Below are 72,089 nucleotides of genomic sequence, written 5' to 3'. Positions count from 1 at the left end.
TATAACAGAAACTTAAATGTCACCCCGACAAACATTCTATTCTACATAATATAGCCAGGATAAAAAACATCATTAACTTACATTTTGGTTGAAAAAGAAAATCCACTGTAATTCAAATTCCATTTATGCACACATATTATACATACCCATTTTATATATTGTACATATACATTTGACGGTCTGAAATTGAACCACCCACGATGTTTAATTTTCAAAAGATCTTTACAGAGCCACGCAAACAAATCAAATTCATTTTAACGCCTTACATTCCATCGTGTCTATCAGGGTTCAATAATTTACTTACCTTAACTTACCTTTTCTCAAAGCTTTCACATGATCACACAATGACGAAAGTTGCGACATGTTTGTGCACACATGGGATAGGAACGCCAACCATGCTAACAATGTTGACCTACAGGTGTGACCAAAGTTTAAAGTTGAGGTGGACTTATTCTTTCGGGCTTTACAAATAAAATTAACTCGATACGAATTTTTCAGGTTATTTGTTGTAATTATTTGGTTTTCATAAAATCTTGATCCGTCTAAAGTATATGAAAAAATGGATGAGAAAATATCGAATCCCGTTAACAAATACAAGCTATTTTCCATATATTTACCAGAGCCCTTAATTTTTTTGTCCTACATGTATTTAACTAAAAAAGAAAAAAAAAAGAAAAGAAATTTGCATAGTATTGAGGTAATTTGCCGTCAGTAACAATTAAATCTTAATAAATAATATCTGTATTAAACTGGAAAAAGAAAATGACCTCCTTATTCTCTAATAAAGAATATATTTTCTATTTTAAATCGTTAATTTAATATTTATCCGTCACCTTTGAAACAGCACCCCCTCCTCCCTTCCCCAAAGACAAACAAACAAAACAAAACATGTTTTATGCAAAACTTAAGTCGAAAATGTTTTATAAAAGGTTCCGTCTAATTACTTCGGCTAGTTAATTATTGAACTTACATGTAGTTCAGAAATTGACTATGCATTAAGTATATTTATTCCGCCTGATCTTTGTCATTCTATGACTAACACAATCATATTTTCTGCGGAGTCCTACAGAACGTTGATCTATTCCAGACTTGGTTAATGTAAGAATCAAATTTGGGTGTTAACTTTCGCACACCACTGTAAAACGTAAATATAGTAAAGACATGAATGGAGCTTAACTCATTCATATTTCTTATCGTCATGACGAGCTCTACGCCCACACATCGTACGTTTTAAGATATCGTGAAAGAGGGGTGAATGTTCACGATCATAGGAGGATGACCAGTTTAAAAAAAAGATACCTTCTTTTCTCGATTAAGATGATTATTTTCTCCTTCTTATTACCAAGTATTGATTGTCGATCTATATATCTATACAAGTCTGAAGATTTGTTTTTGCCTTTTTCCGTGCCCTACTGTGTTAAAAGAATTAACTATAACATAACGCTGTTACAAGACGTGAACTTTACAGGAACGGTTCACGGAGGTCATGGAAGAAACATGTTTTTGATATCACAGAAACCACAACTATGTACAAATACTGCATTAACAACATAAGAATCTTAACGAGCTTTGATCATATTTGATACGTATACAGAAAAAACGTGTGCCGTACATAAAAATGTGTGCCCGAGTAATGACGCTTGGTACAGCTTGCATGATAACGTATAATAAATTAATAGTGTGTACTATAAAGTAATTTACACGAAGTACACATGGACCAATCAAAAGGCACATGGCAGCAACTTCCTTTTTCTGGTACACTGTCTACTTAAAGTCGTTTCCTAATGACTTCCGGAGCGCAAATATGGAGACAGAAGGAAGGTTTCAATGCTTGACCAATCCTTCCACTTTCAATTACAGGTCATTTTATCTGTCGTGAAGACCTTTTGCTACTACGTTATATTACTTTACATTCTATATATAGAAAATATACACCAATTTAGAATCGCGCTAAATGTACCTTACAGATATCCTTGGCCTAAGATTTGAAAGCGAATACATTTATCAAATTAAACAATATAAAATACGTTCTCAAAACGAAATACTGATTAGTGTATCGCACTTAGTTTTTTCTCAGCAATAAAACAAGGTGACGGCTATATCCGTTGTGCCCTTTTCAAACCTGTTAGCACGACACGTGCAACAATATAATTCACTGATGGCGTCCATTACAAAGCTACCAACAGGCCCCCTTCGGTGTCTAAAACCATCGAATCTAGCCCCATTCAGCAAAATTCTCCCTTGATTGTGCCTGAAAAAGTTTAATTTTCTGTTGTCACTTTAATTATCCTTTTACACAATGCCCTCACGAGATGAGCACATAAATACACGGTGACCCCGACTGGGGTCATGTGCCCCGACTAGCAGGAGCACCGAACAGGCAGTCAGTTATCGCTTTGAATGTCAGACTACCTCTTTTTGACAAAGACCATTCTTGATATCAGCCCACCCCTGAATCAAAAGATATAAAAATCACAGTCTATCTGACATTTTGCTTCACACCAATTAAGCGATGTCTGCAGATGCACGTGTTTGTCTCGATGGTAGATCAACCCTCCAACCATGGTACATATTTATATTAATTGTTACCAAAAAACTATTTCTTAGGAATCATCCTTTTGTTTAATTTTATTATCGCGGTAGTTTACTAAATAGTCTTGGCGTACGTAGTTAAATGGTATACCTTTTCAGATCATTAATAAAATATTTACTTGTCTGATTAACACGAATTCAATTTAGATCGAGGGATATCATAGTTACTATCGTTCAATAGTTTGATTGGGGTAGCTAAAATCACGGGCACCTGACAAACTTTCAACCCACTCTGTGGTTTTAGATTACCTGAACAAAGAATTAGTATTCCAACACACAGGTAGGAGTGTATTGGTCAAATATGACAAGCCGAAAGACAGGGCAAAACATCTGTCGCAAAGAATGACAAGAATTTGCGCGGGATTCTTCGTACTTGTGAGAACAAAATCTACTTTCTGAAAATGAGAATTTGCTTTGTATATGATAGAGACTTGGAAATTAGATGCTCTATCTTAACTATAAATGAAATGTAAAATTATAATCTGTCCGTTATCACAGCTGTTACTTAGAAAAAAAATGTTCCATTATCCCCCTCACACCTTACCTACTTCTAGGACAATCGCTTCAAAATCGGTCCAATACGTTTTTTTTAAATGAAATAGTCAAAGAAACCCATCGACCTACTTGTCTGGCAATAAAATGGGGCGATGACCCTCCCAATCAAATCCAGTCTCCCATGGTGAGAGGAGGTTACGAGGGGAATTCCCGATTCGGTTCACTGATATATGAATGCGTAGCTTTGTTCTCGTTTCTGTCTGAGGAGTTTCCGATTTTTTGCGGTCAGTGACTTTTTTTACTCTACATGTCCGTGAAGGATGGTGACATGGGCTTCTCACTAAAAATATCACAAATATCTTTTATTTTAAAGATACGCGTTTCAGTATGCGTGCATAATTCATAGTCCAAACAAAAGACCTAAATCTAGGTTTTCGATTTTTTCCCCAACCATTAATTTTAGCTATTTTTTGTTTGGTTTCAATGACCGGTTTGCATGTCGTTGACCTAAGAAATGACCACCGTCAATCAAATGATTTGTCTGCACTGAAACATCAAGCTTTCATACACAAGACGTGCTTGATCATAAAGCTATAATTAATCCTCTGCTTCGTTTGGTGGTCCATAAACTACCTACATCAAGCTATACGGATCGATCGACATGTGTCCCGATTGACTTAAAATGTTGTGTATAGATATAAATATATTCAAAACAAAGAAGCTATAAAAAGATTACTTACCAGCTTACCTAATCGTTTAATAAAAACTGCGTAGTTTTTTTTCTTACGAAAGGTTATTTTTGGCAAGATTTCCCTTCTTTTACATCATCCTTATATTTAGGAAAGAGATTTTTTTTTCAATAAATCTTAAAATACCCATTAACTTGAATATCATATCAATAACAAAAACATAATATCTGGATTACCATTAACAAATTAAAGAAATATTTGTTTTAGCTAGCGCTCCTCATTTATTTTATATTAACACGATTAAAAATCTACGTCATTTTTATTACATGGTTCAATGAATCATCGTCAATGAGTACACACTTTACCTTTAAATAAAGAATATTGAACGTGTATTAATGTGAGTATATCTCTAAAAATGATTAATTTTACACGATTGCTATTTTTCAAAATGATAACCAGAGTTACAAATGTATTAAAAATAATTTTTAAAATAATTTTAATCCCTACAGTGGAGAAAAAATAATAATAATACTTTAATCAAACGGTTTTGATATTCTTTCTTATTTTTTAATTTGATAATAGTTTTACATTCAAGGAATTCCATAGGTATTGTCTGATAAGACGCCTTATTAATATAATCGACCCTTACCTTTCTAACTGGAGTCCCGTCTGCTTCACTCCTCACGTGGCCTTTTCGTCGTCTGCTGGTTTCATCGATCCCGGATATGCTCCAGTGATGACTAGGCATGCGTCGCACTCAGTCACCTTTCATTCAAAAAAAATCTTCCAATGAAGTCTTTAGTTCCTGTGCACTTTAAAGAGCAAAACAACTCATTTCAATGAAAGAAATTATTTTTTTCAGATTAGTTTTAATGATAAATTAAAATCAGCTCTCAGGATCGCGAGAACGATTATACTATTTGTTATGAAATGTCTCTATCAGTATGTATATAAGTACGAAGTGTCTCGATCAGTATATATAAAGTACGCACACCCACCAATGTAATAAAAAACAAAACGTTACCCCGCGCTCAAATTCTTTTTCAATCGCATATATAGTTTACATAGAAAGTATTAGGTAATAAGTGATTGTACAATAACATTGGAACGTGAGGAGGATGACTTTGTGACTCGTATCAAACTGACAAAGACCTCTTGATGTAATGCGTTATTTATTTAATCATTTTACGTTCTTTCAAAAACGAGGACGTGCCACTTCTTTCACGTGGAAAAAAAGAGACAACAGCGTACGGCATTTGGTCATTAAATCAAAGTATGTCATTTTTAATTTGCGTATTTTCAAACTGATCTACTGATTGTAATGCGTATGTTTTATTTAAACCGTATTTCTGAGCAACGGAAAATCTTTACTGAATTTTTTCGTTTTTATTTCTTTGATGTTAGCTTCTGTCTTCTATTATAATTCAATAGTTGAATCTTCCTTTAGCCTTTGCATAGTTTCCTTGTTATGAACTGTGAATTTCCTTGTTTGTGAAGTATGATAAAACAATTATTCATTTCTGTAATTAAAAAAGAAAATTTTATGAGGATAAGAATTTATTTCCCTTTTACTTAATAATTACCTTGAAAAATATAAAATTCCTCTTCTCTCGCAGAAAAAAATTCTTTCATCCTAAAGTCCAACTGTGTAAGATATAATTTGTACGTCCCCAAATTCATAAAATCAAGCACAATGCAAGTATGCGTTAATTTTTACTTTCTTCTTCCTAATGAACACGCAAATATAACAGAATTTGAAAAACGGATGCAACTCATGCCTCTTCCGTTCAAAGTAGAAGCTTGCGTCACACATGACGTATTTTACTTGATAAGAGCTAGTCTTTCCAGGACCAAGCTCATGTTCGCTTTAGTTAAGGATGTCCCTCATATATCCGTTCCAGGTTGTCAAAATGTTCAACCCCAACAAACATTGGAGGTCACATTGAGTTAGAAAAAACTCACACGTAAAATTTCATTCATCTTTTTTGTTCTCCCTAAGAACAATTAATACCGGAAGCACGAGCACATGAGAAGATCTCCGAAAATCTGGGTGCCTTGTACGTTTATTTTGTCAACTGGATAAACCATTGACAATTAAATTGGTTGCTATTGTACTTCAAGTATTGTTTTAGTTAGTAGAGAGCGTAGAAGTGTCACAATGCATAAATTAGATAAATAAATACGAGATATATAGTGTTTACACAGTAAATATATTCTTTTAACAACACATACAGTGTAATCTACAGTGAACAAACTAAATAAAATACCTAACTTATTTTTACACTTTGATCTTTTTTATCCTTGAAAAATATCCTCAGATACAATTTTCGAGTTTGGCGTTTGCCAGAAAACCCCAAGAAGATGCGAATGCTATACAGATAAAATAATGGTAAATTACAGAATGCTAAAAGCGCAGTTAATAATTAATGCAAATGTCGATCTGACACCTACAAGGGATTTGCCATTTTTACCCCCATCCCGTGCACCACTGCACTCTCCCTTTCAACAAGAATCAATTCAGCAAATTAAACCAATGGTTCAAATACCTTCCATGAGTCTGGATTGCTACAGCGTTAGCTAGCTAAATAGTATCTACCTGTATAAAAGGAAAGCTTGTATTCCGAGACACACTCATATAGAAAAATAGGTTTCTTTTATGTTTCATTAGTGAATTGATTTATGCCAAACATTTTGTAAAATCTCAAAATGAAATTGAAAATAAATTGATGTGTATTAGTCTCTTTCAATTACATGTTTATTGAAATATAAATTACTAATAAATAATAATTATGAAATTTACAACAAAAATATTGTGTCCATGGAAATTTTAAATAAATAATGCTCATTTTGAACGAAGTAAAATACAGATGTTATTTTTACTGTTTACTATACATAGTGTCATTTATGTCTTTAGCTGGTAACAATGTCATTTTTTTAAAACTAAAAATGAAAACAGGGGAAGGTTCCAATATAACATAGTAATTCATTTTATTGAATAAGGGACAACAGAGTGGATAACGAAGTTAAGAAAAAATAGACAAAATCTACCAAGTTGTTTGTTTCGCCTTTTTCATAAAATAAGATAATGTATAATAATATACATGTAAATAGTATTGTAATGATTCGCACGATAATAATTTAGACATTAAAATAAACTTTTAGAAGGAGAATAGAAAACATTTCTCTTTCATTTCACAGCCTTGTACAAATGTCAATGTTATATTCTATAAAATTAGTAGTAAAAAGTTTTTTTTTATCGATTCTGTCTATTTTTAAACACAGCATGCTGCAATTATTTTGTCAATATTCTCAATCCTGTACACGATTCGTGGGTGTCTTTAGGTATTCTCACTAAATTGATTGTAAACCTCAATGTTACGACAACTAAACAATGAGCATTTTTGCGTCACTTTGTCATTTTGATAACTAATTTATAAAATTCATTCTGCTCACCATTTATTTCCGGGCTTGTCCTCCGGATCCGTAGCGGATGTTATAACCCGAATACTGTCAACAAGTCTCCACAAGTTTAATGCCATTCCTTGGATATCTTTTTTCTTTGTATGGTGTACATCTGCTACAGTTTGACCATTCTGAAATTTAGATGATCATATGTTGCATCATACATTATATCAATTTCTAATATCTTGACAGGGAAGCGTTATTCAAACTGCTGAATATATTGTTTTCAACACCAACAAAATATATCAAGTCGTAATCTAAATAAACCTCCACACGAGGGGCTAGAAAGTCACAAAATTTGATCGACCATATGTAAGGTTGATTATATGCCCGAAATAATCTACTATTTCATGAGGTGTAATATTTCAATAAAATTTACATTGCATGAGTTACTGACAAATTTAATCATCAACTTAACGAATGACTAGAAAGAGAAGATTGGATTACTGTAGACGTACTTTCTTCAGCGGGGTCATAATTCCACGGAATCTCAATTTCTGTTTAATCCGCGGGTAGAAAAGTACGCGGATTTCTTAGACTGTCATTATATGCCTTACATTTTCATTAAGTACGCTTGGAGAAATTTCCGCGGAAAATTTGTGACCGCGTACATAGCGTAAATTAATACCACGCGGAAAAAAGTACTTATACAGTATTCTTTTCATGAAAATTCAAGAAAACTCACTTCCATAATTGGCCGTCATCTCAGATTTCACACAGAATAAAACATTATGTTTAAAATATAAAAAAAATATAAACTTTAGCTTGTTTTGATCTTATTTTCGATACATACGATATGGTCATTTAATAAGCTCTTGTGAACCTATGCGTTTAGATTTCAGCCTGCTGATGATGCAGACGGTTTCCGGTCATTGGTTGAAAAGAGAGTGACGCGCCTGGAAACCAAGTCGTTGACTTGTGACCGATAAAAGGTGGACGCCCTTTTACATGTATACATAAAAGTAGCAGAAACAGATCTCTGTAACATTTTCTCTTTTTTTCTGAATATTTTGTTAACGATGTGTTGTCATCGAGATAAAACAAATATATAGCAACAACAAAGTCTGCTACCGTGCTATTTTTATAGCGGAGTAGTACAGTTATATGTTTTGAACTATTGTTACTGATTGTTATTGTAGTATTAACCCACATATCAAAATGACGAGTGCGTAAGTAGGCGTGATGGTCAAGGTTGGGTTGTTTGTTGTAATTTGGTTGCTGTTATTTTTATAACTATTCCTATTTTTCTTTGAAATACCTGTGAAATAAAATAAAATTAACAGACAGAATAAGCATACTATTTTACACACATGCTGGTACAATTTTCATTTGATAATAATCTTGTGTGACATTGTAAATTCCTTTTTTAATCCGTAAAGAAAATGAGAACAATGATTATCTTCATGTTAAACGAAATAAAAAATTCAAAAACAAACTTCTGGTAAGGGGGTGGTATAAAGCTGTCAATGGACAAATAACCGCTTACTTGTATTCTACAAACAGTTGAATTTTCTGTTTGTTTGAAAAGTTATACCACTTTGCACTACATGTACGCGTCAATTTGGCTCGCACATTTTATTCTATAATTCAAAGAACACGCGCCAAATTACAGTGTTCAGTAGGTGACCACTCACGCATGACTCTATGATTAATTAATCAATCACAGTTGAAATCCATTCGTACTTGATGATTGCTCCGATATGCATATTTTAAAAAAGATGAATATGATATTTTGTTTTCTTCTGCAACTGCGCAATAGAAGCGCTATGACAAAGCAGTTGTGGCCCGTGGGAGGGCAGATGTGATTATTCGTTAAATGAATTCAGGGTTGCGCGACTCATTCATAAAACCATCAAAAGGAGTTTTACTACACATCTGCATAATTTTACCAGCTATGAACCACATGAAAAGTGTGTGAAATTGCACAAATTCCACAACAAATTTCTATGAATGAGCATTTAGGAAAACAGGAAACAAACATTGCAGGTGGCCATTTGTCCCTATCAAATAGAAATGTTAATTTTGTTTACTAAGATACCCGAAATCTAAATATTGGATCACATATTTCTCTTATTTATAGCTAAGTAATGTATCAGGGCTTTTATATCAAAATCAGTTACCGCTTAATATATTAGAAATGAAAAACCGATCGCGCGAACGTCTGATGTGGGAAATCGGCCAAACTTGTTAGATGAACGGGTGAAACCGCAAAAAAGAAAACAGAACCACAAAGAGGGGCGATTTCGACAAGAACGCCGATATATGGGATGGACCAAACAGTCTCTGGATCCATCCTACAACCGCAAATGACATATGGCAATGTGTGTCTTTGTTACCCCTTGTGACTAATTAAAGCATTTTAGACCTTTTAATGCTTGCACTTAACAAACTTTTTTGTTTGTTTCATTTCCAATGCAAAGTTCAATTAAGTACAAAGGCTTATTATTCTACTATTAAAATTATTTTAACAATGGTCTTTGAATACAGATTTTAAATCAATAAATTTCAGGTTGAAACTTCATTCAACTATGATTAGAATAATTTTAAGAATGAGCTTTGAATGTCGGTTAAATCATTAAAGGTTAAAGGTGGAATATCCTTATAGGCTAGTTAACATAGAATAATACTGCACCTCTACAGGTTAGAATGCAAATGCTAGTATTACAATTGTCCCCAATAGGGATATAAAAGTTAATAAGTGAGGTTGTTTCAAACAAGTATTATTATGAAAGATTAACCAAATGTTCGCCCCTTATCCTTTCCAACAAAAATCGAAGGTGCGAAAACTAATCCCTTGCGAAGGTTGTCAAACAAAGAGAACTCTAAAGTTGTTTTGACCAATTTTGTCGGAGACATTCCGGCTAAACCACACAAAGAAAATAAAATGAAAGATAGCACATTGCGATTGTTAGATATTTTATAAGCAATCGCCACATGGTTCCCGTATGTACATTAGGGAGTGCACATACTTGTGGTAAAGGGTTGATCTGAGTCAGCCGCGAAAAGCTTGCCTGACCATGTTTGCCGAAAATGAAACAAAGAGTTAGGATGGTCAAGTGAGTTATCTTCCTTGATGCTATCTATTTCCTGTTATTATTCTTTCTAACGTCTGTTTACATAAGTATACTAAAATTTGAATAACACTATGGCCCAACTGACTGATTGAAAAAGTTCACTACATCTCCAATATTTCAGTTTTTCAGCCAGGACACTGCTAATGTGTTATAGATTGGTAAATTAGCGCTTGTTTTGATTTTTGAAAATTAAATCAAACACTTTTTCCAAATTTTTTCATGGTACACAAATTTTAGTAGTATTAGTTATACAAATACGTATAATGCAAATTAATATGTATATGTCGACTACGATTTTGACTAATTTATCCTCCGTCATGCATGTCCTATCAGGGTAGGCAACACAACATCTTTAAGTTTAGTTTTTAAATAAACACATTTCTTTGATGGTTATTTAAGTACACAAAGCATGGACTTTTTGTTTAGTGTTATTTAAAATCATATTTGATTTGGAGTAATCAGATGAGCGTGAAGACAAAAACTGTCTTTGTTTTCTATAGTTTACATTGCACTGTATCAAATGTCCAGATATATTGGAACACGATAAAAAGTTTCGTAAATGCTATTTTGTCACGTACAAAATTAATTTTGTACATGTATTTTACAGACTACAGCGTGTTTGTATTTTTCAAGATGTAGTGATTCAACGGCATTGTTTCATAGACTGGTAACAAATTAGGAATATGTTTGCCCCGAGCATACGGTATCTATTACACTAAAATTATACAAAACACATTTTGTTTTGTTCACAGAAGACATTGCAGAAATGTATTGATGGATCCCCCCTACCCCAAAAAAGAATTTGTATTTGGTTTTTAAAGGATTCAATTTTGTTGGGAAAAATTCAAAGTTGTGTTTTTTCACTTTGAGTCAAAAAAGGGTCATGAACATCTTTTATTGTAAAAGAAGCTTGCAATTGCAACTGCACACCAATATGCCGAAAAAAACATGCAATGCTGCACGTTTAGACTACTGTTTTGTTTAGTTATGTTCCTGATTTACAAACCTTCTTATTTTCTAAAAAGTTCTTGATTATTATCACTGTACCCGTAAAGATTTTAGCGATAAAAACTTGAAATTTGATCAGTTCACAAAGTACTAATCGCATTTTAAACAGGCTTGCAAGTTTGTTTAGGTGCACGTAAAATAGTTTTTACAACTCGGTCATTGGTGATAAAATAAATAGACATGTTTATATATTTATATTAATTATAGGTTTGACTTTATAAATTATTTTTTTTTGTTTCTATAAAACAAATTGCACAATTTATGAAAACTAAAGGAAATTCATTGTCAATAAATACCGCGCCTAATGATTTATTCGAATATTTTTTTTTGTTTTATTTACTCAACAATAATTTCTATTGTATAATAAAAAATATATAAATACTTGGTAAAAATAACTCATTCAATGCACACGGAAAAACCCCCACAAGATTTACAAAAAAGTACATAAGTTGAGTTTAAATCATGAAACGAATATAATCAAGGGAGTATAAAATTTATAACACAGTCGCGTTCCTCTACTTATTGAAAACGCTTACACTGACTCTCATCCTATCAAAAGCATTTCGATATAATATATACAGTATATTTTGGCGATTTGTTAAATAGCATGCAGCGAAGGTTAGTAAATTAGTGCAGTCTGATCTAGTTCATACTTTATGGGGGACATTTTTTGTCAAACACAGCTGTGGTTACAAAATACATGCATTAGGTTTTGCTAATACCCCAACCTTGAAAAGTGCCATTTATGTTCAGTTTGAAATATGAACCTGTAGTTGACTTGGTTGGACAATGTCGGCGGTTGTTTTAAGATTTTTCATTTCGGGAATTTCTTTTAATAAGGGTTAAATTTATTACCTCGAGAAAGAACTTTGTTTATCTTAGGTAGATAATTTAATCATGCAATAAAAGAAAAAAAATTCGCACTCGTTCCATTTTCTTTTTAATCCATTAATTTCAGTTAAAGCTTTTTCTACTTAAATACGAAGAATTTTGTTTTTATCGTTATACCGTTTGCAAATCTTAAAGGATACAAAAATGTATAACATTATACTAGCAAAATTGTTTAAAAATTTGGGTACAATTTTTTTTAGCTAGAATACGGTTCGTTATTTCCATAAATCCCATTAATGAAGTCAAATGTTTATCATAAACTTTACTATTGCAAATAAAACAACCGATAAAGTTCTAATGTATAATACGCTCTTCCAAAGTTAATGTTAAAAATTTTTCTCAATGAATCAAGAAACCATTTTTTCGCATTTCATTGACTGGCGGTAAGGTACATAGACACTCAAGGACGAAACAATGTTATCCTCAAAGCAACTGTCTCGCATTATTGATTGAGCAGAAGAAATTCTATAATCTATAATAAGCTTCTGTGGGCTCCACACTATATGAAGAGTTGCTGATTGATAATCATCACGAAAAAACATTTTACATACATGTAAGGAAGACATACAGTTTTTGCATTATTTTTTTTTCCAATGAAAGGTAAGTGATGTGTTTTTGCTGAATAAGCTTTAAAGTTTTATGACCCTTAAAATTAGTTCTTTAAAACTGGGTTGGAATTATAATATTTTTTACATTTTTTTAGCCCAAATTACTCTTACTTTTTTTAATAATCCATTTTCATTTAAAAATGTATACAGTCGTGCGTTGCGTGACTATTACATTTTTTTTTCGCAAGGAATTCACGAGAAAAGTTAAAGGAAGGCATTTTTCCCTAATATCCGAACATTTTGAACTGATTCCGTTACCAGTCACCGTAAAGAAATTCTTCTTACGGAAATAAAAAAAAAAATATGAAAACAAATCCTTTTTAAATTAGACCTGTTACTTGTTTTCTTTTGAACTTAGCAAGATTTCTCAAGGAACTAGATCTATCTATCAGTTTTGCTAAGACATCTGATTAGATTTAATGCAGAACTCTTATACAGGAATAAGTCCTTTTCTATGTTAATTTTCTAGGTATTTACTTATATATTAATTCTAAATTATGCAACGATAATTTACATAGATGTACGCATGCATGCATTACTTCTACCTACATAATTTGAATGTTATCGAGATGATCAATACAGCAAGCTAGGTATACAAACCATACGTTTAAAATTTTACAGGTACAGACTTCCTTAAATGTCAAGAAAAAGTATCCATGGTGTATGACTCAAATTCCCTCTTCATTTCTATATATTGGGTGTAATTATCAGACCGACATGCGCAGTGAACAGAAATTTGAAGTCTTTGTCACAAACAGGAAATTCCTCCGCGATTTTAAGTCCTGGGACCACCGGGTAAAATAAACAATAAACCATGAAAAATATCCCCTCAAATATTCTTGGACGAGGGAACCAAAGGTGAACTGCAAATGCACCCAAACTGAAAGAAATGCAACACTAAAACGATACGCAATCTAAATTTGAGTGTGTTTCACCCTCGTTAGACCCCCAGTTTTGCTAAAAGCCGCACTTGCGTGCAAAAATACAAGTACACCAGGTTCCACAAAATTTCAGGCGATTTAATTAGTCTTCTAAATTTGGCTTTACGTATCAAAACCATTTAATTTCAAAGTTTGTAACATCACATAGGGTTAGAAGATATACATATACGAAATAACAAAAATTTAGCAAACAATTGCACTTAACAATTGTTGCCGAATTTTCTGAGATATAATGCGACCCATTCAATTCAAAAATTTATAGCAAACAATATATAAACAAAAGCACTTAACAATTATATACTCGTTGCATATGGAGAATGACATGTAATATAGCAATTTTCTGAGATACTAATGCCTGGAGTACCCGTTTAGTGTGATATAATGACAAAAACAATTGTTTCTAAAAATTATTGTTCAAATTGAAAGATTAACATTTTTATGCAGTTATTTAATCATGACTCACTCGTAATGCAGTTAATATTTGACAAACCTAAATTTAAAAAAATCCAAAACTCTTTTGAAAATATCTGTACAACGAATCGTATACACGTATATGATAATTTTATTTCGCAATAAAAATGAAAAAAAAAAACAACTTTCATATGCTATTACTTGAAAGATTCGAAATTATAACTCCTTAAAATGAAAATTGGTTTAAATTTGTTTTGCTTTAATAACAAATAATAAATGGAAGAATTATTTTTTCACAAGCTGCCGTTTCCCAATCTGTAAAAGAGGCTTTTTGAATCACTGACTGTACTTTTTATTTTTATTTTTTTTTCAATAGAAATACCAGTATTTAAAAGCAGATTTAAAACATCAACAAAAGCAGCCAAAAGATAAAAGTCCGAGATTTATTTCTTTTACACAGATCAATAATTGATAATTAAAAGTGCAAATTTATTTCTGGTTGATAATAAATTTATCAGTTTAGCGCATAAATTGCCGTTATATGCATATATATTTAGACTTGTTATTGGATTGAGAATTACAGGGGTTACAAGGATTTATTAACCAAGGATATCCTAAGTATAAATGGATATATTGAGTGGAACCAAAATGTTATAATTGCTCCAAACTATACAATAACAATTACTAGACTTGTACATTTCAAGAGAATTTTATTTCTCCGATGTACCCATCTTTTTAAATGCTGAATAAATCTTAATTACACAAATACTTTTTATAAAATTCTTCTATGTGAGAATTAAGAAGCATCAGAGAGTGCAAGTACGTTTGACTTTGTAATTTCGAGTATTTCGAAAAACCGAAAAAGAAAGACCACAGAGAAAGCCAGCAACAGATTTGTAATTCTGTATTGTATGAAAAGAATTCTGTAAGAAAATCTTTTAGAATTGGATTTTTTTTTATAAAAAATAAAGATCTCTATTTGATAAAGTATGACGTTTATATGTAAGTTAAATTTGACTAAATTTTTAATGCAATAAAATTTTGAGTTCGACACATTTGAATGAATGAGACACCTTATCATACCGGGTATTTATTTATTATCATTTTGTAAGGACTGCATCAAATTTCCTGTCGAAACAAGTTAAGCTTAACACTACTTCCAATGAGCGATAAAATTTTGCACCATTATGTCGTGCAAGTATTTTTTTCAAGCGTATTTTTATTATTTGTATCGACCAAAAACACAGAGAGAAATATAATTTTTTTTTTTTATAAATACTATTTCTTTGTTGTGCATTAATCTGAAAATTCAGTACTGTACTCTATAAATTATTTTTAAAAAAGGAAATTATGATTTTTTTTTATGTATATTCAAAAGAATTTATGGAATTTAAAATATCACAATCCGCAATTTTTATGACAAATTATTTTTAAAATTCTTCCTTGTCGCAGATTTTTAAAACCGAAGAAAGGGAAGAAGAGGTAGCGGTTTGTATAAATTTGCAAAAGTCATTTTCCTTGTATCAAAATAATTATCACAATATACAGTGTGTATATAAAATAATATAAAATCACCTTCCTCAATGTTTTAATTGAAGTTTCCAATGAAAAAAATCTTTGTCATTTAACACCAAGGTATTAAAAGTAACGTTTCATTTTATTGTACTAGAAATCTCTTCCTTACAACTCTAATTTAAATGAATAGAGAACGCGGCGCTTCAGAACAGAAAAATTATATATATTTAGTCTACATCTTTGCTTCTAAATTATTTTTTATGATTTTCCTTTTAATTAAAAAAAAAAAAATACTTAAAAAAAACTCTGAACAATACAAACCATATTCTTCGTGCAGAAAATTATTTGCAGGAAATTTTCCACATGTATTGTTTTCATATTTTTCAAATTGAAAACAAGAAAACTTACCTTTCATAATAAGTAAAGAAATCAGAGCAACACATTTGATTTTAAATCTTAACCTTTCAAATGCTAGTGGAACGAAATTTACGAAGAAGTAGACATCAGCTCTTAATGGAATCTTGCGGTTACTCTATACACTCCTTTTTCTAGAACAAATGAATGATGGGTTATAGGAATGCCCGATGTTGATTTGCAGGTCTAATTGTTGACCGAAAGTATAACCTCGAGAAATATGCACCTGGTAAGTATTTTGAATATTAACAGTAATTTATTATTTCGATTTTTGTCAATTTATTTTTTCAAGCAGGGATTTTTATCAAAACGTTATAACCTAAGTCGTAAAGTAAAACAGTTATATTCTTTTTCTCTCAAAGTACTTTGAAGTCAAAGTGTCGAACCCTGTGCGAAGGAATCAAAAACCTATATGTTTTATGTGTTTTTTTCTATCAACTTGTACGACTTCCCGACCACTACGTTTGTGATGAGCAGAAAAAAGACGATGAAGATTGTATTTAATTTAGTAGCTTGTTTCCCAACCTTTGACTCCAGGGAGACATATTTGACTAATTTCACAATTTATTTTTTCCCATTGTACATGAAAAATGGTTCACTTGCTGGAATAGAAGCTGAAAGTGTTGTTAGAGTTTAAGCATAGGCACAATACAGCAAAAGATAGGAGGGGTGCGTGAGTCAGATAACCAAACAAGAGCCAAAGCACACTAAATCAGAAAGAATGTTACTTCATAAATCAAAACTGGTGGACAAAACAACAACACCCATATGTTTTGACAAATTATTGAATTTTGTGGTGGTTTTGCGAGTTTCTAGTGCTATATAAGCATAGAAAGCTTGGATAATTTTACATCTTATAGTATGCAGCGAAAACAGCATATCCTTGCCTAAATTTTTATTAAATAAATTAAAAACAAGTAGATAAATTAAATTTTGCGTTTTATTTTGATAACGAATCGAAAACACTATTTAGATAAGTGTAACAATAAAACATAGTTTCAAAAACGGAAAAAAATTATTCGGAACTTCAAAGGGGGAGAAGCATGCGTCCTCGATACATTTTACAACAAAGACGTTTCCCTCTGTAGTCTGGACAGCTACATGTATACATTGTGTTTCTTTTTCGAGCTCCATGTTACAATGATACATGTATGTTTTGTCACACAAAAATTCACGCATTGTTCCATATACGTGTACATTTACAGTCAGAGAACATTTTCCCCAATTAAAACAAACAAATTAATTAAGATTCTAATCATGAAATACTTTGCCGATAAAGTTTTCAAGTACATGTAGCAACTTTTTTTAATCCATGATATTTGACCATAAACCTTTGAACCTCTTTTGCTCGCATGTAAACAGAAGGTCGTGAAGTGGTAACTAATTTTAATTAAACACTCGAAATGTGCATTATATGTGAGGGTAAAGGTTTTTTTGTGTCGCCTGCATGGGCCATGTTCTACAAAATATCTTACCACCAATATAATAATGGTTTTATTCAAATAACTTTTCTTATCTACATTACTTTGAAAATGGTTTTCATCTTTCTGAATAAAAAACTAAGAAGAAGATATTTTAATTTATGCAAGCAATTTTTAACAGAAACAAGTTTTGAAAGATTTTACAACCGACCAGATGTTTTTGTTTTAGTCGTAAGTTCTTTGTAAAACAGGTCTTGACTCTGCAAGCGATCCTTAGAATCTATCTATCCATCTGTCACACATTATGTCTTGAAAACTGTAAGAGGTATGATTTCGCACATTATACATTTGTACACAGTATTCATTGATTTTTGTAAAACACACCGTGACCCCATAATTTAGCTTTTGACCTACTTTTAAGTAATCTTAAAAGACTACTTACTGTGAAATCACAAATTTTTGTGGGGGTTTAATTGTTGTTTTCGAGGTGTGAAAAGACCTACGAATTCATGTCAACCACGAAATGTAGAATGTGACATACATAACTACTCAGCAATTGTATATTTCCACGAAATCAAATACCCACGAACCAAGAGTTTTTCCTCAAACCACGAAATTTTGACCCCACGAAAATATGTGATTTTACAGTATTTTGTATTTTTGATGGAAAAGTTGAGAGACTTTCGTCACCACCAATTTACCTCTTCCAAATCGTAACCCAGTGCCAAACAATAGATTTGGAAAATCTTACCCAAACAATGGATTGGATTGAATTAAATTTCTTGCCTGTTTCATCCTTTCGCTTTGGATATCCTTTAAACTGTCCATAAAATTGAGAGGTAGGGTATCATAATTATTAGCCAGATTTTATATTATGAGTACTGGTAAGCCGGGTCTCAACATCTTTAGGTGTTCTTCTTTGAATAGCTGATTATCCTTTAGATTTTATTCTATTAATTAATGATGCTGTAAAGTAGGTTACACCTTGAACATAAGTTTTGAGAAGGAAGATTTTCATATAACCTTCAAGAAGTTAAGACGTACTGCCGTTTATAAATAATTAATTACATGTAAAAGAAATTCCCGGCCAATGAGTACAATAAAATCGTGTTATAAATGTCGTGTACTCATTATATGAATTTAAATTTCATTTGTTAAATACAATTATTTTAAAAACGAGATTCAGAAAAGATTTTTTAATGAATTATATTCAGGTGTGGGTTTTTTTGGTCAATTGAGCATGTAAGTTACTGCACATGTACATTTACATACATGTGTTGTTGCACAGGAAATTGAATTGCTGAAAACACTTTCTGGATCTACGTACATATTTAGGCAGCTGACACATGTCACAAGATATTTCCACAAACTAAATTCTCTGGAATTTAAAAAAGAAGCAAAGTTTGTTCGTCAAATAATTATGTGCCCGTTTGGGCAGCTTATGGCGAGGGCTGCAATTTCTCAAATATAGGTTAAAATCCAAAATCAAGTCAAAATTGTTGGTATCCGATGGAAGGTCTCCTCAAAAGGAATATATCTTTGAAGTATGAAAGCCCTAGTACCAATGGCTCAAAAGTTATGGTCAAGGTTAAAGTGTGGATCAAACACTAAATTGGTGGTATTCAAGGGAAGGTCTTATCACATGGAATATATCTCTTAAATATGAAAGCCTTAGCTTTAACGGTTCAAAAGTTATGGGCAAATTCAAGTTTTTTAAAAGTGGACCAAACTCTTAACTCTTCCTGAAAAAAAAACAAACTTTGATTTATTTTTTTTTAACATGCTTCTTTATTTCTGTCGATGATGCAATCTGTGCATTCCTGATTTGATTCGAGATCACATGACCAAAACAATCCCGTCTTTTGACTTCACCGTATGCCAAGGGTTTATGAGGAGAGTAGCATATCAGAAACCCTTGGCTAGCGAAGATATAAAAATATAAATTTTTATATCTTTTTTTATAAAAATTGGAGAGAGAGAGAGAGAGAGTTGTGACATTTAGTGAAAAAATACTAAAGTGTATCAGGGGCTACGAAGGACAACTCTTGCTCTTGAATGGATAATGTCTGCTTCTTAAAAATTGACGGGGGGAAAAGGTTAGACTTAGGAATGACCCATTCTCTAGACAAGTGATTATAGGGACGATGGACCGATGAGGCTAAGTTCAAAATGTTGCACAAAAGACCCTGGTTCGAATGAGATCAGTGCAGTAGTTGTTGGTATCAAAAACATTTAGTAGGTATTAGTTAAAAGGTATGAATTTCACAGCAACAAAAAAAACTGTAGCTTATATCTATCCTAGCAATATCCATGCAAAACTGTATCTGAAAGAAAACTAAGATATACTGATTAACTACTAGTACTTGTATACGTTTACTTGCAAGGTTTGATATTATGCGCTTCGACTGATGGCAGGATATCATGAAAGGCAACTATAGCTACCTATTATTATAACCGAATCTAGATATATGCAAAAAATAATGGGATTATAAAAGAAAATGTCGGACATTTGACCATGAGTACTTTAATGTTCCTCATCAACAAATGTACATGTAACACAAACTCCGCATCCTGCGGAACAGATCAATATTCTGCAGAAGTACAGAATGCCTCTCTAGCATAACGCTGTCTTGATTATTTTGTAAGCAGAATTCGATCTTTCTCTTCATTCTGTTCGGTTTACTTCAATTACAACTATCTATTTCGAATCGAATATAAGTTAGTTATCTCCATACATCTTTAACTTACCTCTGATAGAGAAGTTTGTGTGTATCTCATTCAAGAAAGGAAATATATGGTCTCGGTATTTACTTCACTTTGGACTTTATATGGATGAATTATAATTGCGCAAATAACATGTAAACAAGTGAATCAAAATTGATTCTGAGCGTGTGCCAACATTTCATCATTGGTACTATAAAGATCAGCATCTATGATTCAGGATTGACTCAACTTCTGAATCAGGTGGGTATCGATAGGTTATTGTGGTGACAGTCTCTAAGAGCAAGTATGACAATGTTGGCAAGGGTCCAATTTTTCTGGAATATCATTTGTTTACTTTCAGAATTCTACGCCACTATTACTTGGAAGGTTAAAGGGTTAATATGTCCAATAGAGCGCATAACTGTTGATTAATGTCATTAATCTTTTAATTAAATTTCTGTAATACTAAGGAAATCGGTAAAAGGTGGGGTACCTTTTACTACGAAGTACAGAACTTGAATTATCACTGAATTAAAAAATATCAGTATTAATATTCTTGCCAACACTCCCGCTTTTATGTTACCTGAGTACTTGGTTGATATATTTTTATGTTTTACTCCGTCATTATACGTTCTCTATTAAACTGAGAGCATTACACAAGGACTGAATCGTTGTATCTAGAGGGGGGTCCTGAACCACTGGCATATGTGGCTTACTGGAGCCTCGATATGGACAGAGCCAAAAACATTTAAAAAGTTTTTCACTAAGATCAAGACTGTTGACAAGACTGGATAAAACCAACGTGTCTTTTACACTTAATCTCTGTTAAACTTTTGAAATCCACGATCATGGTATGCTCAAGTATTGAACTAGTAGGCCAGGTACTGGAAATAACACAAGTTGAAAAAAACACTTCTGCACTCTTGAATATTAGGAAGACAAAATGCTAACATGATTAAAATAAGCAATAAGCGTTCTAACAAAATAAAGTATGAAGGCTTGAACTTTTGGTATAGTCGCCATTGAGAGGCAACATGGCCTTATATTGAAATTGCAATTACATTAGTGAACATGCACCTTCTTTCCAAAATTACATGTATAGTAGTCTAGATCTCGTTTAGTGTACGATAGTCAGATAATTTTATTAGATGGGGATCTGAATCCTGGATATAGGAAACTAATGGTCATTATACGCCATGCTTGAAAAATGGGAGGGTTTACAGTCATCGTGATGTCATTCTGTCTTTAATGTTGAAGGGTATCCATCTTTTATCCGCAACTCCTCATATAACACTGATTAAAATTCAATTTCATCACGCCATTGTGCACATCCTATTTTACGTTTTGATCTGACACTCATTTCAAGTCTCTCAGAGCAAAAACATTGATTTTTCCATTAAAATCATAATTATGACGGGTAGGGGTATCATTTAGTGAGCATAGTTGCCATATTGTCTCTAGTTTTTATATCATATATTTTACTTAATATACATGTAGCTAGCTAGTTTTCATTTTCAAGCAAATAATTTACCTACTAATATATCCAATGTCATGTTATTCACAGAGGAACAGGTGCTGTCCACATTAAATTGTTGGAGGAGGGTTGCAAATTTATACCTATTCTCGGCACTCGGGGCAATAGAGGACAACAGCTTGTACACGTATTTGATTCCAAATGGCAGCATAGAGGACCATGTCAACATAACAATATATACGACCAGTGCAATGACAAAAAAATAACTTGTTCATCATGTTATATTAAATGAAATAAATAAATGATTTAGAAACATGGAGCTCTTCAGGATACTTTACTTTTAGTATAGATAATTAAAAAAGTGTGAACCATGCATTGTCAAACACTTTATCTTCGGTTATTAAAGAATATCTAGCACAAAAAGCAGACAGGTCTAACGAAAATCTATAATTATGATGATTACATGATGTCATTTAAAATGCATTGAGGCAAATGTTCAATCCTGACAGTTAACACTCTCTCACTTGAATTTGTTGTTTTGAATAATTTACATAACTTGGCCAATCTATATTTATTATAAAAGTTGGGACATGGTTACTTTACTATAATAATTGTAATTACGAGCCCCTCGAATGTGTACGTGGTGATGAGGTTTGGGAGAATTTATTAAAATATAGACTCGCTTACTCTGAAGGTTAATGAAATAATGGACATTACGTTCCATATATAACAGGCAATTTGTGTGAGATAATTTATATTTTTGCAGAAATGTAACATTTAAAATGCCTTTATATAGTGACCCACTTCTTAATAATGAACGTGTGGATAGAATTAAAGTCGATATTCAAGAGTAACGAGTTTCTGCTGATATTTTTTTCCATTAAGCTAGCTTTTGGTTCTGAAGGGAGATATAAGCTTATCATTGAAAAAAAAGTATTATACAAAAACAAAGATTTTTCTCCGTTTCTTATGCTGGTAATTAATGCGGAGCATGGACTAGCTCTTACTTGTTATGATTCTTAGGGATAAGTTAATGTAGGCACTTGGACGACTCTTGAAAGCTTGCGCAAAAATATAATAAATATATTATAGCTTTAATCAAACAAAATCTTAAGAGTTGTGTTTCCTTCAATAAAGATTGCTGATTTTCAAAGACATTTGTGATTTTTATACGGGATAGATAGCGACGAAGAAACAACAAAAAATCCTTACAATTTTGAAGTACCGGTACTTAAAAAAGAGTTTTAACAATTGATGATAATTTTGACACTATCTATATAATGGCATATTGTCCCCACTTTCACAAATAGGTGTATATGAATTTCAGTATGTCTGTCCATCCGTCTGAATTTCTGTCTTTATAGCACTTTCGTTTCCGCGCGATATCATAAGAAGTATTTGCAATAGAATTTTACACAGCAACTTACTATGCCTATTGATTTTGAGATCCAAAGATCAATGTCATTCTTAGTAGTTCATTTTCGGTTTCTCGTGACATCTTGAGCTTTTGCAGTGAAACTTTATACTTTAACTTCCCATGGCTTAGGAAGGAGACCTATTTATTTTGATGGTCGTAAATTCTTACATTATGACATTCAATTTCGAGCGATATCTTAAGAAGCTTCGTTTTTGTATCTACAATATTGTAACGTGCTGACGATAGACTTTGAATTGCCGGATGTCTGTTATAGTGCAGTTAAGATATTGGAGTTTGAATTTATTTTTTATAATTTAATTTTTCTCTGACGTCAGGAACTATACAAGTACCAAAAACACAAAATGATGAGTCTGCTTCAATTCCACAATTTTATCAAGTATAATAATTCCTTTTTACAAGATATTAAATTAATAGCCTCCTTAAAATAATCATAAGATTCCCTATCCAGAGTTGTCGTTCCTGCTTCGCTCCCTCATACATGTTATACAAGATTCTTTGAAAATTTGTAAATGATTAAGTTGTATTAATTATTGTTTTAATTATATTTCCTATCGGAAAAAATTACTCCGCAAAATAGATCTCTAAAAACTATGAAAATAAGTTGTTTTTAGGGATTATAGATTTAAAATAAATGATGAATTATCATCTTTATCGATAAGTACAATAATTGACTATTTTAATTACGAATCTTCACTGTTTGAATTTTGTACAAGAATTTTGTACAACGAGTGTTGACAGAGGTGGTGTTAGCGTTGCGGAAAACAATTCTGGATAGAGAATGCAAAATAAAATGAAATTAATTCCCTTTTTCCCTACAATTTCCCCCTCCAAAAAGCTCCAGAACTCGAACAAGCCTTAGTCAGAAACTAACCCTGAATATGTGACATAATTTACTTTCACTTATTAATAAATTAATACGATCAGATTCCCAAATTATGGAAACACATGTATGTGATCAATCTAAATCCAATGAAATAGTTCTTTACAATTTCAAGCAGTTTTAACCCAATTAAATTCCAAATGAATAAATAAACTTACATATTCAAAAATAATCTGAACCCCACTTCCTTCTTTACACCCAAAAGTTACAAACTAACTGAAAATTAACGAAAACGTCTCGTGCTACATAGTTCCATAATTAAAACTTGCAAACAAGTAAAATTGTACAATTTAAATACAACTTTTCATTCAACATCTCAGAAATAAATAATAAAAATATTATTTTGTTTACTTACAGTGTAAACGTGATGAAATTCACAACGTATGAATATTAATAGAGGTGAAATCTAAAAACTGCAAATTGACCGGAAGTAAAGGTCAACCAGGAACTACAGAAAATACTAAGTCAACTTTCATCAAATAGTGTGAAAAAGTGGAATTTCGATAATGCATATGTTGCATTTCACCCATGGATGTTTTACCTACAGTATGTGAAAGTAACGTGTGGGTCTCCGAATTCTGTTTGTTGAACAAAAGAGCGAAGAATTTAATAGTAGTACAAATTTATTTTAATTCAGGAATGAATCGAATTCTTGGCCAAATTATTCGATATAACCTGGTTTGGGTCAGTTTACGCTTCATAATCCGCGAAGCGTATTATAAAAAAAGCTTAAACTGACCCAAACCAGGTTATACTCAAATAATTAATTTGGCCAAGAATTAGAGTCATTCCTTATAATTTGATTTTAAAATAATTAAACAAATGTGGATACAAAATTGTGCTGCTTTTTGCCGCTCATTAATACATGTACAACCGTAGTAACGGAAGTGATGTGAAACGAGGGGAGGTAATTATAACTGATACGCAGGCTCTAGTAGCCATGATGTTTGTTTACATGAGGTGAGATTGAGTTATTGATTGAAGTCAAGGGTACATTTATTATACCCCACGCAACAAGTTGCGTGAGCTATAATGTTATTGACCCATCCGTCCGTCAGTCAGAGGTTTTTTTGTCAGCGCAACTCCTCTTAAACCGCTGCACAGAATTTCATCAAACTTTGCAGATATTCAGGACGTGCATATTACCAGGAAATTCCTATTCCTTCATTTTTCCGCACTTTTTAACTTAGATTTTTGGCTGTACATTGAATATAGAGATGAAGAGTTTGTCAGCGCAACTCCTCTTAAACCACTGCACAGAATTTCGTCAAACTTTGCAGTATTTAGGACACAATGTGTAGATGTGCATATGACCAGGAAATTTCGAATCCTTTATTTCTTCCAGGAATTTCCACAATTTTCAACTTAGATTTTGCCATACCTCGAATATAGAGATGAACAGTTTGTCAGCGCAACTCCTCTTAAACCGCAGCACAGAATTTCGTCAAACTTTGCAGATATTTAGGACACAATGTGAAGATGTGTATATTACCAGGAAATTTCGATTCTTTTATGTTTTCCGGGAATTTTCACACTTTTCAACTTAGATTTTTTTTCCATACATTGAAAATAGAGATGAACAGTTTGTCAGCGCAACTCCTCTTAAACCGCTACACAGAATTTCGTCAAACTTAGCAGATATTTAGGACACAATATGTAGATTTGCATATTACCAGGAAATTCTGACTCTTTTATTTCTTCCGGGAATTTTCACACTTTTCAACTTAGATTTTTGGCCATACCTTGAATATAGATGAAAAGTTTGTTAGCACAACTCCTCTTAAACCGCTGCACAGACTTTCGTCAAACTTTGCAGATATTTAGGACACAATGTGTAGATGTGCATATTACCGGGATATTTCAATCCCTTTATTTTTTTTCAGGATTTTCAGCACTTAAAGTTTTGGGGGAGCGTGGGGTATGTGAGCTCTCTTATTAAATCTGGAAATTTCCATGAATCCCGAGGACTGCATGGGTACAGATGATTAAATTGGTTGTCAAGGGGGTGTGTCCTCAAACTTAACCAGATTAAACAGAATAATTTGCTTACCTTTTCGGAAATTAACCAATGAGAGGCTAGAAGGCAAACAAAATTAAATTATTATTAGATAAACTTTTATCCTGCTCCTCCCAAAATTCAGTAAAAATAATTTATATAAAAGATCCTATTAATAGATTATCCCAAATTTTGGTCAGGCATCAGCTTCCATTAATTAAAGTTTAGAATTGACAATTACCCAACAAGACTCCTCAGCCATGGTAGTCTTTAACCTAAGATGAGGAGGAGCAACGCAGGTATGTTGAGGAAGCATATAAATCATTTCTCGGGAAATTTAGACTTTTTAAAGAAAAATACTAAGTTTGATAATTTACCAAAATCGCTGAAAAACGTTAACTATTATTATCTATTACACGAAGATGAAAGAGTGTCAAAAGCAAAGACGTGCACCATCACCACGGCATCACGTGACTTCTATAATTAGCGAAATGTTCCTTAATAAAAAAGCTAGAACAACAATACCCCGGAGTTTGATATTCACGATATTTGATTTTAAACTTTATTTTACGTATCTTTGCACATGTACATGCCGTCATCGCCAAATTCTCTTTACACGACATGATCAATTCCCAAGTTACTTCATGTAAACATATGCAATGACGTTATCGGTGGTAGATTTTAATCAAAATGACAGATACAGCAAAACAAAATAAAAACATTTTATTTTTGTTAATGTTTACACGTTTCATTCTATTTTCTAATGTTTAATTACATCTCTAAATAGAGAGGTTTATTTACACGTCATTAGACGAACTTGTACGGGTGACGTCGTGAATTGTTGTGCTCTTTGACATCATGACCTCGATTCGTGATGTGTACCTACAAGTCTACATGTACAACGTGTAAAACCTATTTGGCACAAACAAGTTTATCAATAAACTACTAAATTTCTTGTTATAATTTATAGATTACAATGAGTGATGAGATAAGATAATCAACTCATCTTACTAGTGAATGTTTACTTCTACAAAAATATGCATACTTTAGAAATATTTTAACTGATACCATGCAGCATGTTTATTTCGTCTTCGGAATCGTGTGATCTAAACACCTACCCTGTCCCTACAAGCATCATTGGGCCTAGTGAACGTGCTTTTTTCCATAATATTGTTTAAAACTCGGTCTAACATCTTTTTATTTCATCCATATTTTTTTTTCTCAATGAATATTTTCTTAAATCTATAAATACAAATTTAACGAAATATACACATATTAGTATAGTCCTAGCTTTTTTAAAGGCCTAACTAATTTTAAAGTCGGGATTAAATAAAGTCGAAACCATGGTTCATTTTTAAAAGTTTAGTAACATTTGCGTTTTTTGTGTAATTTAGATTAGAGTAACCCCCTCCCCCACCAAATCAATCCCCTCCAGTGGGAAAAGGGGGATTGTGTAAGTGAATGGTGGTGTTTGCACTGAAACTTACCCCCCCCCTTTTTTTAAGACATTAATTATAAATCGCATAATCTTTCGTTTTTACAGAATGGCAGTTCAAATTAAAGAAAAAAATGTTTCGTTTCGGAATCAAGGACGATTTAATTCTGTTAACAGAAGTAGTATCTATAAACCCCTTTAATTCGGAAGAAAATGCAACAGCTTAGACGAATGTGGCAGAAAATTAGAAAATGTTATGGATATAATGAAAGACGCGATGGTGGACTGAACAAGATGCAGAAAAAGGACTGTTTTACTTATTTTTTTACTTCAAAAGTGATGACAGGGAGAAATTGTACAACGCAGCTAGGTTAAGGACTGCCAAAGGTAGATCAGGCCCCGCCGTCACCAAAATTCCTCAACCTCAACCTCAATATTCAACTAAAACCCCTTGAGGTTTCCTTAACTGAGGATTTCCTCAATTCACCGTCACCAAACAGACTGAGTATCACCTCAATTGAGGTGATTTTTTTCCCCTCAACTCAGTTGAGTGGTTACATCAATAACATCGCGCACTTTCGCGGAATTTTTACGTAATGATTTTACGCAATAAATATCTGTCGTCTGTGTGTTATTTTGGTATGAAAATGGCTGAGAAAGACATAATTGGGTTGATATCAGGGGGTAAAAGGAAACGGGGGGCTAATTGGACCAGCGAGGAGGAGATAACTTTAATTGAAGAGGTTTTAAAATTCGAACAACAACTATTTGGAAAGATGAAAGGGGCGGGGGTTAAAGGGAAACATGGAAAGGTAAAAGAAGAAACTTGGAAGTCCATCACTGACACACTGAATTTGTGAGTACTGTTATATCAATCTGAATTCACTTACTTTTTGTTTTGACCATGATCAGACGATTCTCGCTGTGATCTCCCTTTGTAGGTGTAAAGACAAATTTCATCCCAGTATATTCCAGTCCTAAATTAATACGGACAATGTTTTCTGTTCGTAACTGTAAATGCCCACAGTTAATCAAAATTCCTCCGTTAATTTAATAAAAACTCATCTTAAACAGCATCACATATGTTGGTTACATCGTTATGTCGTGTGTTATATACCATTTCTGGTCACAAACGACGAAAGCGGGTGGGGGCCCAAATATCGGTACAAACCACTTCAGACCGTGGCTTCAGACATTAATAATATTGGGGATTAAAGAAATTCATTTAAGGAATGACTCTAATTCTTGGCCAAATTATCGAGTATAATATGGTTTGGTCAGTTTACGCTTTATAATCCGCGAAGCGGATTATAAAAAAAGTGTAAACTGACCCAAACCATATTATACTCGATAATCTGGCCAAGAATTAGAGTCATTCCTTATAATTTAATTTTAAAATAATTAAACAACTGGGGATGTAAAATTGTGTTGTTTTTATTAGTTCAAATTTACCGCGCAATAATACAACCGTAGTAACGGAAGTGATGGGAAGCAAGGGGAGGTAAAAACTGATACATAGATATAGCAGCCATGATGCTTGTTTACATGAGGTAAGATCGAGCAACTGTTTGAAGTTAAAGGTACATTCATTAAATCTGGAATTTTTCATGAATCCGAAGGACTGGAAATGAGGGGATTGATGGATACAGATGATTCAGCTGGTTGTCAAGGGGGTGTGTCCCCATACCAAACCAGATTATACAAAATGTTATGCGTTCCTCTTTTGGAAATCAACCAATGAGAGACAAGAATACACACAGAATTAAATTATTTTAAAATCAAAAATCAAGTCCCAAATGGTGGTGGTGGGGGGGGGGGGGTATCGAGGAATAATTTGACTATCCTACAGATTTTTTTTAAAATTATGATACAAGAAAACGAATATTACGGTGGTATATTTAGGACACGCAATTATTTTTTTTTTAAGTACCAGAAAAAAATTATCTTGTGAAAACGACATATTTATCTTGTGAAAACGAGATATTATCTTGTGAAAACGACTTATTATCTTGTGAAAACGACATAACTACCTTGTGAAAACGAGATATTATCTTGTGAAGACGAGATATTATCTTGTGAAAACGACATAATATAATAAGTCGTTTTCACAAGATAATATCTCGTTTTCACAAGATAATATCTCGTTTTCACAAGATAATATCTCGTTTTCACAAGATAATAAGTCGTTTTCACAAGATAATTTTTTTCTGGTATTTAAAAAAAAATTATTGCGTGTCCTAAATATACCACCGTAGAATATAAATGACTACAATATATATATATTTGTTTTAATAAACAAAACAAAAATATAACTATTTAAATAAAAAAATATAATTATGTTTAAGTATATTCTATGTGATTATCCACTATAATATTTAAAAAGAATGTTACACTATTAAAATGAGATGTCAAATTTGTCTAACACAAATTAGAATTTATCAATGTTTTGTTTTTAATTTCATTTATACAGACAATTTAAAAACGACAGAACATCTGACTCCATCTACAAAAAGTATGATAACATCAAACAGAGAGGTAAAATATTATTACTTTTTTTTTTTTTAGAGTTGACCAAAGTATTTTTTTGGAAATATTTATAAATGAGAACTGTTAAAAATCGCCATCAATTGTAGCAAAAGAGAAAATTGATGACATACGCAGGCCCAAGACTGGGGGAGGTCCACCATCAGCGCCCCTCACTCAGGCAGAGGAGGCATTGTACCAGGCGATGGATACTCGACCCAACATCGTTGGCTTAGTGGGAAGCATTGATACCGATGGTAATTTAAACAATGTCACTTATTTAAGAGGTAGAACTTTGCCAGAGTAAAATTCTCCTTCTCTAGTAGAGTTAAGAATTTAAAAAGATGTCATAATTTGGGACCGCGGAAAACTTTAAACATTCAATATACATGTACTTGTAATTATAGAACCAATAACATCTGTCCAAACACAAGAGTTAGCAGCAGTTGTTGAAGGAACCGGTGATGCTTCATCATCAAAGAGCTCCGGTTTAAGTTTATCATTTAGTACAAATTCAGGTAAGATACCTATCATTTTAAAAATATATTAACATTAATCTTTGATAAAATGGTACATACGCAAGTACAGTGTATATATTTGCATTTATATTTTTTGTGGAAGATGTATGGCCTAAGGAAAAGAAGAGGAAGATGGCACCACGAGAGATCTTGGATGATCTAGAGATAAAAAATAGTAAACTTGAAAATGAGAAGCTGACACAACAAATAAACAAGCTTGTTCAAGAACAAAAGAAATTAGCCTTAGAGGAGAAAAAATTGCAAACAGAGATTGAAATGCTTGAGATTAAAAAATCATATTTATTGTGTAAATTAAGCTCTGAATTTCCAGAATTTATCATAAACCCTGTGTGTCAATGACCAACTACTTTTGAGAGGCTCTGAATAGATCACAAACTCTTGAATTGGGATCAGTAAATGTGAAATATTTATTTTTTAAACAATAAATAAACGCATGTACTTCAGTATATCAAATGAAATTCTGAAACATATGTCACTATAAACCGTCAACCACTTGAAAATGACCTGAAATAGACAAAAAAATGTTTATCGGCACAATGATTGTTATATTAATAATCATTTGTCATTGGTTGAATCAATGTATAGTTGTATACATACACGTAAGTTGTGTGATCTTCAGTATTATGAATTAAAAAATATGCAAGTGTTTATGAATATGTGCATACCTACATGTAGCTCTACCCGAAATACGTCTGTGCGATATAGTCTCGCAAGTGACTTCCCTCTGGAGAATTGCACACAACTTGGTGGGCCGTCGGATCAAATGCATCCACTTGCTGGTCCAATCTATCCATCACATCACCAGTTCGAATCCAAAGATTATGAAGGATGACGCAAGCGACAACGTATGCTACTGCCTGTTCAGGGGCCTTTCTGTAAAAAAAAAAATCAAATTAGATTTGAATTTTTACTTAATTACATGTATTTTGATTGTGTTAGTCCCCAAGAGATGGCCGTCAATATTTTAGTTGGAGCCAATATGAAATATTTAGACGGTTTATCTGTTAAAAAAAAATAGAGGGTATTATTTACTGAATATAGCAAAATATCTTTTTTTAGAAGTTGCATGTATTTCATCTAAATAATGCAAAGCTTCTTTACCTCAGAGTTCCTTGAAGACAGGAAAACCTCCGTTTCAGAATACCAAAACTTTGCTCAATAAGAACTCTGGTTCGACACAGAGATGCATTAAATCGTTGGTGAGCGTTTGTCTGCGGGTTGAGGTATGGTATCATTAAATAGCGTCGACAGGGGTATCCAGAATCGCCCAACAAAATGCCATTGTGTTCACCTAAACGTACAAGAGTTTCTTAATTGAATTTCTAGAATAATAACCTTCAACATTTCAAATTTATTTCCCTTCTCCATCGATAAACAAATGGATCAATTTTTCTGGTAAAATATAAATAAAGTTGTTTACCTCTTTCGAATTGTCGACAAAGGAAGGATTCCCGCCAAATCCTGCTATCATGGACACTACCGGGCCAGCTGGCACACACACTCGTGAATTGGAAGTTGGCATCACAAACCATCTATTTGAAATCAAAATGAAACCCTAACTTTTTAAGATGGCTGATAAATTGCATATAATGCTGCAAAGTTAAAGAATTTAAATAAAAATAATATTGATATGCAGTCTCGTAGCATCAGAAGGGGTGTGGGAGGCAACTTTTTGTTGCAGTATAGTCAGATAAATATGATTTAGTAATTAGGAGTTCAAACGACTTTTAAAATAAAATTTCTGCTTATCAAGTCCTTTTTTCAGGGGAATAGATTTTTTCATTGGCTGCCCCTTTCAAAGACGACGCTCATATCACTGATGTTTTGATTAAATAGTCTATAACTTCAACATTGGAAGCATTTGATATGAGATAAAACAACAAGGAAAATAAAGAAGAAATAAAATACTGACCTGTACATTCAAAGAATGGAATCCCTTTCTATTCACAAAATCCGGTTCATTTTCAGTTGGAGCCATAATTCTAATGAATGTTCCATCAACGCATCCCAGTGTGTTCGGGAATCCTGTGTAAATTCATTATACAATGTATAATGTTTAAGTTTTATTTATTGAAGAATCTAACTTACAATGTGTGGTAAAAATAGTACATATATAGATATGACATCCTTTTAAATATACATAGTCATAAGCAGAAGTGGGATCTTGAAAAGGCTAGGGGAGGGGGGGAGCAGTTTGAGGTCGGGGTAGAGGCCCATTGCCATACACAAAAAATGATTTATTAAATCTTTTAAATTGTGAAGGGGGGGGGGGGTAAAATCTCATCACACACACACGCAAAAGACTGAAATAGATAACGAATAATTCAATTTACCGATTCATTACCATATATAATTATTTCATTTTTCATCAAAACACTATAGGTCAGCATGTTGGGATAAAATCATGAAATTGCAAAGTATTGGGGAAATTATAATAAACCATGAAGTAACTGAAGATATAATCAGTGATGGCATAATTTCAGCTGTTCTCAAAATGGAGTACAACTTGCGGGGAAAAAAAATTGTTGTAAACTTTTATTATAGAACAGTATCCTAAATATTGTACAGGGTGTGGTCATGAAAAATATCAAGACCAGTAATTGCTCTCTAGTTTTCATATATATTAAGAATGATTAGAGAGTTTAAACTAAATTATATTGTGAAGATGAAAGACAGTTAAATCCCGTCTTCTCCTACCCTACCCCACCCCCTAAAAAAACAAGAAGAGATGAAATCAATGTTAAGTGAAGTCAATCATTAAAAAAAAACCTCATGAATGTTACATCTGAGTTTAGGGAAATAGATTGTAACAATGCCGGTAAGTGTATCAAGTGTATTTACAAATCTTACATTTGAGTTAAGTGTGTCTTCGTACAAGATTAATTTCAGCATTTAAAGCCAATTCACGTTCAGAGACGGATAAAATTTGCAAGATTTAATAAAATAAAAAAAGATAGGCACATTAGGGGTTCTAATAACAAATCTCAAGTATCCTGTGAAAATTACAAAACAGTGGTCAGAATTTTGAAAGCATTAGTCTCTTAAATTATTTAGGACAATGTTGGGAAACACTTGGGGAATTAACATTATAGGATTATTATTTTGCCATAGTAACTGAAGTGGGGAATGTTGGATACTTCTGACTAAAAAAAATTGAATAAATGCTGATTAAAATGATATATAATGTATATGTAGCTTGTGTTGTCATTTATCTATCTGTCTTTAGATGTGTGACATATATTGTGAAACACCCTGTACATGCACGAAATCGAAAAGAACGAGTTATCCTTCCTACATGTAAGTTTTGAAAGAGAAAGTAGAAAAGAAAACAAAACGACGAACAACATACCGGCAATTTTGATGAACTCCTGCTTCGTTTTCCGCGCTTGTTCGTCTCTGGGGAAAACAATGAATTGTTGTCTAACAGTAAGGATGGCATTAGTGACTGATCTACAGCATCTACCGACAGTTGACTCAGACACATTCATGCTATCACCTATCAGTTTATGATAGGCGCCTGTCGCAAAGAACCTCAGACACACGAAGAGCTGTAAGAGCGGAGGTAAGGCATTGTTTTTTGTACTATCTATCAAAACCCCACCTATCAAGTCCAGTAAATACACGACTGAAGCCTGTCTAAAGCGATACCGGTCAAAAAGTTCATCGTCTGTGTAGGCTTCTAAGGGGTTCAGTCGGTCTCGTATCACCCTTTTTGACGGTCGATTGCGATATCTCCGAAACCTACGTCGTCTACGACGTCTGCCAGCCATGTTAAATTTGCTTGAGGAATTTTTTAAGGTTGCTATGAAGCTATCCTTAAATATTTGAGGATTTCCTCAAGATAATCCCTCAATTTTTTTTGGTGACGGTGACTTGAGGGTGAGGTGAGATATTTGAGGGAAAACCTCAGAGTTGAGGCTGAGTGTTGAGTTGAGGGATGTTGGTGACGGCGGGGCCAGTCTATGTAGAGCTTCGGGAAATCGATTATGACGTCACGTTGAAACTGCACAAATGAATCTCGGCGAATAAATAATAAATTTTCTTTTTCATACACTTTAACATACCGTGATTTCTCCTAATTATTGAAAACATGAATTCATGTGCAACTTATCTTGTCATTACAACACTATTTGAATGTAAAATTAAAGCCAACTTGATCTCGCTGTAGTGACAGGTAGGAAGTTATTACCGGCCGCCAGGAGGCGGTCGGTTATTAGTCAGCCCGCGGGCTGACTAGTTATGATACGAAGAACTTCAAATGCGCTTGCGCGTTTTGGAATTCTGGGAGTAGTTCTGCAGCAAATCACTCTTGCTAATTTCATTTCAGTAAAATCAGTATAGATTAAACAAAGAAAATAATCCCTATTTAACACCACGGTAACCTGTAAATTTAAATTCAACTTAAATAAGAAAGTCATTGATGCTTATTTATTTCTAGAAGCTTTGTACAATCCTACATAACAGTTTCAAACAGTTGTTAAAACCTGGTTCGCAGTAATTAAACTGGTTCGCATCTGATCGTGAAATGTGTTCTACGCAGTTAAGCATACAATTGTATGAACTCATATCGCAAAGTGTTTGAAGCGTTAATTGAAGTTCTTTTGTAAAGTATGTTGAAGGTATTTTATTTATGTATTTAAATCTACGACATAAACATTGTTTAATAGAGATTTTGAAGTTATTCAGTTTTTATTCGTTTTACTTTCGTTTTCATTACATCATTTCGATCCCGATGCAATATAGCGAACTGACTTGTTAAATCATACAACGGATACTTCGAGAAGAGACAAAACTGGCTAGCTTGCTCGTTTGTAATGTTCCCCGCTGGAAGTGGAGGATATTATTTTATTTCGGTCTGTTTGTCCTTCCGTGCCCCTGTCTGTAGTTCTGTCTGTAACACTTTCAATTCCGTGAAATAGTTCAAGAAGCCTTTGAGCTTTTGTAGTGAAATTTTACACAACTCACTATGGAAAACCCCTCTTGATTTTGAGGTAAAAATGTCAATGGTCAAGGTAATGAAATAGAACTTATGTCTGTTTGAACACCTTTGTGTCCGTGCAATATCTCGATAAGCTCTTGAGCTTTAGAAATGTAATTTTATACCACAACAACCTTTGCTGAAAGGAAGACACCTAAAGATTTATGTTGACGTTCAAATTTCAAGGTAATAAATTCACATCTCTGTGTGAGTGTGTGTAAAACTTTCATTTCCAGTCATTATCAAAAGAAACATTTTTGCGTTCTACAATCAAAGTTTATACCATAACTCGACCCACCATATGGTCCCGTGACCCCCCCCCCCCATTTGTTAGATCTGCGCATGCTTTTTTCCCTCTGAATTAGTTGTGTAGTGAATGAGACCATTTATGTTGCGGCAATCAGATTTAGGGATTTATAGTTTTCTTACGTTATAGAGGTTTGATAAATGAATTTGTTTACCAGTCACTGTGTCGCGTCAAAATCCTTCGTAAAGTCTTGATGTTCTGCTATAAAAGGTACAGTATTGAGCGTTATTTTTCCAATGCATATTTTTGAGTCAGGTATATAAATTATATATAATTAATTCTAAAAATTCTAAGCTCTTTTAAATGTTTGGAACGGAGCAGGTCTGGCCAAATACTTTGTTCTTAAACTCCTTTAGATCCGATGAGACTGGTTTATAATTTCATGGAATTATGTTTTGTGAAATGGAACTTAAATTTTTATTACATTATATATCTGTCTTTTAATTAAGAGACAAAACATGCAATACCGGTATAATGCATTTTTTTTCAGTACCGTAGTTTATGTATTCTTCAAAACATTATCACAGAGAAGAAAAATCCACTGGCTGGCTCTCTAAGCTTTTTTTAAAAGCTAAACTTGAATGATATGAAAGTTTTAAGTCGCTGTGCGTTTCTGCGGAGTTAGAACAATTTGAATAAAAAATATTTAACATTCATGTAATAGAATATTACGATAGAGTGTCTGAATGTAAATTAAAAACGTATAATAATCATCAAATTAAAATTTTATGAATAATGGGTTAAATGTTTCATCCAATCCTGATTGACAAACTCCGACGTAACTGAAGTGCGGAGAAATAAGCACACATGTCTGGCATAGTCTAAAGCAAGGACCGCGTTATATGATTGTCTAAACAAATTTTACTTTCTCTACTTCAACAGGATTTGTTGTATATATAATTTAAAATGACGTGTAAATATAAATATACAATGTACTTTAAATACGGAAAATTTTCAAAATCATGACTTAATCTTAATTTATTATCAAACGGAATATTAGGAGATTTTTCTCCAACAGACAATGATAAAGCGCGTTTTACAACATGCCAAGCCTTTTCCCGCCACATCTCACACCAAAAGAAGACAGAGAAGAAATGTAGTGGCGGATCTAGAGGGAGTTGGGGGTTTTAACATCCTCTGAGCGAGCGAGGAGCCCCATATAGTTGTTACGTTTTATTATCGCAAATCTCGCCTGTAAGTATTACACTGTGGTTAAAATAGCGTTGCATTGAGCGATGACACTGTTGGATTTGACAATTGAACAATTTGAATCATGGATTGTATTCTATAAAACAAGCGCTTTAATTGGTTGATATGGACCCGCCCACTCTCGTGCAGTATCCTTTGCCTTTGTAAGTTGGAAAGCGTCCAACGGCCTTGTGATGGTCGAAAACCGATGGTGACTTTTTGAACAAAACAAAAAAAAAACAAACAAAGACTAACTATGAAATCACTTTATAGTATGTGATATATTCCTATCGCAGACTGTACATGTATATCGTTTTATGACAAACACTAATTTCATTCTACATGTAATTCTGCCGATTTTCTATTCAGGGCATTTTCAATTTTCGGTGGTGCAAATTGAAAACGCGTACGTGCGAAGAAAGCATATCCAGCTAATACCGGAGCACCCGTTGAAAAAATATAAATTCATATGTGGTAAAACATCGAATTTAATTAAAAGTTTACTGTTTTGTTGTCACGAGTATCAAAAATACCATGTTTCAAATGTGTGCATACCTATTTTAATTGTCGTCATGACAATATTTAAACTTGCGATCTGGAAAAAAAGAAATCCTCGTGCAGTGCACTTTTTACTGTAATGGCGAATATAATTTATATGTTCACTATAAAATAATTGATATCACTTATATAATATACCAAAACTAAGTACGTTTAATGTTATTGATCATGTTGATGTACTGAAGAAAAAACGGCCGTGTTTTTCAATCGCAAAAATATGCCCCTGGTGACGTGTATCATTTTAGGGCCAGACCTGAGACAGATATTATTTGAAGATCATTACAGATTACCCACACTGACAAATTTAATAAGATTTTGCATAGGGGGTCCTCTGAATACTTCGCTCAGTAAAAGGGGGTCTACCAACTTGGATACATTCCACGAGAAAGTGGGCGGGCTTATAAAAAATCACCAATCAGATTCTTTGTTGCATTGTATAGTTTGAATAAAGCCAAAATGAATTGTAAAACTGTCAAATCCAATTGTGTCGTCACCCAACGCAGTGTATACTTTTGAGCGAGATTTACGATAAATGTTAAACTATCTCTAGTTAGATAAGTTTAATTAATGGTTAAGTGTTAAAACTACTTAAACATCAAACTTCCGCCAGAGTTCGTTAATGGGTGCGGGGACTCAGAGGGCTAAGAGTAAGTTGCTTAAATACATTGTACATGTAGCAATGTACATGTATTATGCACTGAAGAAAATCCTGGGATGTCGCATTCAAAATGAAATGTTTAATGTCACAAGGATATATATTAATTAACAGATAAATATAAGAATTCAGTTTCTAATTTATTATATGAAAGAATTAATTGGTTTGCGGCCGATTTTTGACGCTTGCGTCAATATGTTTCTTGTAGACTTTTGACACGCAGTTTCTTTGCACTTGAGACGCAGATCAAGCTATAATTGCAATTTGTAAATGTGAAATTTAAAACTAAATAAACGTGCCATGACTAAAACTGAGTCAAATTTTTGAATGCATTAATTAATATTTAACAGTCTTATTAAATTGATTACAAATAGGTTCTTATAGAGCCGTAGTCATGCACTTTTATACACAAACGTACTGCAAGCACACCCCCTCGAAAAGTTCTACGATATCCGCTTCACTATACATTATGTTATTATCTCGCCTACTATGACGTCATAATATTTCACAGACTTAGCCAAGGTAAAATATTTTGTATGCTTCCTCATTACCCCTGCGAATCTGGTCTTTCAAATCAGCTGATCGCTGTGTATGTATGACGTTCTTGTGTATTACGTTACTACGGATATGACGTTTGACACAAGTATCATTACCCGCGTATTACACATTCGATCGGGTTAAGAAGCCATGTTGCCTACGGATGACGTGAAAGCGTAAGGATGCGGTTTTGGATAGAAACGTGTTAAAAAGATGATTGTAGGTATTACACAAGATCTATATAAGACTTCATATAGGATTTATATACCCAAGAATCGGGTCTAAATGAATTATCTGTTCGGTTTATAAGTATACGTAAATTGCAAGTGAAGCCCGATCGAGGAATTTCGGGTTATAATATTTTGATAGATAGTTCTAACTCAAAACACAATTCAGTAATAATGAATAATTAAGTCAAATGCAAATACTCTATTTACATGTTTCATAATATTTTATAAGCGATAATCCGGAGTGGCTGTTCAGCTTACATGGTATTGTTGTTACATGAATTTATTTATCCAATCATATAAAAAAAGAAGGAAACTGCGTTCGTAACATGGGTCTCTTCCTTCTAAAACACATTCGTCCTCGAAAATTGGTCATCAAAGGGTCACAATAAAAGGAAGAACGGAGATAAAAAAGTAAATAATTCTTTTGTGTTAACACATTTCAACATAGATATATAATTTAATATATGTAGTTAATACAATAATATCACAGATAAGCATGGAAGACAATCAGAATTGAATAACATTGATGAATGATAATCATAAATATTATGGATATGCATGATGTAATGATAAATAATGATAATATCATAGAAGTCGGCAGTTTTATCAATCAAGCAGATTGATTGATTGTTTATTGTTTAACGCCGAGTTGGCAATTTTTCAGCCATATTTAGAAATGAAGTCAAAATCGGTTAAAAACTAAAATTTCTGTCGATTCGACCTCTCTAGCTCTATATCGTTACTTCTGGTCAACGGAGGTAATCCAGGATAAAGTCGAAATACCTCGGAATACGATCAATAACATACACAGGGCTGCCTTCCTCCTTGGTGGGATCGAAAAGGGAGTTGGGCTCTACCATGTCACCAGGAGCAGCAAACTTGGATCTGCCATAAGTGTCGGAACTTCTCTTCACAGACCTTCGTATTGTTGTTCTGGAAACGGTATAATTGTAGAACCGGAGACGGCCTACACTTCAACTAACATTCCGTTTGAAATATGTCTGATTAAAAGTAACAGACGTGTTAAATAAACAAATAATGAACTGTCAATGTGGTTAAAAGGCCATGCACGGTCCGTAGTAGTCAAGGAGATTGGATTTTTCAACTTGAATAAATAACACAAACGTTCCGGATACTGATTTAGTCGGGAGTTTTTCTGGCCAAGCCCATATATTTGTTTAGGTTGGTCCCCTCAAACACGTTGTCATCCTGATGTATTTTTAGTTGCAGGTGGGACAATTTTGCGGATTTTTTTTTTTGACGATAAAAACTTCAGACTCCTGTGATACATGTATACCATTCTCACTCATTCTATGTCCCAAAAATGAAACTTCTTTTTGCAAAAAGGTACATTTCTTTGGGTTCATATTTAAATTTGCCCCTCGTAACCTATCAACAACTTGATTCAAATTCATTAGATGTTCATCAAAAGTTTTGGAAAGAATGATAATATCATCCAGGTAAACCAAGCACATTTTCCATGACAGATTTGAGAAGACTTTTTCCAAAAGCCTTTCAAAGCCCGCATTACAAATTCCGAAAGGCATATTTAAAAATTGCCAGTGGCCACCCCCAGGAATGAAAATGCAGTTTTTGATTTATCTACATAGGACTTTTTAACTTGCCAGCACCCACTTTTTAAATCTACAGTGGAGAACCACTTTGACCTCGTATAGAGTGGCGTCTATACGAGGGATGAGATAATTGTTTTTAATGGTTACTTCATTGAGCTTTCTGTAGTCAATACCAATCCTTATTGACCCATCTTTCTTTTTAACTCATACCACAGAGGAACTCCAAGGACTATCAGAAGTTTCAATTATCCCTTTATCCGTTTTATATTTAGCATATAATGAAAGAAAAAGTAAACAAGCTCACATACCCTGAGCTCCCCAAAAAAACGAAGTGCTGAAATTTCCGGGGGAAAAAAGGAATCGGAATTTCCTGGTAATATGCACATCTACACGTTTGTCCTAAATATCTGCTAAGTTTGACAAAATTGTGTGCAGCGATTCATGAGGAGTTTCGCTGACAAAATGTTCATCTGTATATTCAAGATATGGCCAAAAACCTATGTTGAAAAGTGCGTAAATTCCCGGAAAAAATAAAGAAATTGGAATTTCCTGGTCATATGCATATCTACACATTGTATCCTAAATACCTGCAAAGTTTGACGAAATTCTGTGCAGTGATTTATGAGGAGTTGCGCTGACAAACTACTAGTATTCATCTCTATACCAGTATTCAAGATATGGCCAAAAATCTAAGTGTAAAAGTGCTGACATTCCCGGAAAAAATAAAGGAATCGAAATTTCCTGGTAATATGCACATCTACACATTGTGTCCTAAGTATCTGCAAAGATTGCCGAAATGCTGCGCAGTAGTTTTTGTGGAGTTGCGCTGACAAACTATTCATCTCTATATTCAAGATATGGCCAAATATCTAATTGTAGAAGTGCAAAAATTCCCGGAAAAATAAAAGAATCGAAATTTCCTGGTAAAATGCACATCTACACATTGTGTCCTAAATATCTGCAAAGTTTAACGAAATTCTGTGCAGCTGTTAAGAGGAGTTGCGCTGACAAAAAAAACAGGACTGACGGACTGACCAAATATCTAATATGAAAAGTGCGGAAATTTCTTGAAAAAATAGAGGAAACAGAATTTCCTGGTAATATGCACATATACACATTGTGTCCTAAATATCTGCAAAGTTTGACGAAATTCTTTGCAGCAGTTTATGAGGAGGTGTGCTGACAAACCATTCATCTTTATATTCAAGATATGGTCAAATATCTAATTGTAGAAGTGCGGAAATTCCCGGAAAAATTAAGGAAACGAAATTTCCTGGTAAAATGCACATCTACACATTGTGTTCTAAATATCTGCAAAGTTTAACGAAATTCTGTGCAGCGGTTTAAGAGGAGTTGCGCTGACAAAAAAACAGGACTGACGGAGTGACCAAATATCTAATATGAAAAGTGCGGAAATTCCTTGAAAAAATAAAGAAAACAGAACTTTCTGGTAATATGCACATATACACATTGTGTCCTAAATATCTGCAAAATTAGACGTAATTCTGTGCAGCAGTTTATGAGGAGTTGTGCTGACAAACTATTCATCTTTATATTCAAGATATGGCCAAAATTCTAAGTGTAAGAGTGCGGAAAATCCCGGAAAAAATTAAGGATTCGAAATTTCCTGACAATATGCTCATCTACACATTGTGTCCTAAATATCTGCAAAATTTGACGAAATTCTTTTTAGATGTTTATGAGCAGTTGCGCTGACAAGAAAAACAGGACTGAAGGACTGACACTCTGACTGACTGACGGACGGTTAAAAACATTAAACAGTGCGACATTTAACTCCGGACACGACAAAGTCCGGACTTTTTACTACCATTTCTAATTGCGATATCAAAGAAACATTAATATTACTTGGTGGGATTTTCTAGCAGTAGCACATAATCTCATGTGAAATATTCTGGAGAGGGACGTTAAACAGTACACAATCAATCAATCAACTCACAAGCTTATCTAGGTTGAGAAATATTAAGTCCCAAATATCAGAATCCCATGGGAGAATGGTGGGATTTTAAGTCTATTCGAGTCTTGGCAGAAGGAAAGTTCTGTAGAGAAACCACTGTTACAAATGACAAATAAAGAACTAAATAACCAGCTTTCTTCATTTGTCACAGAGCTGAAAACATTGAAAGGCACTGATTACAAACCAAATTCCCTCTATGAAATAATTGTGGCAATACAACACCATTTACGTTCTAATGGAAAATTCATTTCTCTGTTAGATGACAGTGAATTTTCCGATCTTCGTGCAATTCTTGACGCGAAAATGAAGGAACTGTCTAAACTTGGTTTAGGAATAAACAAAAAACAGGCACTTGTTATCACCGAGGAACAAGAAAATATGATGTGGGAGAAGGAAATTCTTGGTTCTCAAAGTCCACAGCAACTTCTTGATACAATGGTTTATTTGATTGGACTTAATTTTGCATTGAGAGCTGGACAAGAACATCGTAATTTGCGTGTTGGAGAAAACTCACAACTGTTCTTGAAAACGTCTGCTGTTGACGGAAGACGATATCTGTAGTACAGAGAGGACATATCCAAATGTGCAACTGGAGGGCTAAATAGTCGCAAAACGGTCCCAAAAGTAGTGAACGCATATGAAAATCCGGAATGTCCAGAGAGATGCATTGTATCCCTGTACGAAAAGTTTATTAACCTCAGGTAAATTTCAAAGTTTTTACTACATTATTCTACATAACTAGAATGAAGCAAAAATCATAAACTTCAATTTGTATCCGCACTGTATACATTATAATGAATTCAAGTTTTTTTTTTACAGACCCAAGGACGGGAAGTCATCCGCCTTTTATTTGCGTCCGTCTAAATTTTTCACAACAGACAAATGGTATGACGACGCGCCTGTCGGTATCCACCCATTTCAACAAACCGTTGCCAAGTTGTGTAGGATTGCAGGATTTCAAGGCTTTTTCTCTAACCATTCTCTGCGCGCGACAGCAGCGACACGTCATTATTCAGCAGGCGTAGACGAACAGCTGATAACTGAGAAAACGGGCCACAAATCGCTTTCGGTACGAAATTACAAGCGAACATCTGAGGGCCAAGAAAGACGTGTAAGTGATATCGTACAAGGGAGAAAACCAGGAACATCGAGCCCACCTACCAAGAAAGCCAAAGATGTGGATTCTTCAAAAGTGTTATGTCAGTGTCCGTGTCCAACAGTTTCTGTGAATGTTCAGAAGGATGCGAGTGTTACAATTAATGTGAAGTTTAATTCCGAAAGCTCGTAAATAACATTCTCTTGTGATTTTCGGTGTTAATTTTCCAGGATTAAAATTAAATTTGTTTACCAGCCTTGTTTATTTGCTTCTTTTTTGCAGTTTACCTGTGACTGTCCAATAAGTTTAAACTTATTGGACACCTACAGGTAACTTATTGGACGGTGTGCAGAACAATAAGAAATTTATTGTACCGGGTTTAACAAAAGATGACGTCACAGAAATGTTTTAATGTAGAATATTATTGTTGAGTTTAAACAGGAAATCACTGCAGGATCATCCTTCACGGAAATGCTCTACTGCTGATTTTTAATTTTTTATTCAAGGCGCCATTTTCTACACCATGTGGACACAGTATCCAAAATTTCCTGCATATTTTCTGTAGAATTGGATAATAGTGCAATATCATAAGCATACAGCAATATAATTAAATTTATGTCTTCTACCAGTACGCTTTTGTTCATATCTTTAATTTCTTTTGCAAGGCCATTGATAAAAAGAGCAAAGAGAGTTGGTGAAGAAGTACAACGGAAGGGAAGTAGCTCTAGTATATAGGCTAATATTGTAAAGATAAATAAACACTGCCTTATCGTTTTACATGAGGAGTCTTACAGATTTAAAGATAAACAATGTAGAGTCTTATAGGTTTAAAGATAAACAATGTAATCAGACTGGAAATTAATGCTTATAGCTAATTGACCTCAGTGTAAACAATTATATGACAATGACCTTGTCAGCAAATACAATTTATCACTGAGTCAAATGCTGACTGACGTTTTTCATACCAATTGTCAGTCCATTATTTATACACTGAATTGACGACGTATTTTTCCGTTATTTCCTGATCATGACAAGACGCACATGTCGGGTGTGACCGGTCGGCAGGGGATGGTCACTCCTCCATGGCACCTGATCCCACCTCTGGTTTTTCGGGGGTCCGTGTTTGCTCTGATCTTGTTTTGTATTGTTTTATGGACTTTGGGATTGAGTACTGTTTGTTATCTCCATATCCTTCATTCGTCTATATAGTGATGTATGAGGTACAAAATTGAATTTTTTTTTCAGATTTCTGCAATTCCTCTTTAACTTCCTGTAGACTTTTTCCATGATGTCATCAACAAATACAAATGCAACAGTAAAAATAGAATTATTAAAAACCTACAATGATGTGAAAGAACTAAAAATTAAAGACCTGAATAGTATTTTAAGGGACAATGGTGTGAATATAAAATCTCTTTCTGTTGAATCAAAAAGACTTAAATTGTGCAGCATTTCAAAATTTCCCATACAGGGAAATAATGCAAACTCTGACATTGTAATCATAATAAATAATGCAAAATCTGGGTGGACTAAAGACATCAGACAAATTCCATCAGTCACAATGGAAAAAGTCAAAAAATATTTGATTCAAAGCGAACAGGGTGTTCAACGAACTGAAGATGCATGCCTAGAAAAATTTACAGACACTCCGGGAATATTCATTCCTTTGAGTATAATTCGCTAAAAGAAGAAAGCAGTGTATGTTTATTAAGATGCAAATCAAATGCCTCCTGGACAAGTGGTAAGGTGTACGAAACGAGTGTTTTGATTGACAAATTGAGCGGCGATCCAATTGGTGCCTACTGTCTGTGTGCAGGAGGGTAAGATGCAATTGGTCTAGAGCCCTGGAAGTTGATTTTTTTTTTAAAAAGAATCTTATTTCGGGAAGATTTAAATGATAAAAAGTTGTTAATTTTGTTTTTATTATCCATTTAGTTACTGAGTGTCATAGATACATGTACAGTAAAACGTGTTTAGTACGAAGATGGATATTGCGAATTCGTGGATATAGCGAAGTCATCTTGGATCCCCACTACATAAATTTAATAAATTTCTTATACGGTTATAACGAATTACAGATATAGCGAAGTAACTTCATTTGTCCCAGCGACTTCGTTATAACCGAGTTTTACTGTACTAGTATTCCTGAAAATGAGAGCATTAAAAAAAATATGTGTTTTGAATATATATTCAGTGCGGCAGCAGCTTGCAGTCACACTGCTGGGATATTATTTGGAGTAGCCGAGTTTATATCCCATGGCTTTCAAGAACTACCTGATGGTCCAGCGACAACAGAAAAATCAGCATACTGGATTAATCCAAGGGGTAAATAAATTACACAGAATTACTCGAACTATTATGATTCTGTTTTTATGCAATTTGTATATTTTGATACTATTTGAATTATATTTTACAATTTGAATGTTCGGTTTGTTGTTTTCTTGTTCAATTTTAATGTTAACCATGCAGTAAGTTTTTTTTTCAGCTGTGCTGAAATAACCAGGGCATTTTGTATGAAAACATCATGACTGTGCCATTTTATGTATTAGCAGGACTGATAGCATGAAAACATCATGGCTGTGCCATTTTAAGTGTCAGCAGGACTGGTAGCAATCAGCTGGACTGATAGCATGCAATATAATGGTATCAGTGTTTTATCAATCCTTCAATATATTTGTTTTGACATCACACTGCTGCTGTTAATTTGCTCAATTTCAACATTTGAAAGGTATCAAATGCAATGAATGTAATCAATGATTTGAACGGAAACAGCAAAGGTAAGTCTGTTTTTAAACTATGTGCTGCGAGAAAATTATCAACATATACAGTAGGTATTTTCAATTAACTATAAGCTTTAACTGTAGCATATTATGAACAACATGCTGGTTCATGCTTTTTTAATGTGAGAGATTTTAGTTTATAATGCACTTACATGTGGAATATCTACAATGTATACTAGAAATATATGCATTTATAAGCCGTGACTAATTCTTAAAGATTTACAGTATACTGCATATTATCTGGATAAAATTTGTGTGCAAGTTCTTAAATTTATCATTCTGCCTTTTCAGGATCATCATCCAAACCTAAACCATTTCATGACTTTGCAATCCAGAAGAAAAAATTCAACAAAGCACCTAGAAAAAAGAAAATAAGAGCTTTTGAGCATGATCCTCGGCATCCCAGTGACCAGAAAGTGCATTTTCAAGATTACCTACAGTTGTTTTCTTCTTTAAGAGAGTGTAAGCCAAATTCTCCTATTAACAAATTATACTAACCCTCTAAGTTTAGACCACCAGAGGACACTTTTTTTTTACAAAGAACACTCAGTTCAGTCTCTTCCAGATATGTACACGTTAACAGAATTCACTGATCCCATGGTTCCATCAAGCGAGGAAACAGCCACTGAAATGGATATAGGCCAACCACTGTTAGAACCATCACTACCTGATACAAGCCTACAGTTAAGTCCAAAAATAAAGAGCGTGCAAAATTTAACAGAATTTATCAAACGAACCCCAGAGGAGTGGACATTCAGGCCATCGAAGAAAGCACCAAAGGTCAGGCAAAAAACATCTTGTGGCATGATTACAGGAAAGGTATAATAACGGCTTCAAATGCACACAGTGTAAAAATTGCCATGACAAGTATAAAAGCCGGTAAAAGGTCAGCAGCCTACTAAAAACACTGTTAGGACAAACATTCAAAGGAAACAAAGCTACTGATTATGACAATAAATTTGAAGCAGTAGCACTGCGAAAATTCGAGGATGATATGAAAAAGTGTCATATTAACACAAAAGTGAAAGAATCAGGATTGCATCTTCATAGTGTTGGATACGTTGGAGCTTCACCAGATGGTGTACTTAGTTGTGATTGTTGCGGAAAATCTCTTATAGAAATTAAATGTCCATTCACATTAGCAGCAGGTAATCCCAATGAGGATTTTGAAAAAAACTCCTTTTCTGAAAAAAGCTGATGGCAAAATTACACTAAACAGAAACCATAAGTATTACACTCAAGTTCAGGTACAGATGGGCGTGACCAATATCCACAAAACCCACTTCATTGTATGGTCACCTGCTGATTACATTCATGAAGTTATCGAATTTGACCAAATGCACTGGAATAGGACATTTGAAAATCTCTCTCTCTTTTATGAGAAATTTTTAGGGCCATACTGTATTGAAATGAATGCTTGTCCTAATGAGCCAAGAACAGCTGCTGAATCAGACGACTTGTATGCTAAATGTGGGGTATGTTTAAGATTGATAGAGGGAGATATGGACTCAAGCATTTTGGGGGAGTGTAGTTGTGGATGTAGAAAACTTTATCATTGGATATGTGTGTGCTATGATCCAGCTGAGTATGAAGATCTAGATTGTCAGTGGTATTGTCCCACTTGTGTAAGGAACTGTGACATAGTATTTTAAAGTCAGACACTCCCTAACGGTTTCTTGAAAAATCAATTGTAGTTTAGGGGTCCAAGCTGAAATTTTCTTTTACTGTTTACTTGACTGCACTTGAATACAAGACTCTCCGAAGGTTTAATAAAATAATTTCATAATCATATTCATTTTCTTTGCTAGTCCATCAATGAAAAAATGCAATTTATAATTGTGTTTCAAATTTTATTTGAGTACAAAAATTGTAATAAATTTTTAAAATAATTAGAGTAAAAATGATATACATTAGTTTGAATTAAATTGTTATACATTCTCAGTACTATATAATTTGAAATTTGACACCTGATCATTTGTTAAGAAGCTATCTAAATGAAGATATATCTTATTAGTGACAAAGTTATGAGCATGTATTCAGTAAATTTTAAACAAGATTGAACCTGAGAATGAATGTTCAATGAATGAAAAATGAAACAACACCAAAAAGTAAACAATGAAGTCATATATACCATGTGCCGTAATTAAGATCATTTTATTTTTTCTCAATATATTTCATCGAAAACAATATTTTGTAAAATCACTTGCAAATGTTCCATTTTTGTCCAATTTGATTATTCATTTCAGTACTTAAACCAGAGAATGTGTAGTTATCTTTCTTTAAAAAATCATTACATACTTAGTTGTTAGTAAAAGATAGTTCATCACTTAACATCAATTCTAAAATTCAAGATCAATGTTGACTAATATAATTCACTGTATGTGACTTAAAAATTCATGTCGCACTTAAATTACATTATTTTAAAAATATCGATGTTGATCAGATAAACACTATTGTTTTCAACTAGGACTATTTCTTGGATTTATCAAGAAATTTGTAATAAAATCTGTCAAGAATTGTTGTTATACAAGTGATTTTTAATTTACACAAATGTTTTATATATATATATAACGTAATCACCACTCTATATAAATAACCTTTCCCAACGAAAACCGAAAAAGGGAAAGATTATGTGAAAGATTATGTGAAAGATGGCAGTCACATTTTACTTCATAATTACTAAATTCCACATAATCCATGATTAAATGTACAGAATACTTCAATGAACTCAATAGAATACTGAATCTGAGGTCTCACAAATAATTATTATATCTGCTATGTAAAAATTAACTATTAAGCACTGTTATGAATAATTCAATTACTTAGGCTATTTTCAAGAAGGATGTTTTACCAAAAAATTAACTATACAAAAATATGAAAGAAGTATTCTACTTAATTATAATACAAAATTGTACTGTGGTCTCTTTATACACCCTTGGTTTACTGGTTAAATATTAATTATATTAACAAAGGGTATTTTGTTGGAGTTCATTGTGTATAATAAAGTATCTCTAATTAAAGCTTTGTGTATTTATAATAAATAATTAAACATATCAAAGACAAATTTTATCAGTTTACATAATACAAATCCGGCATTATATTTTCTTTATAGTTAGTATGCATCCTGAAAACAATATTCATACAAGTTGTGTTTAAGTAGGACTTATACGTGTAGTTGACCTGTTCCAAAATGACTATTAAATTAAGAAAATGAATATTATTCCCTACATCAAATTTGTCAATCCCTACAAGCTTAGCATCATCTATGCAAGTTAAATCATAACAGGCAATAAAATTACAGAGATACTCCAAAAACATGAGCACATAACAATGCATATGTCTCTTTAGAAAAAATGATAAAACCACATCTATAACCATTAACAATATACTATAAGGTTATTGTTTTTTATGAGAAAAATACAAGAATGTATTGTCAAGTGCCTGAGATTTACGGCATAAGGTCATACTTTTAATTATCATCAGACTTTAAATACGGATTTTGAAAATTCACAAGATAAGCACATGTTTTGAATATTTGCTCATAAACATCAACTTGTGAGAGTTTGAGTTCTTGTCTTAAGATATTAAAAGACTTGATCATCCGCATACATCTTTCCACGTGAACTCGCGCCCTTGAAATAACCTTTGACTTAGCTAATTCATTTGCAGTAATCTGTTGTCGGTTTGAACCTTTGAAGGATGGGATTACTAACTTGACGCCGTACGGGAGGTCCTCTTCAATGGTGAATCCTCTGTCAACCATAACTTTCTGACCTGGTTCCATGGAGTCCAGAAGATCTTGACTCTCTTGAGTAATTTGTTTGTCAGACGATTTTCCAGGATAAGATTTAGAAATATATGTCACGGCCCCTGAGGGATGGATACCCACCAGAAATTTAATTGTAGAATGATGTTTGTAATTGCTGTGAGTCTGTTTATGGTACTCCACACTGGAAGGTGTCTCACTGAACAGTTCTGTACAGTCCAGAATAACTCTCAAGTTTGAAAATGGTTTGAAGCAACTTGCAAGTCCAACATCATCATCTGGCTCTGCGTTTTTACACAAAAGTTCCAGTTCAACAGATAAGAGATTGATCCAGGTTGTGAAATTCCTAGAGAACTGACTGGAGCTCAAACCAAAGCGAATACTGCATTCGTCAAGTAAGTGTCCCGTCTGTAAACGATACAAAACACTGAAGAATTCCTCTCGCAGAATGAGTTGTCTAGAAACGCCAGGCTTTCTCTTCACACCATAGCCATCCAGATTAAATGGTTGGACATAAGTTGTTCTTTCACCATGGAAGTACTGCATAGATGAAGCTTTTCGTTGTAAATATGTAAATAGTGAGTTGAAAACATCAAGATCAAAGCCTGTGTAAAAATTAAACAACTGCTTATTTTGCTCTATGACTTCCATATTGAAAATCTGATTTTTTGAACACATTTGTTGGTATATTTTGGAATAGTTTTGAACAGATTGGAAAAATGCACAGAAATCTGGGTCATTTGATGTGATATCAGCAAAAAGTTGGACGCTCTTCTCGTCAGAAAGTGTGTTCAGGTAATCGTGGCCATTGATCTCTGGTGCCCATTAAAATAATTAAGAAATCAGTAATTAATACATCATCTTGCACGCAATCCACAAAATATTCAAAATATATGATCAACTAATTTAGCTTAGGCCTAGAAAAAAAAATTATGTTTGTTTCCTGTAACCTGACTGAACCATTCAAATTACCCCAAGGAGATTTTTTTCTGCCAAATGGCAAAACTACGTTTGATCAATCATCTGATTCCAATTATTGAAAAAATTAATTGTAGCTTAACTTAAGCCATAAAATATGTCAAAATAGTTAACATTTACCTTAAATATGAAGAGTAATCATTAATGTAACATCTCCCCCCCCCTTCCCCAATCTGATAAAAATCAGCTGTTCTGATATATATATATATATATATATATATATATCCAATGAAAAAAATTAAGAATCACAAGACTCGAACAGAATATATATATGTACTTTAGCAGTTGCAGCTGACTGTTGGTCGAATTCATTCTGTCCATCAGTAGCTGTTGGCAGTGTTGAAGGTGGGCGTTGGTCAGCCTTTGATGCAGTTTCTACTGAAATCAAAATGTGATGCTTTTTATTTTTCATTCCCTGCAACATGTGAAGTAATCTGAGATTCCTCTGACTCTAACCCCTGCTTTTACTATGACTTGTCCCAGCCCCGCACAAGACATAATACAAGAGGCCCAGGGCCACAGCACTTACTTGAGCTAACTGAGGGGGGGGGGGGGCTTGAATCTAAACCCCCAGGGGATCATAATTTGAACGAACTAAAATCTACACTACCTGAGGATGATTCCATATAAATATTACTAATCACGGCTTTGAAATACTTGAAAAGAAGATTTTAAAAGGTTGCCATATATATTCCTATGTTAAATTTTGATTAGCCATTTTGGCCCCACCCTACCCCAGATATATTTCTATGCTAAATTTTGATCAGCCATTTTGGCCCCACCCTACCCCTGGGGGTCATGATTTGAACAAATTTAAATCTACACTGCCTGGAATGATTTCACATGAGTTTCATCTTTCCTGGCCTAGTGGTTCTGGAGAAGAAGATTTTTAAAGATTTTTCAAATATATATTCCTATGTAAAACTTTGATCGACCATGTTGGCCACACCATACCCCCGGGGTCATGTTTTGAACAAACTTGAATCAACACTACCTGAGGATGATTCAGCATGAGTTTCATCTTTCTTGGCCTAGTGGTTCTGGAGAAGAAGATTTTTAAAAGATTTTTCCTATATATTGCTATGTAAAACTTTGATCGACCATTTTGGCCCAACCCTACCCCCAGGGGTCATGATTTGAAAAAAACTTGAATCTACACTACCTGAGGATGATTCCATATGAGTTTCATCTTTCCTGGCCCTGTGGTTCTTGAGAAGAAGATTTTTTAAAAATGCCATTATTTTTTCTCTAATTCATAATTATCTCCCCTTGGAAAAGGGTGTGGCCCTTCATTTGAACAATCTTGAATCCCCTTCACCTAAGGACACTTTGTAGCAAGTTTGGTTGAAATTGGCCCAGCGGCATATTAGCATGTTATCATTTACTCTGATCATATACTTGTAAGTTAGGTATTTATAATTAAATACCATTTTTAAAGCTGAGGAAAGGATAAAATACAAGGAAAAATACCTGAAGTGAACAACAAAGTGAACAACAAAAAATTGTCGGTGTAAATCAAAGGTTTTTCATGCCTGGATCTGTAGCTCTCTGCTTTTAATATCTGTCTGAATTTTCTCAAGGATTAGCTACAGTTCTGCAGCTATCTTATTGCCAAATAAACAAATTGTTTACCTGTACTTTCTGAAAGAGAAGATGAGGTTGCTGTTTCTGGCTTTTCACATGATCTCATATATTTATTAGGAGGCTTTCTTTTAGGGGTTTCCTATTATGAATAAAAAAATTAAATATCACACAAACTACTTAGATCTATGTATTACTTTTAACATTCATTTATGATTTTTTTTTTCCAAAATGCACCACCTTTAGGCACATGCAGATCTTTTTTGTTGTTGTTGTTAACTAACTGGTTTTCACTTCAGCATGTTTAGCATACAGTCCAGGTCCAGTCCAAATTCTATTTCCATCCAAAGTAGCTATTTTTACCTACTTTTTATATGTGTTGCATTTTGCGGCCAAAAGACCAGACGGTGCAACATGGTGAATACAATATTTTTGAAACAGTCACACTAATGATGAATACGACAAAATTTTGGCCAAAAAATGATTACTTCCCGAATCGGAAATTTTACATTAGCTCTTTCTATGCAAAATTGATAATATATGAAGTAATCATTTTATGGACAAATGTTTATCATATCAATCATCAGTGTTACTGTATCAAGAAATTGTGTGCTCACTATGTTGCGCCATTCCTGCATTTGGCCACAAAATCCAAGTAAAGCAGAAAGTAGGTAAAAATAGCCACTTTGGGTAGCTTTAAATATCTAGGTAGCTATTAATAGCTACGTAGGTAGAAATAGTCTTTGGACTGGACCTGCAGTGTGCAGTTAACTGCTAGGTGAAGTTTAAAGACCATGCATGCATAGACCTATTTCTCATCAGACATATATATGTATATATTTCTTGATGATACACACATAGATTGTAATTGTTTATGCTGTTTTATTATAATTATGTAACAGTTGTAAACATATACATAATGATGTATGTATTTAAAATCCATTCTTTACGTATTATTGAATCCTTAATTACCTTGTGAGAAAATATTGTTGGGATCTTGTTCTTGTTTCCCGGTTTTCTGGACTTAAGATCTGGGCATTGATCACTCTCGAAATGACAGCTACAAAGCTTCTGAAATTCAGATGGTACCTGTAATGTTGTGAGAGAGAGGTAAAAGAACACGTCTATCTAGTTTACTAACTATTTATTAAGTGACCATCAAATTGAACATATTCCGATGTATATGATAATGATTGACAACAGATGAAATTAGGGAGCGAACTTTACAGTGAGAACTGATAATGTCAGAGAGCAGTGCTTGATTGAAAATAAACATTCTGTTGCTGGCACTATAATAATTGTTAATTATAGATTGACAGATTGAATTTAGAGTAAAAACATCACAGTACCCATTTCGTCCTCTTCCCACTTTGTAACACTAGTTCCCGTTTACACGCATTAGTCCACTTCTGAAAAAACTCTGGGTCATCTGAAAATGTGAAAAAAGTACATGTTGCCCCATAGGCGCGAAGGTGATTACAGCCGTACGTAACACAAAAGTCATTTTTGCCCATTATTCGGCTGTGTTTTCATTTTGCGCTACAAAACGCTTTACCCCTGACCTCGCTTGTACCCCAACTTCCGCCGCAATGCATTATCGGAATGTACAAGTCGAGAATGTGGGACAAATAAGCTGATCTTCCTATTCATTACATTGATAAAGCATGTATGCTACAGATATCTCTGCCAGTTTTTATGAATGATACCCGCAAATAACATATTTGCTTAACTTATTAAGGGAGGGTCAGTGATTCTTTTTGATTTTGACAAACTTGCTGAATATATAGGATGACCACTATAGTAATCCCTTTAACACATTCATTAGCTTAACAAACCACACTATAAATATGTTTATTCCAATAAGTCTTCCAGTTGCATGCTTTTGTTTTGTTTTTTACAAATTCATACCATCCATAACTGTTGTCTATCTCTGGTATATGGTAAAGAAAATAAAAGACTCTTAGTAGTAGTATATGATAAAGAAAATGGAGACTAGCGGAAGTTTCAACTATGCTTTACCAGTTTTTCATCCAATGCATGAAAAACCGTTTACTATATCTTTAACTTTACCTACTATATACAATTACATTTAACAAACAAACAAATAAATATGAGAAGTCACAGTGTTGAAAAAGCAGTTTGAATTTCCTCTGGTCTAAATTTCTTTTATCTTTGTTCCCAGTCCAGCAATTTTTTTTATTTATTCCTCTAAGCGCTGTTTCAAATTAAGAATAGTAAAATCATAATTCATATTTTTTTTAGTTACTGTCACAAGCATAACAACAATAGCATACAACTCATCATTCCTAGTAGACATGCTGCAACTGTAGGCCTTTCAATTGCCGCTAGGGTTCGCTGTTATGAACGATAACTCGTTGCTGAAACTTGTTTAGAGCAGGTCCGAGGTATCAAACTGTTTATACACAAGTCAGTTTTTAGCATTTCCCAAGTGTTTCTTTGCTGTCAGTAGAATCCAGTGGTTTCAAAATTTAAAACTAATGTTAAACTTATTTACTATATCGTTGCGGACACCGTTTAATTACATATAAGTAAAATTTTTAATTAAAATAAAAAGTTAAGTCTTCCCTCCTTTTTAGTTCTAACCTAATTTAATTTTTATACTCAGTTGTTCTTCTTCGTGCTTAGTAACACAAATAAGATAATTAACTGTTGCATTTACTTGTAAAAATATATATGTTTATATAGGAAGCGCAAAAGTACACCCACATAAAACATGGCATTAAATTTTCTTCTTCATAACAGTCGTCAAAGAGAGTTTAAAATGTTGAATATAGTCTGTTCCCCATTCATTTGACCCTGTTATTTCAGGTAGAGTGAAAACATTTTCCTTCTTTTGCGTACAAAACAATGTATTTTTTTTTACCTACCAAAATGAGCTCAATGGGCTTTCGTAGTAAGAAACCGGTTTCCCTTTTGTGAACATAACAATACCATGCTGAAGCAGCCTATATGTCGTTCATATAAACGATAACTCAAAAATCGGCACTTAGCTGGTAATTTTTCACACCTGAGTCATCTGTCTTAAAACACAACATCGAAGTAGTCAAGTACAAATAATTAAACTTTTTATTGATTTAATTAAAGGTATGCATAAGTTATTATCTTTTTTGATAATTTCATGTACCTATAAATCAATCTCTGAAATGTTTTTTACAATATGTGCAAGTTGAAATATTTGTTAAAAGGCCTAGCAACTGTCTTGACCACAACCACAGGGTCTCCATTTATTAGAATTTCGAACCCGATCGAATTTTAAAAAATATTCACGGATACAAGTGATGCCTAATAAATTCAGGAGAAGGTATATTTTGTTTTGATTTGTTTTGTGTTAATATAGGCATAGCACTGCTGAATGCAAGCAATAATGAATAAAACATGTTTTAATCATGTAAACAGTGTATTTTCATGTTTGCTAAATGGAAAAATTACATTTCTTCTAGTGTGCAGTTATGCCATAAGAAATTGAAATATTGTGCTGAAGGATACTTATAAAAATCTTGAATGATCAACTCTGAAAAAGAATGGACTGTGTGTAAAACAATTTTGAGGCACTTTTAACTACAGGACCATATATTTTAATGTATGCTTTTATTAATATTTTTGTTGTTGTTGCAGTTTTGTGTATTGAGCAATTATTTAATCTAGAATCAGGTTTGGCCAAATTTAAATGATTGATTGCCCTCTCCTTACTTATGATGAAAAATTTGAGTCAATAGGTACAGTCTGTACTAGAGAAACTCTTTCCTTGTCATAGACGTCGGAACTGGGGGGGGGGGGCTTAGCCCCTTACCTTTTTTTGCAAAGATAGTCATTATAGAGGTATTGAACAATGGGGGTTACCTTATTTGGATGGTTAAGCCTCCCCCCTTTCAAATTGCTTCTGACTCCTTTGCTAGAAAACTTTATGCAATCAGCAATTTTAACATCTATATACCGTATAAGTAGAATTTTTAGAGAGGATTTAATTTTGGCATTATTAGCGGGGGTACTGAGATCGCTAAAGATGAATATCGCTAAAAATTAATTGCGTTTTATTTGTAATAGCTTCTTGAATGTGCATTTTAAAATCGCTAAAATAACATTTCGCTAAAATAAATTACCAGTTTTTAAGGTCAAATCGGTAAATTTGTGTCTAGCTAAAATTTCCACTTATACGGTATTCCGTCACTATTTGGAGGTTTTGAAAAAAAAAAGTTTGCCATGATGGCAAACTTTTCACAGATAATGTTCCTGTAGATTATCCAAGTCAATTTACATGAAATATCTTTTTTAAAAAATCAACCACACAATTATTTCATTGAATTTTAATATTTGTGATATTATATAATATATAATTGATTTCACATCACCACAGAGATACACTGCAACATTTAACAAAAATACATGCAAAATTTGTAACAAGTCTTAAACACCAAAACAAAAATCATTTTGTGACACAATATGTTTTCAAGGTAGTGACAGTAAAATTCAACTATACAAAATGTGAGATGACTTTTTCATTTTATGCATGAACTTCTTTTCATTTTAATTCTTAGACTTATCATTGTTGACAAAATGTTAACAAAAGCTGAACAGAGATCTAATGTAAATACTAGTTGTCTATTTGTTTCCCTTTCACATAATGAATGGTAAAATTTGTTAAAATGTTGAATTGTTCCATCTGACATCCTAAAGGATATCATTGTGATTAAATGATACATTGCATGACTCCAGTTATTTGATTTGCAGACACTTCTGAAACCCTTCATGATCAATATATTCCATGTACTTGAGGTCTTTTTATTTCATTAAATATTTAGAATGAATTGAGACTGTTTTCTATTGTAGATGACCTAAATGTTTTATTTTCGAACATATTGGCATGATAACACTTGCTAGATTCATCTTCTTCTCCTCACAACTCTGACCTACAAATATAAGAAAAACAAATAAATAAAATGAAGATGTTTCTTTCATTCAGCTCTACATGAACCTATTAAAACTGGTTTCTTTTCATTTTCTGCCATCAAGCCTGTAGCATTTGCCAGCAGAAAATATGTGATGCAATCCAGATAATTGTGCAAGTTATTTTCCCTTTCTTCTTTAATTTTAATGAGATCAGTTTCACAAAATTAATCATTACCTTGCAACGATATTTAAATGCTGGATGTAAGAACTGATTTATCCTTATACCCAAACAACTACATAACAAAAACAAAGAAAAAAAAAACAAATAACAAACCTGAGACTTGAAATGTGATTGTCCAGGACCTCCATAGCAGGCAGTGAGACAGGGTTCTCTTGGATTCTCAAGTGAGGCTGGAAGGAGCTGACCCTTGGGATCCTTGGCATTGGATATCTCCTTTCCCTCTCAAGGTGTTCCCGCCACCAGCTCACATGGCCATCACTCAGCTTTCCGGCATCTCTCCATTTTCTCAGATCTTCCTCCATGGCAGCAAACACATGCTTAAAACTTTTACGAGTGAACCAAAACCTTGCTGTTGGGTTTTATTTAATTCTGTCAGAATAGCCAATGCTACCCCCTGTTAAACTACTGGCTAAATAAAGGGACTTGGTTCTGTAATCCCAATTATGTAGTTGAGCAAGTATTTTGAATTGTGTGAGGTGTTCACTCTTTACTCATGTTTTGCTTTGCATTCAATACAAGTTCATTCATATTTACAGTAGGCTGGGAGGCTGATGCCTGTTTGGGAGAGGACCCATATCTTCATCAAGGGAAAAATCGTTCCCAATACAAGACCTGGGATGAAAGATTGGCTTTCCTGAATCTTCCAACTTTTATTTTAAGACATATTAATTTATCATGATAAATGAATTAGATTTTGCTAATATATATAATTTTTTATTGTTTTTTTCTCGTTCAACCGGAAGATTGAGAATATTTGTATCCCACTCCTGACACCAATGTTACGTTTCACCCCCTTGATGTTTTACCTACGGCATGTGAAAGTAACGTGTGGGTCTCCCAATTCTGTTTGTTGAACAAAAGAGCGAAGAATTTAAGAAAAGTACAAAAAAATAATTCTATTAACAGATAAACTCTTGTCCTGCTCCTCCCAAAATTCAATAAAAGATTACTTTCTATAATTAGCAACAAAAATAAATAATGATTTAATATTCAGGCTCTACCGGGAGCATCAAATCACTGGGAGTAACTCTCTCCCATAACTATCTTCCACTCTAGAATGTACACTCATTACAATGAATATAAAATAATTTATATAAAAGATCCTATTAAATACACTATCCCTAATTTGGGTCAGGCATCAGCTCCCATTATCTAAAGTTAAAAATTGACAATTACCCAAACGTCACTCCTCAGCAAAGGTAGATCTTAACCTTAGATGAGAAAGAGCAATCTGTCTCTCAAATCAGCTGATCGCTGTTTATATATGATGTTCTTGTGTATTTGGTTACTACGGATATGACATTCTACACACGTGTCATTACCCGCGCATTGTATTCGATCGGGTTAGGAAGCCATGTTGCCTACGGATCACATGCACGGGTAAGGATGCGGTTTTGGATAGAAACGTGTTAAAAAGATGATTGTAGGTATTAAAAAAGAGCTATGCAAGACTTCACGTAGGATTTATATGCCCAAGAATTGTGTCTAAATGAAATATCTGTTTGTTTTATAAAGTTTAATAAATTGCAAGTGAATCCTGATCGAGGAATTCCGGGTTATGCTATTTTGATAGATAGTTCTATCTCAAGACACAATTCAATAATCTTGAATAATAAAATTAAATGCAAATACTCTATTAACATGTTTCGTATCATTATTTTATAAGCGATGATCCGGAGTGGCTGTTCAGCTCACCTACTATTGTTGTTATTGAATTTATTTATCCAATCATATAAAAAACAGAAGCTGCGTTCGTAACACAAATACCTTAACAATCAAAGAAAGGCCTAAAAATGAATCAGTAAGAGTTAAACTATTTAATACTTACCAACAAATGAAAAGCACGTATAACATTTCAGTCCGAATTTCCTCCATATAAATAATACATAAGTTACAAACATTGCAACCGTCTAGTACTGAATTACATACATTAACCTTTACAAAGAAGTACCTGAGCATAACATAGTGTTGCAAGAAAAAAGTTTTCTATGTAATTTACAACTGTGAAACAAGATAAGTTGAGTAAATTCAGTAAGTAACATTTAAGGGCCATCTCAAAATACATGTTCAATACTTAAATACACAAACTCCACATATCCCTCTTTAGGTCACCTGAGTAACTCAGGTGACCTATTGCTATCCGTTTTCGTCCGTCGTCGTCCGTCGTGTGTTAACATTTGAACATTTTCAGCTTCTTCTCTGAAATCACTGAACCAATTTCAACCAAATTTGGTATACAGCATATATGGGTGAAGGGAAACAAAAATTGTGAATTTCATGATCCCTGCCCCCTGGGGCCTGAGGGGTGGGGCCAAAACCACTAAAATTATTGCAATCTTTAAAAATCTTCTTTTTTGCTCCTGGACACCAAGCAGGCAAACTGTTGGCATGAATGTAATGAGCATTGAGTTTTCTACCAAAATTGTGAAATTCATGGCCCCAGGGTCAGGGGTTCTAGTGCTAGGACGGGGCTATATAGATTATATAGTGAAAGTGCATTATTTCTTTGAAAATCTTCTTCTCTGCTTCTGGGTATCAAATAAACTATCTAAGCACATAGTTATAAAGAGTAAGAGAGCCTTTTCCAAAATTGTAAATTTTATGGCCCCAGGGTCAGGGGTTCTGGTGTTAGGGCGGGGCTCTATTGATTATATAGTGAAAATGCATTTATTCTTTGAACATCTTATTCTCTACTTCTGGGTATTAAATAAACTAATTAAGTACATAGTTATGATAAGCAAGAGAGCCTTTTCCAAAATTGTGAATTTCATGGCCCCAGGGTCAGGGGTTCTAGTGCTAGGGCGGGGCTCTATAGAATATATAGTGAAAATGCATTATTTCTTTGAAAATCTTCTTCTCTGCTTCTGGGTATTAAATAAACTAAGTAAGTACACAGTTATGATTAGCAAGGGTGCCTCTTCCAAAATTGTGAATTTTATGGCCCCAGGGTTAGGGGTTCTGGTGTTAGGGTGGGGCTCTATTGATTATATAGTAAAAATACATTAATTCTTTGAAAATATTTTCCTTTGCTTCTTGGTTTTATGCCAGTGATCCAAGTAGATGTATATACATTTATGATAAAGAAAGGTGCATCTAGCAAAATGTTTTTTATGCCCCCTGGGTCAGAAGGGGGGGGGGGGTACATAGTCTGAAAATAAATTAATGCTTTGAAATCTGCTCTTTGGTATTAATCAACCATTTTATGATAAAATTTTGAAATATGTGGCCCCAGGGTCAGTGGTTCCTTTGGGGTGAGGTGCACAACTGGGTATAAAGTGGAAGTGCATTTTCTCTTTGTTACTCTGATCTACCTCTGGGTATTAAGTAAATAGAGTAAGCATGCTAAGTTAATAATTATGATAAGCAATGGTGCCTCTTTCAAAATTGTGAATTGTGAATTTCATGGCGTCTGGTTTAAAACGCGAACCAAATTTAATTGTTTGAAAGTTGTTACACAATACTCAGGTGACCTATAAGGCCCGTGGGCCTCTTGTTTAAGTTTCCAGTGTCCCCACGGAAAACAAAACAAAAAAAAAACAAATTCAATAATCATAAAACGTATAAGACATTTGAAAACCTTGTATTAAAAATATTTAATAAAATACACATCTCTTAAAATATAATCCACTTGGTATATATAAACATGAAAACAACAATATATTTTTCCTCAATTTTAACGTCTTTCTCCTCCTGATTGGTGTTCTCCTCCTATCCGATGTTCTTATTGGTGTTGCGTCCTCCCTACTTCGTACTGTGGCAGATGTGTTAGCCGTTGTGGTGTTTGTTCTAAGTCATTGGACAACTATTATTTCCCTTAGATACACATGTCTGTTGTTTTATATCCCCCATCATATGATGTAAAACGTCGTGGATCATCAGTAAATGACTGTTCATTATCTCAGTGGTGTCTGTTGTTTCTGCTCCTTATGTCTTCTTTCATAAGGCTTGAAAAAGGGGGTGGGCCTAATTCATACGGAAAATGTTGACGCAATACTGGGACGTCACACTAAAATAGGTACATTTTGTATTCCTCATAATACTAGAAAATCAAATACTTTGCAATGTTAAACTGTATTAGCATAATCAACATCAAAACTTAATGCATTAAAAATAGTTGCTAGTTAGATCCCAGACAACAGTTTATAAACAAATCACTCGTCGCAACCATCTTGCCGACATGACGTCATTTTACCACAATGACGTACTTCATGCGCTGTGAAAGGCAGATCAAGTATATTTTTAGCCGGGCTTATTGCTCAAAGAGCAATTGCCGGCTTATGTGATCCTGTTCAAGGCAGGATGTTGACCCCATAGTCGCCATTTTAAAGTTACGTGCAAAAATAAAGTTCTTACTCTCAACCGCTTTTGAGAACGCTAAATAAAGTAAAACGAAGTTTTTTCTATATAAAATAAACATTAGGTAATGACTTTGAAAACTTCATAAGTGAAAAGTTCATTAGCGTAAGGAATTTTGATAATCAGTGTTACCGTAGTTCTCTACACATACGAGGTAAAGCACGAGAGGGAACCAGACTGGCCTGTTTGTTTACATTCAGCTGCGGTACCAGATGATTCTGACAAAATTTTAGGATTGAAAAACTTACTGTCAGTGTCTTATCAGAATTTTATTTGTATATTTTAAATAGGCTTTTCAATACCAATTGATAAACCTTTGTTTATAAATTTTTTCATATTCAATATTTAAATCCATTTACTCTGTAATTCTCTGTACTTCTGAGTACTTTGATTTACAATGTAAAATGCATTTTATTGTTAAACAGAATTTTATTTGTATATTTTAGATAGGCTTTTAATACCAATGTAAAACCTTTGTTTAGTGCGATTATTCAATGATCTGGGAGAATATTTATTTTTTTAATTTTACCATGTTTATGTGTACAGGTTTGGGCATGTTTACATCGAGGTGGCAAAGGAATACACTTAACAGATGTTAGTCATTTTTTGAATATAAATATATGATGTTTCCTTAACCTTAAAAGTTCTGCTGCTTTCTTTCAATCGAGTGTGACTTAAAAAGGACATAAAATACTTGGTAAAGGTCACACATATTTCGACATGGGCATATTTACTGGAAATTTTAATTTCAATAAAAAATTAAATTTTAATAAAATTTTAATAAAAAATTTAAATTTTAATAAAATGCGAATTCTTTTTAAAGCAGCAGCACTTTCCAGAAAGTACAAAGTACTGTATAGGGGGAAAATAACTCGCGGTGTTAATATTCGCTATATTCACGGTGTTGATGAATCCGTTAATTTTTTTTTATATATAAGGAAGGAAACTTTTCAACTAGGGCATACCGCTTGCGTGAAAATTACAACCCGTGAAATTAATCCCCTATACAGTATGCAGAAACAAATGGTAACTTAATTTTTTTAAATTCAACTAGGGCATACCCTTGCGATATTGAAATGTCTTTATGACCTTCATTCTGTACGCATATTGTGCATTTATCACATGACTGTTCATTGTTGGGACCCAACTTATTTCAATACAGTGTTGGGTATACTATGTTATTTCAATAAGTATTTAAGTTATGTAATAATAAAACGGCCTTGTAAATTAAATTCAGTTTTAAAAAGTTTCCGTTTTTTGCACGTCTATATTCCATTGATTTCTTTACAGTAGGCCTTAACAGTGCTGCGATCAATTTCATTATCACTACTCGAGCTGCTGGAACTGCTTCTACTGATTCTAACTTCTTCCTCTTCTTACTGCCCTTCCTCTCTACAATTTTTCTTCTTCCTCCTTATCACTTTCTGCTTTCCCTGCTTTATCTCTTACCTCGTCATCTTTCTTTTCTTCCTCTTTCTTCTCATCATCTTTCTTTTCTTTCTTTTCATCATCATTTGCTTCCTCAAAACCCTTTTTCACCTGAAGTCCAGGTTGGGGTCACAGCTGAGGAAGTCGTCGAATGGGGGTACTGGCTGCTTCCGTCGGTTTTGTTGTGATAATTGGCTCATGTGTTGCAAGGACTTCCTCAGCTGGCCCAACCGTGGCGGGTAATGGAGTAGGTTGGCTAGCACTGTCCAAGTCTGAGCCGGATCTCGTGGAAATCGAGGTCGTCTTTCTAAGCCTACTTGCCCATAGGTCATGGGAATTTTCTTCCCATCTTACAGTCGTGGTTTCCTTCCACCAGGTGGATGGGATCTTTGTTCTCATGGAGATAACGCCTCTCTTTGTCCGACATATTGTTTGCTGCTTCTTGGTGTTTAGTGTTGTGGGTGACATGTTCTTTTAGCTTCTGCCTTTCTGTTATGATAAAATGGCACAGAATGCAGTAAAATGGTGCTTTGCTTTAAGGGATATAATACTTATAAATATTTGGTATCACAGGTCTCTTCTCCCCTTCTTACTGGTCGCATAAGTGATTGGTAGGCTTTACCTCTTAATAGGATATTTTTCTCTAAATATGCCATCTGTAGGCCCTATATAAATTCATATATAAAATAAAACAATATACTTAATTTCTAAAGAGTCACCCCAACCATACAAAAACCTGAGTTCTGTCCCCTCTTTTTTGTAAAACCAATTATCTTGAGGTATCTGTTCAAGTTTGTTTCGGGCACACGTGTCGCACTTCCTCACCCATATAAGGACATCTTTAGCCTCATACCAGTAAAATTGTTGTTTAACCTACCATACGTTTTGGTAACTCCAGTGTGTCCTCCCATCAAACTGTTATGCATGCTCATGAACTTCAAAATGGTGCCTCGTAAGGAATGTGGTTCTATGATCTGCAGATGCTTTAAACTATCACATCGGCGATAGTATTTCTTACATGATACATCGTCAACTATACAGGAGTTCCATAAATGCCAATAATGACGAATGACAGGACTAAGTTTATGTACCTCTGTATGACTGTCTCTCCGATTCATATTCACCAACTAAATCGGGATCATCTTGTTGCAATTCAGAAACATTGATTTCACGTGTAAGCGGTACTGGATGTTCTCTCTTTGACCTGGTAGTGATGGTCCTTATTATATCATTTGATCCCTGCAGAGTCGACAAATGACAGAGAGGACAAATGCCTGCCTACATTTGTCCTTTTTTATACTTCCTGCTTGAGAAGCGGGAGGATACTTATTAATCGGGATTTCCGTCCATCTGTTTGTTACGCTTTAGGTATACCCATCTCTTATCCGCAACTCCTCTTACACCACTGAACGAAATTTTCATAGAATCTTTATTACCTGTTGCCGTTGTGCACCTTCTATTACTTTTTCATCCTACACATATTTTGGGTTTCCCATTGCAAAACACGGACACTGCCATTATATTCATTTTAGAGGCGGCTGATCATTTATATAATTCACTGCTCTCAGTCTTCAAATATGTAATATATTTTTCCTTTACCCTTGTGTTATGAAAATTTCAGTTCCGCAGGAATAATATCAATGTTGATAAAATGTGGATTTTCACACAGCTTCCTTTTAAGAGCTAACAGGTTTGTTATATAAAACTTCTCTGTGAATATAAAAGTTTTTCAATTACACAAACATTATACATAGAGTACGTCAGAACTTAATCTGTTGTGAAGAAAAAAGCAATACCAAGTTAAAAACAAATATTAAATTACCAAACATAAAACAGTGGTAAAAAAAATTGCTAAAAATCCGGGACCGTCGGGAAGACTAGATTATCCGCTTGCCGTCAGTATGTAGTTGTCGTTCGTATCTCTTTCAGTGTATGACGCAACTCTAAAAATGAGTTCCATTACGAAAAACTTTTGAGGTTGCTAATAATTTAGTTTTACTTTGAACGAAATCTAATATTCAAAATAAGATTACTTTTTTATTACATTTACTTAAATTTCAAATCAAAAAAATTATTTAAATTCAGGAGAAAATGACATGAACTATTTGTGGCAGAAGTTTATGCATGTTTTCTGTTGAATATCACGGGAGTAAATCGGTCGACACAGTAGCCTCGCTTTCGGCTCTATATAATCAACACAAATTACTGCGCATGTTAAATGCGTGATAACCATGGGAGATTGAACATAGTTCAACTCCCAAAAATGAATTTAAAATTTTGTAGCTGAAAATGTGTCCATGTTTTGACATCAAAGTCAAAAACATGATATTAAATGATTTTTTCAAACAACTAATAGTTCTATATATACATAGTAAATATGTACCTATAAGGAAACAAATAATTGCAGGCACTTACAAGTGCAGTCATGATAAAGAATTGAAACAAACACTTCTTGTGCTTAACACTGATATATGCGAGACAATGACATCAAAGAATGCATATGACGGAGAGTGACAAAAATTGTCTGGAGAGAGAGACAGACAGACAAGTTAAATATGATTTGAGCACATGGTATAGGTAAATCACTTCTTATTTCAAAAGTTTTTGTATTCTGAATATCAATGAATCTTGATTTTCTTCACATACTGCAGCCCAGTAGTCTTCATTAGATGTTCTCTTGTCAAGTTGAACAAACCTTGAAAAATGAGATGAAATTTGTTGTCCAGAGAGGAAGTCTGTCCATTTAAATTTTCCGGACAATTTCATTTCTTCGGCAGCACAAAACGGGTCACCTTTCTTTGCACTAATTTTCCCGATTTTAAACTTCTCCTTATGAATTCCTTTCGCTGAATGGTGAAGACGACTATGCCTTTTGTTTCTTTCAATGCCCTTCCTGAAAGTAATGACTACATCTTTCATATCCTTAACACTAGTAACAGAAAGGAGCCGTTTCTTTTTTTGTCGTATACATTTTCATGATCTTCTCTGTTTTTCCAAGATGCTTACACGGACCTCTTGATGACAGAGACTGGATAACAAAGGTAATTAATTTTCCTAAATTGATATGATTCAAATCAAACAATAATTTTCGAAAAACAAAAATGCAACTGTATATTTACTTAAAGTTTTGTATTATGTTAATGGGTTCCTAAAGGCATATGTAGAATTAGAGGCAGTCGTAAAAGGGAAGCTTTTGATTACCGACATCCAAAAACTGTCTCATATTGGTCAGACCTCCAGCCTGGAGTCTTTTCATAAAGTTATATGCTCTTACGCTCCAAAAGCTGTGCATTTCCTTTTGACACAGATGCAGGCTCGGCAAGTACACAGTTAATGAATAAAATTGAATCATATTTCTTCAATACATCTTTTAAAATCAAATTTTTATTTTAAATTTATGACTTCAATGAAACCGTTTTAATGATTATTAATGTTTTTTTTGTTAAATATTCAGGTTATTTCTTGCTGATTTGCACTTCAACGAGAACAGTGCTAGACAACATAGCAGGACAAAAGAAGGGGACAAACAATACGCCTTTTCTTATCCAAAAGGTCGATGTGGAGATGGTGTCGCTAAAGAAGTCAAAGTAGATCAAACCTTCAGTAAGTATTAATACAAGTACAAAATACGTATTAAACACAAAATCACGTTATAAGCTTATAACGATTATTTTTTCATTACTTAGATTACATTGCTGAACTTAATAGACGCTGTGGTGGGATTGAGAGAACTAAATGACAGCTACTCCAAAGCAAGGACTGCCATTGATCGCCGTGTCCAAGTCCCTCCACCAATATTACAGGGTATCCCCAAACCACCAAAAAATGTCACAGTTCAAATGCATACGACACGCTTCAATTGATTGGTAAAATGAATGTTATGATGCAATATCTTTGTTTAAATTACTTTTAATGATAAATATTTTGTGGTCAGTTAAGATAAAGCAAATTGTCTTGAGCTCAGTGTATACTTGTATTTTCATCAATGTAGTTCCCAGGGGTACCTTAATCCACAGTATTGCTGACTGGGAATGTTTTGTCATATAGCTGTTACTGCACAAGCTGGCAATATTCGTCGGTTGTAAATTCCTAACAGCCTCCAAATAAATCTCGCAAACCGACGATATGCTAAATGTTGATATACATGTAACCTTTTAAAAAAAGTCTGAATGTTATTGGAGTGTTATAAAGCATGTCAAATTATCGTTACATGGCGTCGAAACGGGAAGGGGGGGGGGGGCCTAGCCCCCCACTTTTTTGCGAAGTTAGACATAATATAGGTATTGAAAATTGGGGTTAACCCTTTTTTGTTAGTTTACCCCCCCTCCCACACACACACTTTCAAATTGCTTCCGACGCCTATGAGTTATGAAAAAAAATTTCTGCGACATAAAATATCACATACATTAAATAATGTTCACAATACCAATTATTTTACTATGTAAACATTGCTGACTTGTAAAAATAAATGAACACACTCGGACTTGCTCCTGAATTGGCTCATCATTTCCCAGAGGTCCATTATCTTGTATATATTCATAATAAGGAAGGTCTAAAACATGATGATTGAGACAGTTTACAACAAAGCTAGAATGTTGAATGATACATCCAAATGCGTCTTCTTTCATTCGATCGCAAACTTCAGGGATATCCAGACAGCAATTGCATTCTCTTGCTGTATCCATGATAACACAGTTACCGCATTTACACCTGTATCATATTAATTTTATTTGGAGTAAATTGTACGAAAAAAGAAATGTGATGCTCTTTATAAATTTGATCCGTACCCTCTTCATCAGAATCATCCACCGACGAAGAACCGAGATTATCCGCAATATTTCTCACTGGTTCAAACAGATATGGCCGAACCACAAAATCTGGTAGTTCGTCAGAAAACTCAGATTCCGTCATAAAAACAAAAATAACGAGATTTCGTGCAATAAAAGTATGTAAATTTACACTGTTTCCTTAGCACTGTTTTCATTGTGGGTCTTTGTGACGTCATAAAAAAACAAAACCAAGAACGATAAGCGGGTAACAATTTCTTTGCTTGTATAAGTTTATTTCTTAATTTAACAAAGGCAGAACATTTTTAGTATACGTTTTTTAGTGTTCAATCATACCAATCTTTATGTTAAAAAAGTAAAATAGTACTCTTAGTTATTGTTTCGTATGACCTTTAAGTCATTATGACACAAGTCAATTTTAAAAAAAAATTAAATACTAGGTCATTTCTTAGTCATAGCTTGAGAATTAAAATTTGATTATTTTAGTCATAAAATTTCTTTATATGTGAATGGAAATGCAAAATATCTTTTCCTGGGAGACATGTCTTTGTCGTTTTTTTTAGACAGCTTTCATTCCTTGATCATGACCCGATAATTGTTGTTTAGAAATGATGATAGTATTCTGTCAGTGTGTAGTCTGCATTTGTAGTCTTTTGAGTCTTCAGAGTTCCTGCAATTTCATATGACATATCAAAATAGACATGATAAGGCCAAAGTAAAAATAACTTCATTTCCCCTTCAGAGTTCCTGCAATTTCATATGACATATCAAAATAGACATGATAAGGCCAAAGTAAAAATAACTTTATTTCCCCTAATGCGACCGACCCAATTAAATCGCGCAGACTGAATAGATTTTTTTAAATAAAATGATTCAAATATTTTTTTTTATTGTTAACCAAGTTTTATAAAAAAAACAATTTCATGAAAATCAGTTTTTATCAGAACGGCTGACATTGTTCTACTGTGATTTTCAAGCATTTGTTGGAAACAAAATGACGTCCAGATGTGATTACAGGGCATTAGCTCTTCATAAAACAATGGCGACGTCTCAATGGTATGCCTTTAGCTAATTGGAATTCTTCACTCTTGAAACAATTCGATAATAGAATTTACCATGAATAATTAAGAGTGTAATGTCTCCGAATCAACTATGTACGAATTAACTTTTTGGTTTGTTTATTAGAAGAGTTATTTCCCGTAGTTTGGCAAGCGCCATAGTTTCACGTGTGCAGAATTTTTTACTAGATTTTGTGACTTTGTAGCCCTATAGTGTAAGTACACTTTCATTTGATATAATGTTAAGATCTTAGAATTCATGTGTTTAAATGCAAACCTTGTAATGTCAAATATTTCAGAATTTTAAGTACTATTAATGCATGGGTAACATGACCCGGTTTTTAGCCGGGCTTATTGCGAAAAGAGCAATTGCCGGCTTATGTGATCCTGTTCAAGGCAGGATGTTGACCCCATAGTCGCCATTTTAAAGTTACATGCAAAAATATAGTTCTTACTCAACCGCTTTTGAGATAATACAAACGCTAAATAAAGCAACAAAAATAAAACGAAGTTTTATCTATATAAAATAAACATTAGTAGTAATGACTTTGAAAACTTCATAAGTCAAAGAACATAGTTCATTAGCGTAAGGATTTTTGATAATCAGTGTTATCGTAGTTCTCTACACATACGAGGTGAAGCAGGAGAGGGAACCAGACTGGCCTGTTTGTTTACATTCAGCTGCGGTACCAGATTAATTCTGATTCTGACAAAATCGGACCGTGGTATTAGGATTGAAAAACTCACTGTCAGTGTCTTATCATTTATATTGATAGTTTTAAAATAATTTTTTCATCAGAATATAAACGTGATTCATGTAAGAAATCCATTCTACTCTGTAAATGAGCCCGGCTCTCTGTACTTCTGAGTACTTTGATTTCTGTAAGGCTATGCACGTGGTTTGTGATCAAATCATTTTCTGAGATTTATACTATCTAGTCACTGTATGTTATACTTGTGTATGTAAATCTATAAGGATAATTTGTCGATTTCTTGCCGAGTTATTACTGCTTTCTTGTGTTTATTGTTTAGTAGTAGATTGCTGTTAAAAATAAAAAAAGTATGCAAACTCGGTTCGGTCATAAATGTAACATAATAGAGTCAATATTTTAAGTCAATCATTTTGTATGTAATTTCTTATTACTTTTTATGTAATTTACAGTCTTTTACTGCATCCATACTGAATAAAGAAGATGAAGCCTTCTCAATAAATGTTCCAGTATAAAGAGTGTTTCGGAGGTGTCTTGGTTCTCCATGTGAGTGAATAAATTTTCGAAAGGGACGTTAAACAACAAACAAACAAACCTGTCTTTGAAAATAAGGTACGTAATAGATGGTAAGGCCCGCCTTATGAGTAAATGAGGGGTCCACCTAGTGAACACATCATTCAGTTTCACTGCATTTTATCTAATTTGAGTTTTGATCTAATAACCAATTCATCCATGTTCTTATGTTTACTATATGCCATTATGGAACCATAGGAGTTGTAAATATGTCTGCATATTCATCCTGATAAATGTAATTGAGACGTCCTTCCTTCTTGCCTTTATTTAGTGGTTAAACTTCGTGACTATGACATTGTCTATAACATTTTTATCACTTTTAGATTCGGTTTGGCTCAATTAAATATTGTTAACATACTCTTTCCAAATAGTTTTGAAATAATGATTCAGCTTCCTAAGACGTTCAGTGTATTTTTCTTTAATTAGGCCCTTAAAGATTGGTTGTTTCTTTGCTTTTAATCCCTTCAAGATTTGTTAGGACGACATTTAAACATTTCTCCATTGCTCCAAATTTAGACGTACTCAGCACTTTTTTTGCCATTAAGTAGTGGTGGATCTTTTTTGAGCCAGCATCTTCTGCGACACTAGATATAAGTTTTTATGGTCCCTTTTGAAGGACCGTTTTCAACGTTAATCAATGGGAGTTAAACCTGCGATTTAAAATTATCCACTTACATTGTACTTCTTAACTCCAAAGCAAAATTCTCCAGAACCACTGCAAATCTCATGGCCCTCAAAAAAGTATATTGATCGTCTATAAGCTCTTAAGGCTGATGTAAGGTTTGAGAAAATATACTCGTATGTCTGGTCTTTGCGTATTTGAGAATCTTGACTATTTTATTCAATTTATATAAATGTAATGAGATATTTCACAAGTTCAACTAACAGTTGTGAATTAATAAATCATGAAATTTGCTTTTAAACAGCATATGTACGATGCTTAGCATTTTGTTCACAAATCGCTTTCTTTTGTACTTTTATTATTCATAAAAGTAATTTTCTATTAAATTTTAGAATTTATTTTCAAAGCTGCTGTCAGAAAAATGAAATTGTTTACCTACCTACCGACCCAACTTGAGAATTTAGGGTCGGGTTAGGAGAAACAAAGATATTTTTAATTCCGGCCTAATGCTAACTTTTAATATTGAAAAAAAGAAATTGGCAGTTTCATTTCATATTCTGATTGATGCCAAGTTTTCAGGAAATATGGGAGGCTGTTCCTTGAAGTTTAAATTAAACAGCATGTCACAGGAAACAAGCTTAAATGAAAATCTATTCTATTTTTATCTCTTTGTGATCTATACAATGATAACTAA

General features: G+C 33.6%; 3 protein-coding genes, 3 long non-coding RNA genes and 1 pseudogene across 7 annotated transcripts; 3 read left to right on the top strand and 4 right to left on the bottom strand.

The window, feature by feature from the left end:
- Positions 1–2,044: 2,044 nt before the first annotated feature.
- LOC134278396 (uncharacterized) lies at positions 2,045–5,672 on the bottom strand. 2 transcript variants are annotated; one of them, XR_009994436.1, is made up of 4 exons: positions 5,360–5,672; positions 4,426–4,588; positions 3,217–3,916; positions 2,045–2,987 (listed from the first exon to the last, which is right to left on the bottom strand). It is a non-coding gene; the product is annotated as an uncharacterized LOC134278396 (long non-coding RNA). The 2 variants fall into 2 exon arrangements; XR_009994437.1 differs by lacking the exon at positions 2,045–2,987 and having other exon boundaries at positions 3,189–3,916; positions 5,360–5,671.
- Positions 5,673–19,867: 14,195 nt separating this feature from the next.
- Positions 19,868–22,013, top strand: LOC134278395 (uncharacterized). The gene is made up of 2 exons (XR_009994435.1): positions 19,868–20,485; positions 21,789–22,013. It is a non-coding gene; the product is annotated as an uncharacterized LOC134278395 (long non-coding RNA).
- Positions 22,014–27,946: 5,933 nt separating this feature from the next.
- On the top strand, positions 27,947–30,848 carry LOC134278401 (uncharacterized). The gene is made up of 5 exons (XM_062760713.1): positions 27,947–28,303; positions 29,918–29,982; positions 30,081–30,227; positions 30,378–30,488; positions 30,592–30,848. The coding sequence occupies exons 1-5, from the start codon at positions 28,044–28,046 to the stop codon at positions 30,846–30,848; spliced, it is 840 nt and encodes a 279-aa protein (XP_062616697.1). The 5' UTR covers positions 27,947–28,043.
- Positions 30,849–30,892: 44 nt separating this feature from the next.
- On the bottom strand, positions 30,893–33,869 carry LOC134278394 (putative nuclease HARBI1). The gene is made up of 6 exons (XM_062760710.1): positions 33,859–33,869; positions 32,422–32,534; positions 31,930–32,041; positions 31,611–31,800; positions 31,175–31,382; positions 30,893–31,013 (listed from the first exon to the last, which is right to left on the bottom strand). Exons 2-5 carry the CDS (start codon positions 32,485–32,487, stop codon positions 31,187–31,189), a joined length of 564 nt encoding a protein of 187 aa, XP_062616694.1. The 5' UTR covers positions 32,488–32,534; positions 33,859–33,869; the 3' UTR covers positions 30,893–31,013; positions 31,175–31,186.
- Positions 33,870–49,856: 15,987 nt separating this feature from the next.
- On the bottom strand, positions 49,857–50,804 carry LOC134278400 (uncharacterized). The gene has a single exon (XM_062760711.1). It carries the CDS (start codon positions 50,802–50,804, stop codon positions 49,857–49,859), a length of 948 nt encoding a protein of 315 aa, XP_062616695.1.
- Positions 50,805–51,460: 656 nt separating this feature from the next.
- Positions 51,461–53,920, bottom strand: LOC134278393 (uncharacterized). The gene is made up of 3 exons (XR_009994434.1): positions 53,685–53,920; positions 52,764–52,854; positions 51,461–51,506 (listed from the first exon to the last, which is right to left on the bottom strand). It is a non-coding gene; the product is annotated as an uncharacterized LOC134278393 (long non-coding RNA).
- A 12,225-nt stretch (positions 53,921–66,145) lies between these two features.
- LOC134278399 (uncharacterized) lies at positions 66,146–67,610 on the top strand (annotated as a pseudogene).
- The last annotated feature ends 4,479 nt before the right edge of the window (positions 67,611–72,089 follow it).

Source organism: Saccostrea cucullata, unplaced genomic scaffold, assembly GCF_032062105.1.
Source record: "Saccostrea cucullata isolate Sc308-1 unplaced genomic scaffold, CSIRO_AGI_Scuc_v1 ctg1260, whole genome shotgun sequence".
NCBI classification, from domain to species: domain Eukaryota; kingdom Metazoa; phylum Mollusca; class Bivalvia; order Ostreida; family Ostreidae; genus Saccostrea; species Saccostrea cuccullata.
Note: the sequence above shows the minus strand (reverse complement) of the source record. Positions and strands in the feature narration are given on the sequence as shown.

What these genes read in the sequence shown, in the direction of transcription:
- LOC134278401 (XM_062760713.1), top strand. Translation starts at nt 28,044, where the DNA reads ATGATTTTACGCAATAAATATCTGTCGTCTGTGTGTTATTTTGGTATG. An exon ending in GGGAAGCATTGATACCGATG is followed by an intron (nt 30,228 to 30,377) that starts GTAATTTAAACA and finishes TTGTAATTATAG; the next exon opens with AACCAATAACATCTGTCCAA. An exon ending in ATCATTTAGTACAAATTCAG is followed by an intron (nt 30,489 to 30,591) that starts GTAAGATACCTA and finishes TTTTTGTGGAAG; the next exon opens with ATGTATGGCCTAAGGAAAAG.
- LOC134278400 (XM_062760711.1), bottom strand. Translation starts at nt 50,804, where the DNA reads ATGGAAGTCATAGAGCAAAATAAGCAGTTGTTTAATTTTTACACAGGC.
- LOC134278394 (XM_062760710.1), bottom strand. Translation starts at nt 32,487, where the DNA reads ATGGCTCCAACTGAAAATGAACCGGATTTTGTGAATAGAAAGGGATTC. An exon ending in TCCATTCTTTGAATGTACAG is followed by an intron (nt 32,042 to 32,421) that starts GTCAGTATTTTA and finishes GATTTCAAATAG; the next exon opens with ATGGTTTGTGATGCCAACTT. An exon ending in TTGTCGACAATTCGAAAGAG is followed by an intron (nt 31,801 to 31,929) that starts GTAAACAACTTT and finishes TTGTACGTTTAG; the next exon opens with GTGAACACAATGGCATTTTG.